This window comes from Eretmochelys imbricata, chromosome 24 (assembly GCF_965152235.1).
Source record: "Eretmochelys imbricata isolate rEreImb1 chromosome 24, rEreImb1.hap1, whole genome shotgun sequence".
In the NCBI taxonomy this organism is placed as follows: Eukaryota; Metazoa; Chordata; order Testudines; family Cheloniidae; genus Eretmochelys; species Eretmochelys imbricata.
This window is the reverse complement of record NC_135595.1, coordinates 15,583,266-15,649,053: the sequence shown is the minus strand read 5'-3', so window position 1 is coordinate 15,649,053 and position 65,788 is coordinate 15,583,266. Positions and strand designations below refer to the sequence as shown.

At 52.2% G+C, this 65,788-nt stretch overlaps 2 protein-coding genes across 2 annotated transcripts; both read left to right on the top strand.

Annotated features, from left to right (window-relative positions):
- Positions 1 to 17,313: 17,313 nt before the first annotated feature.
- Positions 17,314 to 23,457, top strand: LOC144279958 (CD276 antigen-like). The gene is made up of 4 exons (XM_077841662.1): positions 17,314 to 17,405; positions 19,190 to 19,543; positions 22,089 to 22,385; positions 23,453 to 23,457. The coding sequence occupies exons 2-4, from the start codon at positions 19,273 to 19,275 to the stop codon at positions 23,455 to 23,457; spliced, it is 573 nt and encodes a 190-aa protein (XP_077697788.1). The 5' UTR covers positions 17,314 to 17,405; positions 19,190 to 19,272.
- Positions 23,458 to 42,574: 19,117 nt separating this feature from the next.
- On the top strand, positions 42,575 to 50,271 carry LOC144279763 (cytochrome c oxidase subunit 6B1). The gene is made up of 4 exons (XM_077841393.1): positions 42,575 to 42,713; positions 43,699 to 43,814; positions 48,957 to 49,057; positions 50,016 to 50,271. The coding sequence occupies exons 2-4, from the start codon at positions 43,709 to 43,711 to the stop codon at positions 50,067 to 50,069; spliced, it is 261 nt and encodes an 86-aa protein (XP_077697519.1). The 5' UTR covers positions 42,575 to 42,713; positions 43,699 to 43,708; the 3' UTR covers positions 50,070 to 50,271.
- The last annotated feature ends 15,517 nt before the right edge of the window (positions 50,272 to 65,788 follow it).

The following is a 65,788-nucleotide window of genomic DNA, read 5'->3' as shown; positions in this document are numbered from 1 at the left end:
TGGAATACATAGTAGCAGGTAAAGGTTAAAGGCAATGTGGTCTTGGGGCTAAAACACTGGGCTGGGAGTCAGGAGACATAGGTTTTAGACTCAGCTCTCTTGCGTGACCTTGGTCCTTTCCTTCTTAGTTTCTCTTCCTGTCCTTTGTCTATTTTGATTGTAAGTTCTTCTGGATACTGTGTCTGTGCAGCACCAGGCACGACAGGTCCCCGATATGACCTTCTGGCAAACACAGGCTAGGGACACCATCCCTGCCCATCCTGGCTAATAGCCATTGATGGACCTATCCTCCAGGAACTTATTTAGTTCTTTTCTGAACCCTGTTATGGTCTTGGCCTTCACAACATCCTCTGGCAAGGAGTTCCATAGGTTGACGGTGCATTGTGTGAAGAAATACTTCCTTTTGTTTGTTGTAAACCTGCTCCCTATTAATTTCATTTGGTGGCCCCTAGTTCTTGTGTTATGAGCATGGGCAGCACGTGACTCCTCCATCTGGGGAGGCTGGGTGCACCCGGGCCGTGACTCCGCTCCGAGGCCTACCCCTGCTCAGTCACCATCTCTGAAAGGCCTTTCAATGCTCCGCCCCTGCCTACCCTCCCCCCACACCATTGCTCGTGCCTCTTCACTCAGACACACACCTCCCGCCCGCCCACTGGCCAGCCGGCTCACCACTCGCATGCGCGCATCTCTTCACCCCCTCCCCTGGCCTCCCTCCCTGCCTGCCCACCGGCTGACCAGCCGGCTGGTTGCTCATTGCCCGCGCACCCCTCTTCACCCCTCTCTCAAGACCCCCATGCCAGTGGAGTGGGGCAGAAAGAGACAGAGGGAAGGTGGGGCCTCGGACAAGCAGGAGCGGGGCCTCGGGGCGGGGCACCCACTCTTTCAGCAGCCGTGGTCTCCAAAGGTGGTGGGCCCGCTGTCTGGGGAGGCTTAGCCTCCCCTGGCCGCTTCTACTCGCCGCCTCTGGTTATGAGGGGTCAATGACACTTCTCTATTTACTTTCTCCACACCAGTCATGATTTTATTTTTATAGACCTGTATTAGATCCCCCCTTAATCGTCTCTTCTCCAAGTTGAACAGTCCCAGTCTTCTTAATCTCCCATACGGCAGCCGTTCCGTACCCCTCATCATTTTTATTGCCCTTTTCTAAAACGTTTCCAATTCCAATAAATCTTTTTTGAGATGGGGCAACCACATCTGCAGGCAGTGTTCAATATGTGGGCGTATCATGGATTTATTCAGGGGCATTAAGATATTTTCTGTCATCTTATCTCTCCCGTTCCTAATGGTTCCTAGCATTCTGTTCGCTTTTTTGACTGATGCTGCACGTTGAGCTAGGGTTGCCAACTTTCTGATCTCACAAAACCAAACACCATTGCCCCGCCGCTTCCCCACCCCTTTCCTGAGGCCCCACCCCTGCCCACCCCCTGCTCACTCCATCGCCCCTCCCTCCATCGCTCGCTCTCCCCCACCTTCACTGACTCGCTCATTTTCACTGGGCTGAGGCAGAGGGTTGAAGTGTGGGAGGGGTGAGGGCTCAAGTTGGGGGTGCGGGCAGGGATGAGGGGTTTGGGGTACAGGAGGGGGCTCCAGGCTGGGGCCATGAGGTTTGGAGTGGGGGAGGGGGCTCAGGACTGGGGCAGGGGGCTGTGGTGCCTGCCCCACGCCAACCAGACTTTTAACGGCCCGGTCAGCAGTACTGAGCAGAGCCGCCAGGGTCCCTTTTTGACCAGGTGTTGCAGTTGAAAACCGCACACATGGCAACCGTACATTGAGTGGATGTTTTCAGAGAACCGTCCACAATGACTCCAAGATCTCTTTCTTGAGTGGTGACAGCTAATTTAGACCCCATCGTTTTATATGTACAGTTGGGATTGTAACAAGGAGTCCAGTGGCACCTTAAAGACGAACAGATTTATTTGGGCATAAGATTTTGTGGGTAAAAACCCACTTCTTCAGATGCATGGAGTGAACATTACAAATGCAGGCATTTTTATACTGACACATGAAGAGAAGGGAGTTACCTTACAAGTGTAGAACCAGTGTTAACAGGGCCAATTCAATCCGGGTGGATGTAGTCCACTCCCAATAATCGATGAGGAGGTGTCAATTCCAGGAGAGGCAAAGCTGCTTTTGTAGTGAGCCAGTCACTCCCAGTCCCTGTTCAAGCCCAAATTAATGGTGTTAAATTTGCAAATGAATTTTAGTTCTGCCGGTATTAATTTTTAGAATCCTTGCTGTCCCCCACCTTCTGCACTTGACAACATCCCAGTACAGAGAGAGACTGGGATGACTTAACTCCATCGTCCCGTGGCTACCCACCGGCTGAGGGCTATTCCCCACACCCCTTGCCCTGCATTTGTCTGGTTCTGGAACCATTCTAACCCATTGTCCAAGGGTCTCCTGCCCAGGCCCCATCACCAGGCACACCATGAGGTTGGCATTGTGCCCCTGATCTTGCCTAAGGGCACCTGCTTAAAGATTTCCAGCTCCCAGCTGCCACCTTGCTTGGGTAGAGACTGGTGTCTCCCTCCCGACCAGAGGCCTTAGCTTTGCCATCCCGCTGCACCTCAGTGTGTCTTCCCTGTTCCCCAACCCACCTGCTGCGCCCGTGGTCACCCCTTCTCCAGAAGCTCCAGCACCAAACATCTCTGCCCAGCCTTCGCACAGCAAGAGCCACTTCTCCTTTGGGTAAAAGCTTACGGACAAACCATCAAAACCTGACAGACATTCCCGTCCATGTGCAACAAGCTGACCAGCACCTGCTTGGCGGTCTTAGGCAGCTTCAAGAGGCCAAAGTCTTTCCAACTCCATTTTGGGGTGGACCCCTCCCCATGAATCTTTTGTCACCTTAAATACAGGCCAGGCCATGCAGGCTCCTTCCCCACCACCGAGCTTTTAGTGCCTTCTTCCAGCTGAGCTACCACCTATAGCACCAGTTGCTTGAATTTACAGCCCCCCAGGAAGGGCACCACTGACCCACTCCCGGAATATGGGCTACTCTGGTACTTCCAGGAACAGCGTGAGCTTGCCCACTGCTGGCGTGGCCACGCCCTCACTGGCGTGAACCTATCCACTGCTGGTGTGACCCTGCTCCCTCATCTGACTAACCCTGCCCACACCAGTATGTCCCCTATCCCCACCTGAATGACCCCTGACCCTGCCAGTGTGGCCCTGCCCCTCATAGGCATGATCCAACTCTCACCTTAATGACTCCACTCCTGCTCCTATTGGCATGACCCCCTGTCATAAATATAAAGGGAAGGGTAACCACCTTTCTTTATACAGTTCTATAAAATCCCTCCTGGCCAGAGGCAAAACCCTTTCACCTGTAAAAGATTAAGAAGCTAAGGTAAACTTGCTGGCACCTGACCAAAATGACCAATAAGGGGACAAGATACTTTAAAATCTGGACGGGGGGGAAACAAAGGGTTCGGTCTTTCTGTGGGATGCTTTTGCCAGGAACAGATCAGGAATGCAGCCTTACAACTCTTGTAAAGTTAGTAAGTAATCTAGCTAGAACATACGTTAGATTTCCTTTTGTTTAATGGCTGGTAAAATAAGCTGTGCTGAATGGAATGTATATTCCTGTTTTTGTGTCTTTTTGTAACTTAAGGTTCTGCCTAGAGGGATTCTCTCTGTTTTTAATCTGATTACCCTGTAAGGTATTTACCATCCTAATTTTACAGAGGTGATTCTTTTACCTTTTCTTTAATTACAATTCTTCTTTTAAGAACCTAATTAAGTTTTCATTGTTCTTAAGATCCAAGGGTTTGGGTCTGTGTTCACCTGTACCAATTGGTGAGGATTATTATCAAGCCTTCCCCAGGAAAGAAAGTGTAGGGCTTGGGGGGAGGGGGGATATTTTGTGGGAAGACGTCTCCAAGTGGTCTCTTTCCCTGTTCTTTGTTTAAAACGCTTGGTAGTGGCAGCATACGGTTCAAGGCCAAGGCAAAGTTTGTACCTTGGGGAACAGAGTAACAGCCGTGTTAGTCTGTATTCGCAAAAAGAAAAGGAGTACTTGTGGCACCTTAGAGACTAACCAATTTATTTGAGCATGAGCTTTCGTGAGCTACAGCACGAAAGCTCATGCTCAAATAAATTGGTTAGTCTCTAAGGTGCCACAAGTACTCCTTTTCTTTTTACCTTGGGGAAGTTTTTAACCTAAGCTGGTAAGAATAAGCTTAGGGGGTCTTTCATGCAGGTCCCCACATCTGTACCCTAAAGTTCAGAGTGGGGAAGGAACCTTGACAGCCCCCCATGCCAACATGACCCTGCCCATGCCAACATGACCCCACCCCCCACTGGCATGACCCTACCCCTCACCTGAATAGCTATTGATGGACCTATCCTCCAGGAACTTATCTAGTTCTTTTTTGAACCCAGTTATAGTTTTGGCCTTCACAACATCCCCACCCCTGGCGACAAGTTCCACAGGTTGACTGCGTGTTGTGTGAACAAATACTTCCTTCTGTTTGTTTTAAACCTGCTGCTCATTAATTTCATTGGGTGACCCCTAGTTCTTGTGCTATGGGAAGGAGTAAATAACACATCCATATTCACTTTCTCCGCACCCGTCATGCTTTGTAGACCTCGATCAGATCCCCCCCTTAGGCGTCTCTTTTCCAGGCTGAACAGTCCCAGTCTCTTGAACCTCTCCTCCTACGGGAGCTGTGCCTTACTTTGAATCTGTGAGTTTCTCTTTATTAAATAGACTTTTGTTTATTTTTAACCCCGGGTGGATCTGGGGTGCAAACTGTATGGGCCAGAGTGAAGTGATAGCAGGGGGCTGATTCCACCCCTCCGGGGGTGACGAACCAAGGGGAAAAGTCCGACTGGCTGGGAACTCACAGTGGAAGGATTCGGGGACACACCGGACTGGAAGGCCAGTTGAGGTCATCCTACAACGGGCAGCCAAGCTGTCTGGAGCCAGGGTGAAACCTTTATGCTTGTGGGCGGGGTACTGGTGTCAGGGCTCTGAGCCATGGGAGCAGAGCATTAAGCCACCTAAAGTTCCAAAGCAGGTGGCAAGAAACCCCGTTCCTGGTGTGGGGGAATCCCCTAAACAGTGACCCTGAAGAAGAGCTCTGGGAAGCTCCAAAGCGTGTCCCTGTCACCAGGAAAAGTCGGTTCCATAAAAGCTATTCCCTCAGCCTGCTTGTCTCTCTACGATCCTGGGACCAACACGACGACAGCAGCAAGAGAAATTAGCAGCATCCCAGGTCAAAATATGCATCTGTAGATATCCTAAAATCAAATTCTGATGCGTTCTCCGGCAGAATTTTTCTTCCTCAGCCTGTCTGTCACTTTCTGTTCTTCCGAAGGCCCGACTTCATTTGCGACATCGCGGATGCCACAGTATCAATGCCTGGAACACGCGAACAGCTAAAGTGACTGGACTCAGTTCCTGCATCCGTGGTGTTAAGACGGTTAGTCCTCTGAATTTGCTATTGTTCCAGGCACTTTTGTTTTCGTGGGTGTAATTGTGAAGGAGCAGAGAGACTGCCGTCTGGCACATCAGGGGTTAAAGAAAACCTGTGGGTTCAGCTAGCCCCCCCCACATCATACCTGCAGCCAATGCCAGGCCTGGAGGAGGAAGAAAAGAAGGGAGCCCCCCTCAGTCAGGGGCTGACTGGCAAAGAGGCAGGAATCCTCTGTTTGCCTGCCGGAAGGCAGGGACTGGCACCCTGCCAGTCACAGGAAATGAGTATGTTTCCCCCCTGCTAAGGGGAACCTACAGCTAAGCTAACTGGACTAATGGGGCCATGCCCCGAACTTATGGACTTGCATAGGGAGTAGCCCAGGAAAGTGTCCTGAATGCCCCCCTCATGGCTGGGAGAAAGATCCAGTCCCGCTACTTAGAGGTGTGAGCAGCTCAGGACCCTGGGCCAGGAACTGAGGGAAAAGGAGGGGTCAGGCCCCCCTCCTTCTGCCAGGTGAGGGTCAGGTGCTGGAGGTTCATCCTGAGATGGAATGGGAAGAGGCAACTCAGGGTCACGTTTCCCCCTCCCCCGCCCCAACCAAGTGGTGACGGGTGACTTGGCTGTGATAAGCCCTGAAAGGGAAACAAAGTCGGGGCAGAGATCCCACTGCCCAGCGACCCCAGAGATCCTGGCCGCAGCCCCGGCTCCAGAACCCCAGGGGAAAGCTCACTGCTGACCGGGCCGTTGACTGTCCGGTTGGTGGTGCGGCCGCGCTAGGCAGCGGGGCTGGGTCAGGCATGCCCGGCTCCTAGCCTTAGGGGTGGCCAGGGGCGTCCGCACGCTGCCCTGTTCCCTGCCCGCAGGCGCGGCTCCCATTGGCTGGGTCAGGGCAGGGGCAGAGCTCGCATGACTCCTGAGCGCTCGGCAGACGGCTGATGAGGAGGCGTGGCCCGCCCCTCTCTCCTCATGCTCCTCGCGTGGCTGGGCTTGAGTTCGGGCACCTGCTCCTGCGGCGAACCACGGGCAACCTGTCGCCCCATCGCCGGCACCCAGGAGTTCGAGGTACGTGTATCCCCCTCTCTGAGTGCTGGAATGGGGCTTCACCCCCATCACTGCACCCCCCCGTCCCCTTGCACCCCCATCCCTCCCTGTCCACCCACCGCATTCCCATCCCTCCCCGTCCCATCCTGTCCTGCCTCCGCACCTACCCATCCCAGCCCTGTACCCCTTACAGCGGTCTCCCACCCATCCTCTCCACCTCCCAGAGCCACCACCCCCATGTCCCTCACCCCCCACAGCTCTGCACCCCATTCACCTCCATACACTGCTGCACTCCCAATACGTCCATATACAGCCTGTGCCCCCCACATCCTCATGCACCTGTAGCCTTCTGCCTCACCCTGCATCCCCATCCATCCCACATACCCTCCTCTTTCCTTCATTGCCCCCTCTCACCCCCACCCTGCTTTCATCCTTGGCCTCTTTCCCTCCCCATCCTCTCTCCTCTCCTCTCCCCCCTCCCCGCCATTTTTTCCCCTCCAACCCGCCCTCCTCCCTTCCCGGCTGGGTGATTTAGGCAGCCCATGGAAAAGTGTATGTGAAAAGTGTCTCTGTGCAGACAAGTGTGTGCGTGCATGCATTGTATGTGTGTAAGAGACTGTGTGTCTTTGTGTAGGGAGGTGTGCGTATTGCTGCATGTGTGTATACCTGTGTGAATAAAACTTGCAGCCTAACTCTTTGACTGTTATTCCTTTTGCTGGCTTGTGCACAAAAAAATTGACATAAAATGTGTGTATTAATTTCTTAACAAGTGTTTAAAAGAGGTTACTCTAAAAGAAATGTATTATTTTTTTAAAAGTGAATGTTGTTGACTAGTAATTGCAGAAGAGCCAATGCATCATACCTTTCTCCCCACCTTTGTCGAGCTACATTATAAACTCCTTGTTGCAGACTCTCTCTATTTACGTGTGTGTCCAGCACCTACCACCCTAGAGCCCTGATCTTAGCTGGGGTCTCTAGGCACGAAACAACAATTGTAATATTAAATACTGTAATGTGGAAGTATATGTGTTAGTGCATACTAGATGTGTACCCATGAATACACGTGTGTATCTGCATGTAGGTGTGGGAGTCAGTTTCTACAGATTTATTTATATAGGTATCTGGACAGGTGTGCATTTCTGTGTCTGTGCTCTATGGATTTGTATTTGGGCTTCAGGAGTGGGCCTTTAATCGACCCATTGCAGCTGCGATACTGTGTGGTCCTCATTCCACACACAAAATTATGATAACTTGAGTGAACAAAACACATGGAGCCGGTTATGAAAAATGGGAAGAGAGGCGGGAAAGAATCATGAAAAACTGTGAAATTTCCTTTTTTTTTTTTTTTTAAATTGCCCTTTTTGACTATTTCGTGGCCAGGTCTAGCATCCTGTAACAAATAAAACCTGAACTTGGCATAATACATCTGTCAAAACAACAAATGACTGTTTGGGTCTTGCAGTACAAATGAGCATGTGAGAGAGGGTGGGGGCGAGCAAGGGATGCAGGGTCGGGGGGGCCTCGGAGATGGGGCGGGGCAGTGAGTGTGGCAAGGGTGTTCTGTTTTCTGGAATTAGATCCAGAGATCCACGATCAGTGGCTCTCAAACTTTTTTACAAGTGACCCCTTTCACATAGCAAACCTCTGAGTATGACCCCTCCCCCCCTTATGAATTAAAAACCTTTTTTTATATATTTAACACCATTATAAATGCTGGAGGCAAAGCAGGGTTTGGGGTGGAGGTTGACAGCTCATGACCCCCACCCATGTAATAACCTCGGGACCCCCTGAGGGGTCCCAACCCCCAGTTTGAGAACCCCTGCCCTAGATCCAGAGAGCCTGATGCTGGGTCCCGGGCTTGTATGGAGGGTCCTGCCCGCAGCCTCCTTCCTTCAGGGGCTGCTGCGAACCGCAGCTGCGGGCAACCCTCCAGCTTCCTCCCCCGCCCTCTTCCCCCACCTCCCAGCGGGGCCCAGCGGCCCCTAGTGGCGGCCAGCAGCTCTGCAGCCCATTTCTGTGGAGGAAAAGGAAATTCTGTGCAAAAAACATTAATTGCTGCGTGCGCAGTGATACAAAATTCCCCCAGGTTAGCCGGTGCCTTGTACCATCCTCACTCCCAGAGACAGGATACCAGGCTAGATGGACCTTTTGGTCTGAGCCAGCGTGGCTGGGGCGGGGGATATTCCCCATGCTGCAGCCTCCCCCATCTCACCCTCTGCACCCTATGTGATGCTGGCAGATGAGGCGAGCCCCAGGGCCCGCTGAATGCTTACAGATGCATGGCTGGAAGCTAGGCCGATTCACTTGGGTATTAGTATGGATCTAAGTGATTGTGAGATGTATAAGAGTAGTTAGTGTTTTAAACATCATGAAAACGAATGGGGTGTGACATGCCTTGCTTTTACTTATCTGTACCCCGTTATAATGTAACCGCAAACATTTACATGGTGTACATCCCTGTAACTAAATAACCCACCCAACCAGAAAGATGCCTTGTGGAATGGGTTGGCAACTTTCTAATTGCTGACAACTGGATTCCTGAGGCCCCGCCCCCTACTCTGCCTCTTCTCTGAGGCCCCGCCCCTCACTCCGCCTCTTCCCCGGGCCCTGCCCCCTACTCCACCTCTTCCCCCAAGACCCTACCCCACTTGCTCCTTTCCCCACCCCTTTCCTCATCTCTGGGTAGTCTCCACCTCCCTCCCCACCAGCTGGCCTGCCTAGCTGCTGCAGCCTGAAAAGGAACCTGTCTGCAGGTAGAAGACAGCCCCTGTTGAGCAGGGGCTGGTACACGTTAATGACCTAGCACCTCCCCCTGCCCTGCAGTCACCGGATGTTCAGTTTTGGTCAGGTTTCAGAGTAACAGCCACGTTAGTTTGTATGCGCAAAAAGAAAAGGAGAACTTGTGGCACCTTAGAGACTAACCAATTTATTTGAGCATGAGCTTTCGTCAGTACATCTGACCGGACGCTGCCAGATCCCCTTTTTGACCGGACATTCCAGTCGAAAACCAGACACCTGGCAACCTTATGTAAATTAAGCACTGTAACAGAGAAGGGCTAATTTCAAAGCAAGTGGGTGCTGTGTGTGATGATCGGAGGTCAAAGCCTCTAGATGCATTCCTGTCGCTCCATCCTCAAGGGAAGAGCCCACATGGGTGGTGACACTGTCAGCTTGTTTTCCTTGTATGGATTCAGGGAAAGATTCTGCATCTCTGGACCGTTTGGATTCTAATGACGCAATAACCGAACGAGAAGACGGAAATCCCCATGGTTATTCTGGGCAGTCCTGAGAGACTTCTGTGTGACTAGCAGTTTACTACCTCTCTGGTACCATTGGGAATTACAGACTGTCTCACTTCTCCATATATTGAACCTGCTTTAACCTCTCAGCAACTCCCCTTTCTTTTTCTTAGCTAATAAGCCTTTCGTTAGTTTACGCTAGAATTGGCTACAGGTGTTGTCTTTGGGAGAAGATCTAAGCCAGGGGATTTCAACCTTTTTACATTTGTTGACCCCTAAAAAATTCTGAATGGTGGTGTGGCCCCCTTTGGAAATCTTAGACCTGTCTGCGGCTCCCCCCGGGATCCACGGACTGCTCTAGAAGAAAAGGAGTACTTGTGGCACCTTAGAGACTAACCAATTTATTTGAGCATGAGCTTTCGTGAGCTACAGCTCACTTCATCGGATGCATACTGTGGAAACTGCAGAAGACATTATATACACAGAGACCATGAAACAATACCTCCTCCCACCCCACTCTCCTGCTGGTAATAGCTTATCTAAAGTGATCATCAAGTTGGGCCATTTCCAGCACAAATCCAGGTTTTCTCACCCCCCCCCCCACACACACACACACAAACTCACTCTCCTGCTGGCAATAGCTCATCCAAACTGACCACTCTCTTTAAAATGTGTATGATAATCAAGGTGGGCCATTTGCAGCACAAATACAGGTTTTCTCACCCCCCACCCCCACCCCCATACACACACAAACTCACTCTCCTGCTGGTAATAGCTCATCCAAAGTGACCACTCTCCCTACAATGTGCATGATAATCAAGGTGGGCCATTCCCAGCACAAATCCAGGTTTTCTCACCCCCCCCCCCACACACACAAACTCACTCTCCTGCTGACAATAGCTCATCCAAACTGACCACTCTCCTTACAATGTGCATGATAATCAGGGTGGGCCATTTCCAGCATAAATCCAAGTTTAACCAGAACGCCGGGGGGGGGGGGGGGGGAGGTGGTAGAAAAAAAACAAGGGGACATAGGCTACCTTGCATAATGACTTAGCCACTCCCAGTCTCTATTTAAGCCTAAATTAATAGTATCCAATTTGCAAATGAATTCCAATTCAGCAGTTTCTCGCTGGAGTCTGGATTTGAAGTTTTTTTGTTGAAGAATTGCAACTTTCATGTCTGTGATTGCGTGACCAGAGAGATTGAAGTGTTCTCCGACTGGTTTATGAATGTTATAATTCTTGACATCTGATTTGTGTCCATTTATTCTTTTACGTAGAGATTGTCCAGTTTGACCAATGTACATGGCAGAGGGGCATTGCTGGCACATGATGGCATATATCACATTGGTGGATGTGCAGGTGAACGAGCCTCTGATAGTGTGGCTGATGTTATTAGGCCCTTTGATCGTGTCCCCTGAATAGATATGTGGGCACGGTTGGCAACGGACTTTGTTGCAAGGATAGGTTCCTGGGTTAGTGGTTCTGTTGTGTGGTATGTGGTTGTTGGTGAGTATTTGCTTCAGGTTGGGGGGCTGTCTGTAGGCAAGGACTGGCCTGTCTCCCAAGATTTGTGAGAGTGTTGGGTCATCCTTCAGGATAGGTTATAGATCCTTAATAATGCGTTGGAGGGGTTTTAAGTGGGGGCTGAAGGTGACGGCTAGTGGCATTCTGTTATTTTCTTTGTTAGGCCTGTCCTGTAGTAGGTGACTTCTGGGAACTCTTCTGGCTCTATCAATCTGTTTCTTCACTTCCACAGGTGGGTATTGTAGTTGTAAGAAAGCTTGATAGAGCTCTTGTAGGTGTTTGTCTCTGTCTGAGGGGTTGGAGCAAATGCGGTTGTATTGCAGAGCTTGGCTGTAGATGATGGATCGTGTGGTGTGGTCAGGGTGAAAGTTGGAGGCATGTAGGTAGGAATAGCGGTCAGTAGGTTTCCGGTATAGGGTGGTGTTTATGTGACCATTGTTTATTAGCACTGTAGTGTCCAGGAAGTGGATCTCTTGTGTGGACTGGACCAGGCTGAGGTTGATGGTGGGATGGAAATTGTTGAAATCATGGTGGAATTCCTCAAGGGCTTCTTTTCCATGGGTCCAGATGATGAAGATGTCATCAATATAGCGCAAGTAGAGTAGGGGCGTTAGGGGACGAGAGCTGAGGAAGCGTTGTTCTAAGTCAGCCATAAAAATGTTGGCATCCTGTGGGGCCATGCGGGTACCCATAGCAGTGCCGCTGACATGGCTGTTACTCTGAGGACTGCTCTCGGGTACCATTGGATTTAGGGTGAGTGACTGGTCTCTTGGGACTAGGAGCAACCTGGATGTGGTGGTATTTTTGGTGTCGGTCACCACTGATCACTAAATCCAACTTGCCTGGGGGAGAGACGGACTGGAGAGCCCTAGGGAATTGCCTGGGACTCTGCGGTGAGACTGCTGCCGTAATCCAGGTGTTCGCGTTTGTTCCAGGCTGGGTGAAATCTAATTATAAACCACCCCACCCGTTTGGGGTCTTTGCCCTGTGTTCTGACAGTCTGGAATCTGCCCTAAGGCGGGCGGCAATGACACCCTCATCCTGCCACCTGCTTCACCCGCGCCCCCTCTGTCATCCCCTAGGAGCCCCTTTTGTCTGGCCCTCCCTGGCCCAGCCGCATGGCTCCTGGCAGTGGCAGGATCAGCCCCAGGAGCGGCAGGGTGTGAGTGCTGAATCCAGATGGGAGGAGAGATGGGGGAGGGGAGAGGGAAGTACTGGGGGGGAAGGGGGATGGGGACAGGAGCTGAGGAGGGGTGTGGGAGAGACAGGATGAGAGAGGAGGGGGAGTGAGGGGTAGGAGGGGGAGAAGGGGGCTGGGAGGGGAGCACAATGAGTCACGGAGCAGGGAGGGGATGAACTATTTCATTGGGGGCGTCTCACTTGCAGGACAGTTGAAGTGACACTGAAGCCTAGTGATATTTGCTGAGCTCCCACCCGGCTGCAGAGGAAAGCGAGAAGACAAGGCTCAGAAACAAGCAAGCCAACAAAGTTCCCCTGAGCTCGCTGGCCCACACCAAACTGTTCCCCCCCCAACCTCCTGGGGACTGTTCCCCACCACCGGCCTCCGCGTGTTGCACCAGTGGGGACGGGGCCAGGTCTGGGCAGCAACCTGGGGTATTTTGGTGCATTTCAGTTTCATGACAGCCTGAAAAGAAACCTGAAACCCACCAGAGGCGGGGGAGGGTTGTTCAACCCGGCACGGTTGCGATGCTTCTCTCCAGGGTCACGTTCTCGGAGCTGGCACTTAAAAATGCCTCCACCCTCCCCCAAAACCCCAGCACTCGAGGTAATTCTCCCACATTTCGGCTAGGACGTTCACCCTTTGGCTCTGCCTGCCTGCTCGTGGCTCCCCGCCCCGGACGGGCCCTCCTCCAGTCCATCCCCAGGACCTTTGCCTACGAGCCACAGATCCCCCCCTTCCCATTGAGCCTAATGTAGATCAGAGCCACCCCCACCCACAAGTGGGCTGACCTCCTTTCCCCACAGCCCCACGCCTTACTTTGCTCCACGGTGCCCGGGCAACCATGAAGATGGTTTCCCGTGGTTCCAGTCTAGCCTTTTCTAGCGCACCTGGCCAGGGATGGGTGGGAGGGACAGAGGGGTGCCCGGCCCATATGGGGAGAGCGGTGTCACCCAGCCCTCTCCTCCGCCGCTGACTCCCCCATCCCATTCTGGGCTCCCTCTCATTCCCATTTTCCTAAACTAACCCCACTGGCAACAACAGTGGCTCCTGCGATGGCACCTACCAGGTTGGTCCAAATGGGGGCTGGAGCCGCTGACCGCAGAAGGCGGGTGGACCCTGTGGGGCTCAGGACTCTGCTGTCCTGGATTTGCTCCATGCTTGTCAAATGATTTGCAGGGCTCTAAGCAGGGTCTGAATGAGCTCCCCGACATCTAGCGATGAGCTGGGGCCAAAACCTTGAGGACCAGGCCTTTTTTGCACAGACACCCCCACTCCGCCACAAATCACAGTAGTATTGAGGGCAGCGGTGATGAAATGTTGTTATCCCGGTTGTGTGCCCAAAGGGGTGGCAGAACTGTGCTTCGCACGCCCTGATCGAGGGCTTTCACCCTCGACGAACGTGCACTGGCTAAGGCTGTGGGCTCTGCCTAAGTGGCATGGACATTTTTTGATCCTCCCTTTCTGCACTGTTTAAAGACAGAGCTGATTAGACTCAGCTGAGAGTCTTGGGGTTTGTGGCAAGTGATGGCTAGAGCTGAAATCACTGATAACCGGGGTGAAGCATTAAGCTTATACCCAGGGCTGGTTTTAGGGGTGGGTAGGTTGGGTGACTGCCCAGGGGTGCCCCTCCTTGTTCTGCTGCCATCTGCAGCCCCCCTCCCCCCCCCCGCCCCGGCCAAGCTGCTCCCAGGAGCTTCTTGTCTGCTGTGCAGAGGGTTGCGGGGGCTGATTTCAGGCTGTTCTCTCCACCCCTGCCTATGTACCCTGTCTCTGCTGAGCTGGGGTGCGGAACAGGAGTCTGTGCTTGGTACTTATTACTTGCTACTTCCTGTTGAAATGCACAATGTACATGTATTCTCTGGAATTTTATTCTTTCAAACTTCGTTAAGGATTGCAGTGCTGTTATTTTCGGGTTTTGACTGATCTGTGCATTTCATAATTATATTTCCCCCTAATGCTGAAATTTAATTCTTTGAGTAGCGAGTTCTAAAATGCCTAACCTGTCCTGGCTGGCGTAATTATCATTATTACTGTTATTCCCATATTGTGCTTTGTCATTCCTTATTTAAAACAGTACAATCAAATAATAGTATCCTTCTAGAATGTAACTTTGCTAAGGTGAGTACAAGCTAGTGCCAGTTTAAAAAACATTTGCTAAAAACATAACTTTAGTTACTGGGCAGATGAAGGTCACTTGTTTTCAAATTGTATTTTTAGTTATATTTGTAAAATAACACGTGGATGGAAAATCAGTGAAATTCCCGGTATGGTACTATGATTGTGATCGGGAAACATAAATGCCAGAATAATTAGAAAAATAAATTCCCGTTTTTAATAAACCCTTAATCATGTATGTTAAAATTAAGTATGTTTTAGTGGAGTGAAAAACAATTGACTAAGATAATGGTAGTAACACAGAGTGTGTCTGTTAGAGAAAGTAAACAGATTTTAATCAGATGTATTTATTTGTATTTATCTCTGCTAAAGATAGTGTATAAAGCAGCGATTCTCAAATGTGACCACCATGGCCGCATGTGGCCACCAGGGGCTTTTCTTGTGGTCACAGCGTCCTGGGGGGCAAAGCAGCCACCCCTCCCCTTCCCTGTTGCTCCTGGGGCTGCCAGCAGCGGTTGGTCCCTTCCGTTGCCCCCCTCTGGAGACACCTGGGGCACAACACTGGAGGAGAAGGCAGACTGTGAATTTCCTGCTTTCCCGGGGGTGGTGGGGCTTGGGCTTCAGCCCTGGGATTGTGGGGTGGCAGGCTCTGGCCACAGGGCTTTGGGCTATGGCCCCAGGGCTTCAAGCTCCTTCCGGGGGCCCCATCCCCCGTGATTCAGGCTCTGGCTCCCTGCTGCCTCCCCCACCTCTCATCGCCCCTGGTCCCTGCTGCCTAACCATCAACCTCCCCATCCAGGGCTTAATTTGTCCCCAGGCTTCCCAAGGCAGAGTTAGTCTGCTGTGAAAAGTGATACCTGTATGTTTGTTAATATCACTTTTCACAGCAGGAGACTTCCTAGCTAGCAATAATTAAATTACAATGATTTTGATGTGCATATGTATTTGTTTTTCCCAAAGTTAATTATTTTAGGGGAAATTATCAGAGCGACCACCAGCCGCACTCTGAGGCCACCAAAAAATTTGTCATGAGACCCTCTGGTACAAAGTATCAAACGTGTGTTTCTGATATCAGTGTTAAAGCACCAGAACTGATATCTGAAGGTTTGGGATTGGGAATATTTTGCTGTATTATCTCCTGATTGTTCTAAATTTAAATAGAAACTTTAAACGAGGCTTTAATTGGCGTTTGTATATATTTTTGTCTTTCTCTATATAACAATTAGATACAGAGCTCCTGTCAGCTAATTCCTAAGTTGTTATCTGCAAAAGCCCCTAGAGTCTTCAGGTGCCTAAGTAGTCCCTGGAATCATGCTTAAAGTTTCCTTCCACTCCCGAAAATCTGAAATGGCGCCCTGGTAAGCCAGGCCAGAGGGCTGCAGGAGGGCCGTGGGCTCTGGCAAAACGCAGCCCCCACGTGACAGCGTGAAGCCTTGAGCCACATGCCGAGCACCAGGCATCACAAGCCACAGCAGCAGTGCAGACGTAAGGGTGGCAATACACCACATGCCAGGCCCCCCTTACATCTGCGCTGCTGCTGGCCGCAGCGGCTTCAGAACTGGGCGCCCGGTCAGCACCCACGGGTATCAGGCCGCACTGCCTGTGCTTAACTTGTGCCAGGGCTGAGCTCTGGCATCTCTTTCAATAAAAAATTAAGCACTGGGGGTATTCAGTGGGGTCCAGAGGTGATGGGGGAATGGGGAGCCCATGGGAGCCAGGGAGGGGTAATGGGGGGGGGGCGCCAAAATACAAGTTCACCCAGGGCACCATTTTCCCTAAGGCCGACCTTGCTTACCCCTGCTGCGGTACAATATTCCTGTGGAAGAATCTGCCCTAGCCATGAGGTTCCCCCACTAGCCACTGAAATCCCAGAGAGCCGGGGGGAGCCTCAAGGCACCGAGCGGCAGAGAGGCAGGTGGCGGCAGAGACTGATGGAGCAGGGCCATCTCCGGCACGGCAGACGGCGGCGCAGTGGTGACAGCAAAGGAGGCGCTGCTCCACGTTCCCCTCCGGTGGGAGATGAACTCACGTGAACGCACCTCTGACCTTGTCTGATCTGGTCTTCGCGGACCCAGGGCAGCAGCGGTGAGTGGGGTGCAGTTGGGGGAAGTGGGAGCCGGGTGTTAAAGGGGCATTTGTCCACCAGACTTTCACGCTGCGCGGTGAGAAATTGAGGCCAAGGACGCTGTACTCGGAGGCAGGGGTTTTTGCTGAGCACTGATTCAGGATGTCGGGAATCTGGGGCTGGTGTGTATTTCCCCAGATTACTGGCTGGGGGCTCGAGCCGGCTCTGCGCTGGGTTGTTAAGAGGGACCCCTGGATATGGAACCCAACCCTTGTTGCTGCCGACTCCACCTGGCAGCGGGGTTCAGTTACCACAGGATACGCTGTGGTCACAGGCCGTTTAACCCCCCATCCATTGAGGGGTCTGACAGCTCCACGGTGAGAAGCAGCAGGTCCCTCAGAGGCTGCCTGTGCGGGTGGGTCGAGGACTAAAGCAAACTGCAGGTGATTCTGTATTTGTTTCGCCTTTCACCCTGGTTACCGGAAATTGGTTACACAGGCTTAGAAGCAGCAGAGGTTTCAGTAAATTTGTCCCGAGGCCAGATCCTCGTGACAGAGATGGGCTGATGGAAACTCCTCTGTCACATGCAGGCATGATGCAATGTTTGGGGACATCTGCAAACCCCTGTGCTTCCCCCATAGCAATGGGCTGCCGGGAATTCCCTTAGCTCAGCGATTTAAAAACCCAACAAGGAGCGACTGATATTCAGAGCAGGCTTCAGGAGGCCACACTGCCTGTGCCCATCCCCCATTTCCTGACTGCGACTCTCTCTGGGCTCTCTGTCTGCCAGGATCCAGCTGGGCTGCACCGGTGAGTACGTCAGTGACTTGGTTTGCTTGTCCCAGACAGCATCCGCCTGTCTTCACGGCTGGGACGTGATCTGCCCCGTGGCTGAGCGGCGACATCTGATCCAGGCATGGACTGTCTTGACCTCTGATCATGGCCGGGGAGCGGTTGTGGTCCAGCAAGAGGCAGAGGGAGGGGAATGGGGTGTGGAGGTGGGACAGTGCGCTCAGGAGGGTGCTGATATGCTCAGAATGGGGCTGGCTGAGCCAGTACATCCATTAGGAGGTGTCAAAGGGGACCAGCCTTTGCTCGTTGCTGACCTGGGGCCAGGATGAAGTCACTGGTTTGAGTTGGATCCTGCTTGGGAGCTGGGAGATTGGAGGATGGGGGGCGAAACTGTGAAATCAATTTCGTAGGGCGTTGGGGGGGGGTCACTTTGCCAATCAGTGTCTGCGCTTCTCTCGCAGGGCAAATCTGAATCTCTACAGCGTGTAATGTGCCCCGGCCTTTGTTCCCCAATTTTCCTGTTCCTTGTGTGGGGGGCTCATTGGGGTGAGTATCTCACTTGCTAGCCCCTGCTGTCCTGTCCTGCCCTGTTTACAAACCACGGGGAGTTTCCCAAGCTCTCTTGTAGCTCCTGAGCTCGGCTTCGGGGCAGACGCTCTAGTGCCCAACAGTGGGGGAAGTGGTGTTATTGAACACTAACAGGAAACTGAGTTGATATTCTTTCAGCTCTCTAAAACAATTTTGATTAAGAAACCTCCTCTTAATCACACCCTGCCCATTTGGTGCCAGAGGGTCATGACTTGATGGTGATATTGAGCGTTTCACGAAAAGCCCAGCTCTTGCTGACTCTCAATTACAGAGGAACTATTTGGTTAAAAACTAAGATTTCCGACCCCACGTTTGTGGAGAAAAGCTTGGAAACCCAAGCAGGCCGGGATGTGGATTTTTGTTGCCAAGAAAAACGTCAGTAGAAAAGTTTGGGGTTTTGCTGAAATTTTTCCTCAGAATTTTTGGGGTGTTTTCATTGAAAACCCTGAAAACTAGAAAACTGAAAATATTTTTGCTTGTGACTGAAATTTGGGGGATTTTGGCTGCCCAGAACCGTTCAGCCATTGGGGACGGCGGGGGGACATGTGTTCATTTAAACCTCAGAAGCCATTTTTTGTTTGAAAACAACATTTCAGACCAAACTTACAACCCGCTCTAGTGCAAACCTGACCTGGGTGCAACCCGCAGGCTCAGAAGGCCAATGAGCAGAACAGCAAGTGTATTATTAGTTACAATTGCCTGATTTCTAAGCTCATGAGCTCATGATTTTTGGGGGCCTGAATCTTGAGGGTTTGGGGCAGGTGATATGGAACTCACTGGGCCCCCCAGTGTTCAAACTTCTCCCCAGCCTTTCTGTTTCGGTGTCAGTCATGTCCATGCTAGAGGAGAGAGCATCATGGAGATCCTTTTCTCGTCCCTCTACCAATCTGCCCCATTGCCATATAGGGGGATGGCAGGAGATCAAGCTCTGGAGCCTGTTGAGCCTTCGGCCTCTGCTGCTAAGCAAAGGGCCAGTTGGGAGGGTGGTTTCCTTGGCGTGGACATGTGAGCCACTAACTGACCTAATGGCTGACATGTGAAAGGCTCCATGTCCTGGTCCCTTGAGCATGTCAGCCCATGTCCCCTTTCATCTCTTCCTGCCCCAAAGCTCCCACCCCGTTTGGCGCTAACCCCCTGGGGTTACAGAGGTCCCAGGGCAGGGGGAGGCTGGGCAGTGGCCAGGATCTCTGTCCCTGACTCTGTTTCCCTTTCAGGGCTCATCACAGCTGAGTCGCCCATCACTGCTCAGTTCGGGAGGGACGTCACCCTGAGCTGCCTCTTCCAGTCCCAGCCTGGGATGAACCTCCAGCACCTGACCCTCACCTGGCAGAAGGAGTGGGCGGGGACAGAGGACTTGGTGGTTCATAGTCACTATTACGGGAAGGACCAGCTGGTGAAACAGGACGAGGCTTATAGGAACCGGACCTGGCTGGATCCAGAGGGGCTGGCCCGGGGGAACGCGTCCCTGACGCTGAGGGGCGTCCGCACGCAGGATGAGGGAGTCTATCACTGCCACGTCACCTCGGAGCAGGGGACAACTTCGGAGACGAGGCAGGTTACAGTGATGGGTATGTCTCATTCAACCTGAAGTTTCTCCTAAGGCTCCGTTGCCCTTCGATATCTGACGGGCTGAGGGAGGCTGCACTGGAAGCTGGTTTATTCAGAGATAATCTCCCACCTAACACTTGCAGCATCTTAGCATCGAAATGTGGGGCTGGAAGGGACCTCGAGAGGTCTGCTGTCAGGAACAGAGATTCTAAGATCTCCGACCTACAGCTGATTCCCCAAAGCAGGAGGGTTTGCAGCCCTCGACCATGACTCTGGATGCTTTGCTCCATAGCAATGTCCAATCATTTCTTCAGTCTTTCGGTGCTCCTGGCCTGAGCAATATCCATGGCAAGGAGTTCCATGGGTTAGGCATGTACTGTGGTCGGAGAAATATTGCCTACAATCAGCCTTTACTGTTCTGTCAACTCCATTTAGGGGTCTGGGGCTCAAAGCAATGTGCCACAGGGCTGAAGGATGGCAGAGATTGGTACTTATCCACAGATTCGGAATTGTGTCCTTCTAGGCTGGCCACCGGCATTCCAGACTCTACAGTTCAGACTGGGACAGGGTGGGTAGAACTAGAGGCAGAAATTGGGGTTCTGTCTCTTAAGCAAGGTAAGCCGTCATGGGATAAGAGGGAAGGTTCTCTGATGGATTGGTAACTGGTTAAAAGACAAGTATCAGAGGGTAGCCGTGTTAGTCTGTATCTACAAAAACAACAAGGAGTCTGGTGGCACCTTAAAGACTAACAGATTTATTTGGGCATAAGCTTTCGTGGGTAAAAAAACCCCACTTCTTCAGATGCATGGAATCTGAAGAAGTGGGTTTTTTACCCACGAAAGCTTATGCCAAAATAAATCTGTTAGTCTTTAAGGTGTTATCAGACTCCTTGTTGGGTTTTTTTGGTTAAAAGACAGGAAACAAAGGTAGGAATAAATGGTCAGTTCTCAGAATGGAGAGAAGTAAATAGTGGTGTCCCCCAGGGGGCTGTACTGGGCCCAGTCCTATTTAACATTTTCATAAACGATCTGGGAAAAGGGGTAAACAATGAAGAGACAAAATTTGCAGATGATAGAAAACTACTCAAGTTAAGTCGAAAGCAGACTGCGAAGAGTTACAAAGGGATCTCACAAAACTGGGTGACTGGGCAACAAAATGGCAGATGAAATTCAGTGTTGATAAATTCAAAGTAATGCATACTGGAAAACATAATCCCAACCATACATGTAAAATGATGGGGTCTAAATTAGCTGTTACCACTCAAGAGAGAGATCTTGGAGTCATGGTGGATAGTTCTCTGAAAACATCCACTCACTGTGCAGCAGCAGTTAAAAAAGCGAAGAGAATGTTTGGAATCATTAGGAAAGGGATAGATAATAGGACAGAAAATATCATGTTGCCTCTACATAAATCCATGGTACGCCCACAGCTTGAATACTGCGTGCAGTTCTGGTGGCACCATCTCAAAAAAGATCTATTGGAACTGGAAAAGGTTCAGAAAAGGGCAACAAAAATGATTAGCAGTATGGAACGGCTGCCGTATGAAGAGAGATTAATAAGATTGGGATTGTTCAGTTTGGAAAAGAGACGACTAAGGGGGGATCTGATTGAGGTCTATAAACTCATGACGGATGTGGAGAAAGTCAATAAGGAGCTGTTATTTACTCCTTCCCATAACACAAGAACTAGGGGTCACCCAATTAAATTAATAGGCAGCAGGTTTATAATGTAGGGAAGTATTTCCTCACACAACGCACAGTCAACCGGTAGAACCCATTGCCAGGGGATATGATGAAGGCCAAAACTATAACAGGGTTCAGAAAAGAACAAGATAAGTTCCTGGAGGATGGGTCCATCAATGGCTATTAGCCAGGATGGGCAGGGATGGTGTCCATGGCCTCTGTCGCCCATTCCCAGCTTCTGGCAAACAGGGGATGGATCACTTGATGATTCCCTGTTCTGTTCATTCCCACTGGGGCACCTGGCATTGGCCACTGTCGGAAGACAGGATACTGGGCTAGATGGACCTTTGGTCTGACCCAACCTGGCCATTCTTATGTTCTTAAATATCAGCGGGAGGAAAATGAAGCTAATGTTGGAAACACGACTGAAAGCCCAAGGACAAGATTCTCACCTGAGATATCCAGCATGATTCCAATGGCGCAATTGCCGATTGACACCAGCTGGGGATCTGGCCCAAAACACCTTCTGCAGAAGGAAACCAGTATTCCTGTAAATGGTAACTGGCTCTGGCTGGTAAGACCAAGGTGGGGAGAGTGTTCATGTGTGGGGTGGACACTGTGGCCATCCCAAGTGGATCTGATCTCAGACAAACTGTAGACGATGTCCCTCCTCAAAGCTGGCTCAAACACCAGACTTCATGGTTTAACCTCAAACTGCACAGTTTAACCTCTTGTGCTGTGTTGCTGGGCAGCTGTTACCTGGCTGTTACACCCCAGAGGCGGCTGCATCTCTGCACTGGGGAAGCAATTCCTGTGTTTGGAGCCTGTCAAGCAACTGGAGGTGAAAAACTCCAAAGACATGGGAAGTGTTTTTTCCTTTCAGTACCCTACAGTGAGCCTCATCTGACCCTTGACTTCTCGTTTCGGCTGGGCCACACTCTTTTGACCTTCAGCTCAGGGGGCGGGTACCCCCGGGCAAGTGTGGTGTGGAGGAACGGGATGGGAACCAACCTGACAGAGCTCAGCAGTTCTACAGAGTCCGTGGACGCCCAGGGCCTTTACACCCTGTGCAGCGAGCTGGTCGTGCCCGTGGGGCAGAGCACCAACCTCACTGTGTTCCTGGTGACAGCACACGGACGGGAGACCCCCGTGCAGCACGTCACAGTGGCAGAAGGACCTGGTGAGTGGGGGAAAGGGAGTGGGAGTTGTCCAGCCGGTGCAGGGTTCTGCCCCACAGCGTGACGCGGGGAGGGGATTAGTGGCTGAGCACAGTTATTTAACCCATTGTCGCTCCCCAGTGGCAGAGCGGGGTATTGCCGCTCAGCAGCCCCGAGTTTGGGCTTCACTGTGTTGGCCCAGGTGGGAGGGCAACACACTGAGCCTGGGGAGCTCGCTCCGGCTCTCAGGCCCTGTTCACAGGAAGCTCTGGGCTCTCTCTTGCAGGGCAGAGATGCAGCCATGTCTGGCTGCTGGTGGCCTGTCTGGGTGCCATGACCCTGTCTGTGATAGTGGCTGCAGGGATCTTTCGCCCTCCCATCCGTGGGACTTGTGGATGCTGCTCAGAGAGTCGCTTCACTGGGACAAGGGATGTGGAGGATCCTTCACCCCAGGGCCAGCTGGGCCCTGGCACCTGCCCAGCCATGGGTACACCCACCACTGCCCTCGGGGCTGATCTGGCGGCTCCCTCTGGCCTCCCTTCATGTCAAGACTCTGTAGCTGGAAGCCAGGGGTCTCTAGACCCAACAGCTGCACTTTATAGCAAGGACAGCGCAGTTCTATGTTCAGCACAGAGCCGCTGCACCAGGGCTTGCTTTTGTCCCTGACCCCTGTGACGGGAGAGCTCCCTGCCAGGCGGGGACTGACCCATGTCACTACAACAGGGCTCATACACTGCGGCCCCCACAGGGAAACCTAACCCCACCCATGCAGGGCAGCTCTTTGTCCCCCTCTAATCACTGCCCCACATCAAAGCATTTAGTGAGACCCCTGCGGGGCTAGGGCCAAAGGCTCAAAGGTATTTAAAGAGCCCCAGAGGAAGGACCTCTGAGGGCAGCCAGTCCACCCCCCATGCAGAGGTGGGACCAAGTAACCCTAGAGCTGCCCTGACAGGGGTTTGTCCAGCCTGGGCTTAGAAACCTCCAGTGGCAGGGATCCCACGACCTCCCTTGGACACAGAGTCCAGAGCTGAACTCCCTTGGGAGCTAGCAAGTGGTTCCTGATCTCTACCCTCACTCTCCCTGGCTGCAGGTTAAGCCCAGTGCTGCTTCTCCTGCCTCCAGTGGAAATGGAGAACAATTTATCACTGGGGGCAGGAGGGAGACCAAGGGATTGGGGCGGGTAGGAGGTGGACTGGGGAGTATAAATTAGTAAGGATGGGATGGAGAGCAATAGGACGGCAGCTCCCCCACCCCAGGCTTAGCGGAAGGACATGACTCCCAAACTGCCCCCGAGCTGTCCTCAGAAACCCTGTGTGTGTTCGGTTCCTGGCTGGAGCACCCCCAACCCTCCTGCACGGGGCGCCGGCAGCCTCCCCTGGTGACCCTGAGGGCAGATTTGACAATTTATTTATGATGATTTAAAATCTCATAGAATCATAGAATATCTGGGCTGGAAGGGACCTCAGGAGGTCATCTAGTCCAACCCCCTGCTCAAAGCAGGACCGATCCCCAATTAAATGATCCCAGCCAGGGCTTTGTCAAGCCTGACATTAAAAACTTCTAAGGAAGGAGATTCCACCACCTCCCTAGGTAATGCATTCCAGTGTTTCATCACCCTCCGAGTGAAAAAGTTTTTCCTAATATCCAACCTAAATCTCCCCCACTGCAACTTGAGACCATTACTCCTTGTTCTGTCATCTGCTACCACTGAGAACAGTCTAGATCCATCCTCTTTGGAACCCCCTTTCAGATAGTTGAAAGCAGCTATCAAATCCCCCCTCATTCTTCTCTTCCGTAGACTACACATCCCCAGTTCCTTCAGCCTCTCCTCATAAGTCATGTGTTCCAGTCCCCTAATCATTTTTGTTGCCCTCCGCTGGACTCTTTCCAATTTTTCCACCTCCTTCTTGTACTGTGGGGCCCAAAACTGGACACAGTACTCCAGATGAGGCCTCACCAGTGTCAAATAGAGGGGAACGATCACATCCCTCGATCTGCTGGCAATGCCCCTACTTATACATCCCAAAATGCCATTGGCCTTCTTGGCAACAACGGCACACTGTTGACTCGTATCCAACTTCTCGTCCACTGTAACCCCTAGGTCCTTTTCTGCAGAACTGCTGCCAAACCATTCGGTCCCTAGTCTGTAGCGGTGCATGGGATTCTTCCATCCTAAGTGCAGGACTCTGCACTTGTCCTTGTTGAACCTCATCAGATTTCTTTTGGCCCAGTCCTCCAATTTGTCTAGGTCCCTCTGTATCCTATCCCTACCCTCCAGCGTATCTACCTCTCCTCCCAGTTTAGTGTCATCTGCAAACTTGCTGAGGGTGCAATCCACACCATCCTCCAGATCATTTATGAAGATATTGAACAAAACCAGCCCCAGGACCGACCCTTGGGGCACTCCACTTGATACCGGCTGCCAACTAGACATGGAGCCATTGATCACTACCCGTTGAGCCCGACAATCTAGCCAGCTTTCTATCCACCTTATAGTCCATTCATCCAGCCCATACTTCTTTAACTTGCTGGCAAGAATACTGTGGGAGACCGTGTGAAAAGCTTTGCTAAAGTCAAGGAACAACACATCCACTGCTTTCCCTTCACCACAGAGTCAGTTATCTCGTCATAGAAGGCAATTAGATTAGTCAGGCATGACTTGCCCTTGGTGAATCCATGCTGACTGTTCCTGATCACTTTCCTCTCCTCTAAGTGCTTCAGAATTGATTCCTTGAGGACCATGATTTTGAAGCCCATCTCTTGATTTCCAGTACCTGCCTCGTGGGTTTCAGAGGCAGGGGATTGGCTGGGGTGGGAGGCAGGAGCTCACAGGATTTGGGGACAGTCACGAAGTTATTGCACATAATGTGCAGCTATTGGTGTCACTTATTTATTTCTGCTGGTAGACAGAGCGATTTTCTTCAAAAGAAACAAGACTTTCAAAAATGTATATTTTTAAACTAAATCTATTGGGTATTCTTTAAAAGAAACAAAGAGAAATGTATTTGTAACCTGCGACCTTATTGACATAAACTGTAACCGTATAGATCATTGTTGCAACCACTGTTATATATTTGCAGCCAATATTGTACAAAGGTTGCTGTGTGGGGTGTCTATGAAGAGGTTGTAGTTTGCTGGTTATAATTATGCCAGCTGTATGTGTGTGTCATTTGGGTAGTTGAAGTTATGAATATTAGCTATGTATTTGTATATCAATGTGTTTTGATTCTAAGTAGCTTCAGTGAAGCATTTGGTCAGCTTCTTGAGAAGGGACTATTCTCAGTAAGTGCCCAATCAAGAAACACTTAACTGACAATGGACTTTGGGAGATGCCAATCCACATCTGAGCTTTCTTGGGAATGTTCAAACTAACATGTAAACAATGGTGTCGGCCTGCAAACTGATTCATGCATGGACATGTGACTTGCCCATGTGACTCCAAGCTCCATCTTGCTGCTGTAATTTTCCACAGCCAGGAACAAAGAGGTGTCCTTCCACCTGGAAGAGACTATAAAAGGCAGCTGCCTCATCTCCATTTTGTCTTCTGGAGGAACCTTGCTGCAAACTGAAGCTCTGAACAAAGGATTGAATGACCCATCCCAGCTGTGGATGTTCTCCAGAGACTTGATTTGAACCTGAAGTTTATTCCATCACTGCTACAAGGCTGAACCAAGAATTTTGCCATTACTGTATGTCAATTATTCCATTTAACCAATTTTAACTCTTGTCTATATTTCTTTCTTTTTATGAATGAACCTTTAGATTTTAGATTCTAAAGGTTTGGCAATAGCGTGATTTGTGGGTAAGATCTGACTGGTATATTAACCTGGGTCTGGGGCTTGGTCCTTTGGGATCGGGAGAACCTTTCTTCTTTCACTGGATTGGTTTTCATAACCATTCGTCCCCATAACGAGTGGCCCTGGTGGTGACACTGGAAAACTGGAGTGTCTGAGGGAATTTCGTGTGTGACTTATGATTAGCCAGTGGGGTGAGACCGAAGTCCTCTCTGTTTGGCTGGTTTGGTGGGCCTTAGTAGTGAAGGACCCCCAGCCTTGGGCTGTAACTGCCCCGCTCTAAGCGATTTGTCCTGAATTGGTACTGTCAGAAGTGTCCCACTAAGGGCAGCATCGTTACAGTGTTGCAGCCAGCAGCAACAAGGGTCGGGTTCAGTACAGTGACTCGTCACTTCAAGTCATCCCCGTTAAGGTTTCATTGTTACGTTGCTGATCAATTAGGGAACGTGCTCCCGTATAACGCAGTGCGCAGTGCTCCCGTCTAACGTTATTTGGCAGCCGCCTGCTTTGTCCACTGCTTGCAGGAAGAGCAGCCAGTGTGGGGGCTTGGAACCAGGAGTGGACCGGCAGCCCCCCTATCAGCTCCCCGCTCCCTTAAGTTCCCAGTGCAGCAGCTCAGCCGTCCCTCCCCCCACTGCCCTGCGCTGCTCCTGCCCTCTGCCTTGGAGCTGCTCCTGGGGGCCTCCTGCTCGCTGTGCAGGAGAGGGGGGAAGAGGGGGGCTAATGTCAGGATGTCCCCCTCCCCCACTCCTGCCACCCCCTTACCCCTTCTCCATATAGAGCAGGGTGGGGACAGGCCAGGGCTCAGGACAGAGAGACTGCACCTGCTGTCTCAACTTCCTGATCTTTTTAAAGGCAATGTACTTAGAGTCGAGTCAGCGTACTTAAAGGGGCAATGTACTTAGAGTCGAGTCAGCGTACTTAAAGGGGCAATGTACTTAGAGTCGAGTCAGCGTACTTAAAGGGGCAATGTACTTAGAGTCGAGTCAGCGTACTTAAAGGGGCAATGTGCACCCCCCTCTCTCTCCCACACACAGGGTGTGTGTCTGTGTCTCTCTCTGCCGTGCTGTCTCCCCTCCATTCGTGCTGCCTAGTAGAGTGAGAGGCTACATTAACAATGTGTTAACCCTTGGGGGCTCAGCCGAGTGCGAGTTCATCATTCGGCAGTAAGGCATTCCCTGGGAACCCTCCCACCCTCTGACTCCACCGCCTCAACCAAGCTTCACAATCATCATCGCTGTGCACAGTATTAATTTTTTTTAAAATTTATACTGTGTGTGTGTGTGTTCTCTGTGTATATATGAAGTCTGCTGCAGTTTCCACGGTATGCATCTGATGAAGTGAGCTGTAGCTCACGAAAGCTCATGCTCAAATAAATTGGTTAGTCTCTAAGGTGCCACAAGGACTCCTTTTCTTTTTGCGAATACAGACTAACACGGCTGTTACTCTGAAACCTGTCATATATAATATAGTTTTTTGTCTGATGAAAAAAATTTCCCTGGAACCTAACCCCCCCATTTACATTAATTCTTATGGGGAAATTGGATTTGCTTAACACAGTTTCACTTAAAGTCGCATTTTTCGGGAACAGAACGACCACGTTCAGCAAGGAGTTCCTGTACCTGGAGCTGCTGGGGTTTCTCTGGAAAAGGGTTGTTTCTGTGTCTCCCGCCCCTGGGAACATTTCAATCCATGCAGGCACCCCATTGGAGTGAGGACAGGGAAACCACAATGAACGGATGTGTTTTCACTGTAAAGCAAAGTCTCTTCCTTTGTGTGCACTGACACAAATCCACAACCCCGCACAAGCTAGATTCTGGGCTGCTGCAAAGCTGCACGGCCTAAACCATTGACCCCACCTGGGATCAGGTCCCATTGATCCCCACCAGGTGCCCCAGAGGGAATGAACAGAACAGGGAATCATCAAGTGATCCATCCCCTGTCGCTCATTCCCAGCTTCTGGCAAACAGAGGCCAGGGACACTTCAGAGCATGAGATTGCATCCCTGCTCATCCTGGCTAATAGCCATTGATGGACCTATCCTCCAGGAACTTATCTAGCTCTTTTTTGAACCCTGTTTTACTTTTGGCTTTCACAACATCTCCTAGCAAGGAGTTCCACAGGTTGACTGTGCATTGTGTGAAGTATTTCCTTTTGTTATTAATTTCCATGGGTGACCCCTAGTTCTTGTGTGAAGGAGTAAATAACACTTCTCTCTTCACTTGCTCCACACCAGTCAAGATTTTATAGACCTCGATCACATCCCCCCTTAGTCTTCTCTTTTCAAAGCTGAACAGTCCCGATCTTTTTAATCTCTCCTCACACGGTAGCTGTTCCATACCCCTAATAATTTTTGTTGCCCTTCTCTATACCTTTTCCGATGCTAATATATATATATATATTTTTTAAGATGGGGTGGCTAGATCTACACACAGTATTCAAGATGTGGCATTAAGATATTTTCTGTTGTCTTATTTATATATTTTCTCTCCCTTTCCCAATGGTTCCTAACATTCAGTTTGCTTTTTTGACTGCCGCTGCACACTGAGTGGATGTTTTCAGAGAACTATCCACCATGACCCCAAGATCTGTTTCTTGTGTGGTAACTGCTCATTTAGACCCCATCATTTTGTATGTATAGTTGGGATTATGCTTTCCAATGTGCATTACTTTGCATTTATCAACAAATGAATTTCATCTGTCACTTTGTTGCCCAGTCACCCAGTTTTGTGAGGTCCCTTTGTAACTTTTCGCAGTCTGCTTAGGACTTAACTATCTTGAGTAATTTTGTATCATCTGCAAATTTTGCCACCTCACTGTTTACCCCTTTTTCTAGATCACTTCTGAATATATTGAACAGCACAGGTCCCAGTACAGTTTCCCTGGGGGACCCTGCTCTTTACCTCTCTCCATTCTGAAAACTCACCATTTATTCCTTCCCTTTGTTTCCAGTCTTTTAACCAGTTACTGGTCTATGAGAGGACCTTGTCTGTTATCCCATGACAGCTTACTTTGCCTAAGAGCCTTTGTTGATGGACCTTGTCAAAGGCTTTCTGAAAGTCCAAGTACACTATATCCGCTGCATCCCCCTTGTCCACATGTCTGTTGACCCCCCCCCCACCCCGTCAAGGTTCCTTCCCCACTCTGAACTCTAGGGTACAGATGTGGGGACCTGCATGAAAGACCCCCTAAGCTTATTCTTACCAGCTTAGGCTAAAAACTTCCCCAAGGTACAAACTTTGCCTTGTCCTTGAACCCTATGCTACCACCACCAAGCATGTTAAACAAAGAACAGGGAAAAAGCCCACTTGGAGACGTCTTCCCCCAAAATATCCCCCCAAGCCCCACACCCCCTTTCCTGGGGAAGGCTTGATAAAAATCTTCACCAATTTGTACAGGTGAACACAGACCCAAACCCTTGGATCTTAAGAACAATGAAAAAGCAATCAGGATCTTAAAAGAAGAATTTTAATTAAAGAAAAAGTAAAAGAATCACCTCTGTAAAATCAGGATGGTAAATACCTTACAGGGTAATCAGATTCAAAACATAGAGAATCCCTCTAGGCAAAACGTTAAGTTACAAAAAGACACAAAAACAGGAATATACATTCCATTCAGCACAGCTTATTTACCAGCCATTTAAACAAAAGGAAATCTAACGCATTTCTAGCTAGATTACTTACTAACTTAACAGAAGTTCTGAAGAACATTCCTGACCTGGTCCCGGCAAAAGCATCACACAGACAGACAGACCCTTTGTTTCTCTCACCCCCCCACCCCCAGCTTTGAAAATATCTTGTCTCCTCATTGGTCATTTTGGTCCGGTGCCAGCGAGGTTACCTTAGCTTCTTAACCCTTTACAGATGAAAGGGTTTTGCCTCTGGCCAGGAGGGATTTTATAGTTCTGTATACAGAAAGGTGGTTACCCTTCCCTTTATATTTATGACACCCCCTCAAAGAATTGCAATAGATTGGTGAGGCATGATTTCCTGTTAGAAAAGACAAGTTGACTCTTCCCCAACAAATCATTTTCATCTGTGTGTCTGATAATTCTGTTCTTTACTATAGTTTCAACCAATTTGCCTGGTACTGAAGTGAGGCTCACCGGCCTGTAATTGCCAGGATCTCCTCCAAAATCCCTTTTAAAAATAGGCATCACATTAGCTATTCTCCAGTCATCTGGAACAGAAGCTGATTTAAACGATAGGTTACATACTAGTTAGTAGTTCTGCAATTTCATATTTGAGTTCCTTCAGAACTCTTGGGTGAATCGCATCTGGTCCTGGTGACTGATTACTGTTTAATTTATCAATTTGTTCCAAAACCTCCTCTAATGACACCTCAATCTGGGACAGTTCCTCAAATTTGTCACCGAAAAAGAATGACTCAAGTTTGGGAATCTCCCTCACATCTTCAGCCGTGAAGACTGACGCAAAGAATTCGTTTAGTTTCTTCTCGATGGCCTTATCATCCTTGAAGGCTCCTTTAGCACCTCGGGGCCCCACTGGTGGTTTGGCAGCTTCGTGTTTCTGATGGACTTTCAAAAACAAATTGCTGTTAGTTTCTGAATCTTTGGCTAGCTGCTCTTCACATTCCTTTTTGGGCTGCCTAACTAGACTTTTACACTTGACTTGCCAGAGTTTATGCTCCTTTCTGTTTTCCTCAGGAGGATTTAACTTCTAATTTTTACAGGGTGCCTTTTTGCCTCTAAATGCCTCTTTTACTTTGTTGTCTAGCCATGGTGGAACTTTTATAATCCTCTTACTGTGTGTTTTTAATTTGGGGAACACATTTAATTTAAGCCTCTATTATGGTGTTTTTTAAAAGTGTCTATGCAGCTTGCAGGGATTTCACTTTTGGCGCTGTACCTTTTAATTTCTGTTTAAACAGCTTGCTTTTAAACCATGTATAGTATTTTAAAAGGTACACTCACCAGAGGTCCCTTCTCTGCCTGGCGGGTCCGGGAGGCAGCCTTGGGGAGGTTCGGGGGTACTGGCTCCAGGTCCAGGGTGAGAAACAGTTCCTGGCTGTCAGGAAAACCGGTTTCTCTGCTTTCTCTGCTATCTACAACTTCATCATCATCATCTTCCTCGTCCCCAAAACCTGCTTCCGTGTTGCCTCCATCTCCATTGAAGGAGTCAAACAACACGGCTGGGGTAGTGGTGGCTGAACCCCCTAAAATGGCATGCAGCTCATCATAGAAGTGGCATGTTTTGGGCTCTGACCCGGAGCGGCTGTTTGCCTCTCTGGTTTTCTCGTTGGCTTGCCTCAGCTCCTTAAGTTTCATGCGGCACTGCTTCGGGTCCCTGTTATGGCCTCTGTCCTTCATGCCCTGGGAGATTTTGACAAATGTTTTGGCATTTCGAAAACTGGAACGTACTTCTGATACCACGGACTCCTCTCCCCATACAGTGATCAGATCCCGTACCTCCCGTTCAGTCCATGCTGGAGCTCTTTTGTGATTCTGGGACTCCATCATGGTCACCTCTGCTGATGGGCTCTGCATGGTCACCTGCAGCTTGCCATGCTGGCCAAACAGGAAATTGAAATTCAAAAGTTCGCAGGCCTTTTCCTGTCTACCTGGCCAATGCATCTGAGTTGAGAGTGCTGTCCAGAGCGGTCACAATGGAGCACTCTGGGATAGCTCACGGAGACCAATACCGTCTAATTGTGTCCACAGTACCCCAAATTCGATCCGGCAAGGCCGATTTCAGCACTAATCCCCTTATCGGGGATGGAGTAAGGAAATCAATTTTAAGAGCCCTTTAAGTCAAAAAAAAAAAAAAAAGGGCTTCGTCGTGTGGACGGGTGCAGGGTTAAATCGATTTAACGCTGCTAAATTCGACCTCAACTCCTAGTGTAGACCAGAGCTAACTTCCTCATTTTTGTGTAGGTCCCCTTTCTGAAGTTAAATGCTACCACAGTGGGTTGCTGTGGTGTTTTCCCCGCCACAGGGAAGTTAAATTTAATTATATTATGGTTGCTATTACCAAGCAGTTCAGCTCTAGTCACCTCTTGGACCAGATCCTGTGCTCCACTTACGACTAAATCAAGAATTGCCTCCCCCTTTGTGGGTTCCAGGACCAGCTGCTCCAAGAAGCAGTCATTTAAGGTGTTAAGAAATTTCAGCTCTGCATCCTGTCCTGAGGTGACATGTACCCAGTCAGTATGGGGATAATTGAAATCCCCCATTCTTATTAAGTTTTGTATTTGTATAGCCTCTCTGATCTCCTTGAGCATTTCACAGTCACTATCACCATCTTTCCCATAGAGCATCACTCCTCCACCAGCACGACCTGCTCTGTCATTTCTATATATCTCGTACCCTGGTATTACCGTGTCCTATTGATGATCATCATTCCACCAAGTTTCTGTGATGCCTGTTCTATCTATATCCTCATTTAATAGGAGGCACCCTAGTTCACCCATCTTAGTAGTTAGACTTCTGGCATTTGTATTTAAGCACTTATAAAATTTGTCCCTTTTTAGCTGTCTGCTATTACGTGATGTAATTGAATGAGACTCTTTCATTTGACTGTTTCTCATCAGATCCTAGCTGTACATTATCATCTTCCATCCCATCCTCCTTACTAGGATATAGAGAATCCCTGTTAATAGTTCCTCTCCTAACGGAGGTCTCAGTCCAAACCCTGTGCTCCTCAGCACTTGTTGGCCTTCCCCCAGCTCTGAGGCTACGTCTACACTGCGCACCTTACAACAGCACGGCTGTGCCACTTTAACCCTGCTGTTGTAAGGTGCGCTGTGTGGCCGCTCTTTATCGCTGGGACACAGCTCTCCCAGCAACAAAATAAAACCACCTCCAACGAGGGGCAGTAGCTTTGTCACGCCAACACGGCTCCAGCCAACAAAGTGCTGTCCACACCGCTGCTTTTCATGGATAAAACTTTTGTCATTCGGGGCGGGGGGCGGGTTTCTCACCCCTGAGCGACAAAATTGTTAGCGACAAAAGTGCCAGCAAAGGCAAAGCCTAAGTTTAAAAACTCCTCTGCAACCTATTTAATTTTACATGCCAGCAATCTGGTTCTGGTTTGGTTTGAGTGGAGTCCTTCCTTCCTGTATAGAACCCCAAATCAATCAAGAGTAGCTCTTTTTCAAACAGATCTGCTCTGGGAAATAGTTCAGGGCAGGTGTCTGGCCTGTGTGATGCAGGAGGTCAGACTGGAGGAGCACAGTGGTCCCTGCTGGCCCTGGAATCTATTAAAATAACATCCGGAGCAGAGCAGAGAGACATTCAGGTGTGAAATGCAGGGGTGGGGTGGGGTGGGGTGGGGGGAGAGCTGGGTCCTAGCAGATCTCAGTTTGGCCAAAGCAGCTCCGCCCCACCCTCGCTGCACCTCTTCCCACCCTCTCCCCAGGCCCCCTGCCCGCCCTTCATTAGCTCCTCTCAGGCCCCTCCCCCCAGTTCCCCCCCCTGCTGCTGGCTCCTCTCCGTCCCACCCAGCACCTCGTGCCAGCCAGCAAACAGCTGATCAGGGGCAGGCCTGGGCCCCGCCAAACAGCTGTGGCTGGTGGGTGCTGAGCACCCCCTATTTTTTTCCATGGGTGCTTGAACCCTGGAGCACCCACGGAGTTGGTGCCTCTGATCTGGCCACATTGACCCCAACGGAGCTATGGCTGATTGTTCCCGGCCAATGGAAGCTGGGGAGGGGGGACAGTGCCTATGGGCAAGAGCAGTGCACAGAGCCGCTTGGCCACGCCTCCACCTAAGACCCGGACTTGCTGGCCGGTTCTGGGGGTACCAGGACAGGCAGGCAACCTGCCTTAGCCCTGCCACTGAGCCACTGACCGGGAGCCACCGAAGGCAAGTCTGCACCCCAATCCCAAGCCTCAATCTGCAGTCCCCTCCTGTACTCCAAATCCCTCCCCCCAGCCTGGAGCCCCCTCCTGCACCCCAAACCTCTCATCCCCAGCCTCACCCCAGAGCCAGCACCCCCAGCCCAGAGCCCTCACCCCCTCCCACACCCCAACCCCCTGCCTCAACCCACAGCCCCCTCCCACATTCCGAATCCCTCAGCTCCACCCCCCAGCCCAGAGCCCCCTCCTGCACCCCAAACCTCTCATCCCCAGCGCCACCCCAGAGCTCGCACCCCCAGCCCAGAGCCTTTATCCCTGCTCCAGCCCGGAGCCCACTCCCGCACCCTGAACCCCTAATTTCTGGCCCTACCCTGGAACCTGCACCCTCAGTTAGAACCATCACCCCCTCCAGTACCCCAACCCCCTGCCCCAGCCCAGGGAAAGTGAGTGAGGGCAGGGGACAGCGAGCAACTGAGGGAGCGGGAATGTAGTGGGGGGGAAGGGGCGGGGCCTCGGGGAAGGGGCGGAGCTAGGATGTTCAGCTTTTGCAACCGGAAAGTTGTCAGCTCTAGCTTTGAGCAGGGGGTTGGACTAGATGACCTGACGTCTCTTCCAACCCTCATCTTCTGTGATTCTATGACTCCGCTCCCCTCCCAGAGCCGGGGTTAGAACCCAGGAGTCCTGGCTCCCAGCCTCTACTGCTCTCACCTAGGGGTTCCCACCCTTTTCTCTGGTTTGGCACCCCGAGAGCTCCAGGGGCTCGCCCCACTGCCCCAGGGGCTGCAGGAGCGAAGGGGAGGGGCAGAGGCCCTGACTCCCTGCTCATACAGGAGGGGAGGTGGGGGAGAGGGAGAGGGAGATTGAGCTCCGATTGGTTGTTCCATCCCTGGAGTGGGCGGGGCAGTGAGGCAGACAGCCAATCAGAAGGTGGCTTCCCCCCTTGTTCTCACTAAGTTCAGCAGCATGCATGGGGAGGGAACCGCTGCTCCCACCCCGGCACTGCGGGTCTCCCTGGCTAGCACCGGCCCAGGCAGCGGCTCCAGCCTGTGCCCCGGAGGGGGGGCCAGGATTATGGCCGAGGGGGCCGCGGTGGGATTTAACCCCCGCGCTGGGGAGAGACCAGCGACACCAGCTGCATGGCCCGGCCCGAGCTCGGTGTGGCTCCAGAGCGGGTCTCTCCCGGCAGGTCTCTGCCCTGCCCCGCCAAGTCAGTGCGGACGGAAAACACACAGGGGATGGGTGAGAGGCAGGGACTCCAGACCCCCAGCAGGGGGTGGTACTCACCCCACAGGACCCCCACACACAGACAGCAGGGGTAGGGGGTGGCCAGGGCCCAGGACCACTGTACTGCAGGGGGACAAATCTGGAAGAGACAAGGGGGGGAGTCCCTGTTAGCAGAGACCGGGTCAAGCGTCTGCCAGCAGCTGGGATGGGGGGACTGAGCTGAGCTGGGTTCTGCAACTGCCCCCATTGCCAGTCACCTGCCCCAGCCGCATAGGCACCTGCCACCCTCTTTGAGAGTGTGTCAGTCCTGGGACACAGCTCAGCCCCGCCAGCGGGCCTTAAATAGCGTGCCTGGCCAATCAGGGACGGCAGTAGGCTCCACTAATCGGTCAAGACCTCAGTGGGAGGGATAGTGAATGGTGCTTGAACCCACAGGGCTCATAAGCTGCTGTTCCCTGCTGCACCAGAGGTGGCAGTGTGGATACAGCAGATGCCCAGGAATCAGCAGACCTGGGGCTCCATGCACCGGGTTCCTGGGTGGGACGGGCGCATGGGAGGGGGGCAAATGCAGGCCTCACCTGGCATATTCCCAGTGGCGTTACCAGTCCAGCTGGCAGGATAGAGTGCTCTAGAGTCAGTCTGAGTCAGCTTAAAGCAAGGTGGGGGGAGTTGTATCTCGTTCCCTTCGAGAGCAGCCTGCTTTGTCTCTCACTGGCCTGGGTTCTTGTGTGTCAGATGAAGTTCCCGGGGTCTAGGCAAAAAAGTTGTGGGACATTGCAGCCTCCCAGCAGGAGGATTTTCTATTTTGATCTAACGTCTCTGTGTGCGCACGTCGGGAATGTAACAGGCCACGGCAGGGGCCCGATTCTCATGGTGGGAGGAAGGTCTCCCAGCTCTTGGCCAAGGTCAAGGGCACCAGGCAGAGGGGCACGGCCGGATGGTAGAGCTGGGACAGCAGGGGTTGTCCTAGCTTCTCCCAGGGCTCAGTCACTGGGTGATGATGGAGCCCGTGTGGTGCAAGATCTTGCTCACGGTGACTCCAGCTCTGCCCCAGACAATCCCCTAGGACTCAGCCCCAACCTCTCCTGGTCAGTGGACCCGGCTTATTCTGTACTGGGCAGACCAGCTGGTTTAGGTGGTGTCGGGGTGGCCAGGGAGGGTCGCAGGCCCAGTGACGAACTTCAGAGGGCTGGGAATGAGGAGCACCCTCCTGCAGGGCCTGTTACCAGCTTTGCCCGTTATTTTGGGGTATATTCATTTATTAGGGTTAATAATAGGGTTAGGAGGGCGGTGTTCTGTAATTCTATCCTTGTACCACTTGTGTCACGTGTGTTTTCAGATGGAGCGCTACTTCTCCGTTCTGCAAGTCCCTCCCAATGGAGCTACCCTGCAGGTCCTAGGGTCCCCAGGGCTGGGTTTCTCCAGCCCCAGAACCGGATGGACACACACACATATTAACAGCAAGTTTGAGTGGACCGGGTCAATCAGCACTTTCAGGCTGACCCCTTTTATGTCCCTGGACTCAGTAGTCTGGGTCTAGCAGCACTTCCAAGCTGCCACCCTCGTAAGTCACAGGTTCAGCATGTGCCTATCCCCCCTTTCACATCACAGTTATTCTGGCAGGAACCCCCTTGATGGGCAAACCCCACAGTATTTTTGGGCACTACAGGGATCTTTAGCTTAGGTAAGAGAAGTGTTGCTGCAGAGTAAATGGGGAAACTAAAAACACAAAAGAGTACAGTTCAGAGGGAGAGGGAGGGAAGCCGCCAGCGTAACCATAGAAGTTATTTCTTGAAAAATAGTGATAACTACACAAGAAGAGGCTAAACAAACACAATAGTTACATTATTAAAGATCACCAAAGTCATATATAGACAACTATACCATTTCAAACAAGTCAGGGTTAGAAACTTATACCTAAGGTAGAAAAGAAAACAGAGAGCGGGAGAGAGAGAGAGCTGGGATCTCACCATTCTACGAAGTTTGAACTGGTCGGGGTTCCCAGGTGATGGTGGTAGCTCAGGGTCCTGAGTGCTGGAGACAGGCAGAGCCCCCCGCACAATCATAGAATCATAGAATATCAGGGTTGGAAGGGAACCCTGAAGGTCATCTAGTCCAACCCCCTGCTCGAAGCAGGACCAATTCCCAGTTAAATGATCCCAGCCAGGGCTTTGTCAAGCCTGACCTTAAAAACCTCTAAGGAAGGAGATTCTACCACCTCCCTAGGTAACGCATTCCAGTGTTTCACCACCCTCTTAGTGAAAAAGTTTTTCCTAATATCCAATCTAAACCTCCCCCACTGCAACTTGAGACCATTACTCCTCGTTCTGTCATCTGCTACCATTGAGAACAGTCTAGAGCCATCCTCTTTGGAACCCCCTTTCAGGTAGTTGAAAGCAGCTATCAAATCCCCCCTCATTCTTCTCTTCTGCAGGCTAAACAATCCCAGCTCCCTCAGCCTCTCCTCATAAGTCATGTGTTCTAGACCCCTAATCATTTTTGTTGCCCTTCGCTGGACTCTCTCCAATTTATCCACATCCTTCTTGTAGTGTGGGGCCCAAAACTGGACACAGGACTCCAGATGAGGCCTCACCAATGTCGAATAGAGGGGAACGATCACGTCCCTCGATCTGCTCGCTATGCCCCTACTTATACATCCCAAAATGCCATTGGCCTTCTTGGCAACAAGGGCACACTGCTGACTCATATCCAGCTTCTCGTCCACTGTCACCCCTAGGTCCTTTTCCGCAGAACTGCTGCCTAGCCATTCGGTCCCTAGTCTGTAGCGGTGCATTGGATTCTTCCGTCCTAAGTGCAGGACGCTGCACTTATCCTTATTGAACCTCGTCAGATTTCTTTTGGCCCAATCCTCCAATTTGTCTAGGTCCTTCTGTCAGGAGAAGATGAAATCCCAGTGGAACGGATACGGAGTTTGGATCCAGGCATCAGAACACACTTGAGCGTGGGTCGGGGTTTCTTGTAGGGAAACAACAATGGTTCAAGGGAGAACACTAGATTTGTTTATGGGTAAACTGATGACTCAAGGGTTTTCTGTAGGCTTGACAATAGGGGCTGATCACTCTTGGCTATGCCTTGTGCTCCTTTCAGGGAGCTCACAATGCAATTATGCTGCTTCCATATTTTGGATATCAATCAAAGATTCATTACTAGAATTGGTCTGATAACGGCTGAGCTGGGTGTGTGCAGGCTTAGGTTCATTAACATCTGGAGCAGAGATCCCCCAGGATGAAGTGCTTCCCTGATTTTCTGGTCCCAGAGTTCCGTGCGGTTCTTGCCTTGGAATCTCTGGTCTCCATTCTGTAGGCTAATGGAGATGCTTCCCTGTCCCATCTTTGATGTAGATGAGGCTAGGGGAGTTGCCTAAATCCTATCACTCTTGTCAGGAGGGGTCTAGCTGTCTCCCACCACCCTTCACTGCTCTCTGCAGGTCTTTTCTCTGATCAGTTTTGGTTCAAGCAGGGGTGGGGGGTGTCCTTCATGGGTCAGACAGGCTGGATACAGTGCCCTGGTTCCCAAGAACACAGAGCTGACTGGTATCAGGCCTGCTTCAGAGAGCAAGAGAAACAATATGTGTGGGTAGGCAAGGCATAGGAAAGAAACCAGCCGGAACCTCTGTACTGTGCTTATAGCCCTGTTATTTGATTAAGCTCCAAAGGACCATCCAACCTGCCCTGCTGCCTAGCCCAGGCTGGAGAACCTTCCCTGGGGATCCTGGCCTCCAGCCCTGATCTGATGGTCGAGCTAGAGCAGAGCTTTTACAGAGAGCTGCCCGACCGCCATGAAAGACTCCAAAGGGTGCAAAAATCCATTCCAGCCCTGGGGCAGTCATTCCAAGGGTCAATTCCCCTCCCTGAGGAAAATCTGCCCTTTATTTCCAGTCTGGATTTGTCTGGCTTCACCTTCCAGCCGTGGGCTCTCACTCCGCCTGTCTGCTGGATTAATGAGCCCTCTGTTCCCCAAAATCTCCTCCCTGGGAGCGGGGCCGGGGGGCCGGCTGATAGACCAGGATCGAGTCGCTCCCTAGGAGAAAGGAAATAGAACAATCTCCTTCGGTCTCCTGCTCTCAGGTGGCTTTGGCCCCATGGGGCTCTTCCATCTCTGGTGGGGAGTAGCACCACCCCCGCTGTGGCCACTGATGCTCATGTGGGGGGCAGAGCTGGGATCCCGGGCAAAGTTGCCCATTTCCAGGGATGCACAGATTTACAAGAAAACAAGGGAACCCCCCGCCCACTGGTAGGGTTGCCAACCCTCCAGGAATTAAAGAGTAATCTTTAATTAAAGATTACATCATGTAATGAAACCTGGCTCCAGGAAAACGTCCAGCCAAAACTGGCAACCCCAGCTGGCCAGGGAGGGCAACTGGGGCTGTAGCTGACTGCCAGGGCTGTGTGGGCCACTGGGCGCTGAACCAGGCTGGCAGGGAGGGGGAGCCCAAACCGGAAACAAAGTATCAACTTTAGCCCTGCACCAATCAAAGACTGGGGCGGGGAGGGGAGGAAGGCAGCGGGCGGGGCTGCTGGGAGGAGATTGTCCAATAGGATCTTCACATGGCAGATTCAAAGCCCCCCCCGCCCCGCCCCCCAACAGGCTGCTGGGGTGTCCATGCCCCTAGGTGATCAGCTGGCTGCTGCTGGAAACATACCTTGCTATGCAAACCCCCCCACCCCGCAGAGTCCCTGATCCCAGGTGTGAGCGACAGCAGCTCCACCCCTCTGCGAGCAAAGTCAGTCACTTGGTAGCCACAATTTCACAGGCTCTTGCCAGCTTGGCTCAGGAGGCTGGGGGAGCCCAGCTGCTAGCAGAGAAAGAACCAACGGTCAGGAGCTACGGGAGTGGGATTTTTGATTTTTCTGCTGCCTCTGGACCCCTCTAATTTTCCTAGTCATGAGCTCCAAGTCTGTCTGAATCTATAGCAAGAGAAACATTTAATTAAGGGGAGAGCGAACTCAGCACCGATGTAGGAATGCACCGCAGCAATGCAAACCATTCGTAAAACACCCGCCCCATGGTATCCTTGGTAATAGTGCTTTGCCTCAGTTTCCCATCTTGTGCTGTACAAATGTCCATTGAACGAATGCCCCTCTAACGCACCACTCCCCTTTCCCTCCTCTGCACCCCACGCAGTTGGGGGTTCGAGGTCAGCGAGTCCCCGGCTGCATTCATTGGTTTGCCTTCCCCTGCCCCCTTCGGCCTTTGCTGCGATCCAAAGCCATTCTTCAGGGATTTCTGTGCTAGCAATTTCACTAGGCAATCTCACTGCTCCTGCCGCCTCCACATTGTCTTCCACCACAACACTGTCCCCATCCCAACTCATCAGCCCCCTGGACCAGCTGGATCAGTGATTTCAGAGCTAACGGTTACTGAGAAGACACCAGACTGGTTAGTTCTGTCTTCAAACACTTGACAGGGAGGGTCAAACAGCATCTAGCACCCTTTAAACAGAGTCCAAACCACCAGTCAGGAACATGCCAGGGCTGAAGCCGCTGAAATGTGGAAGAAGCTTGACGTTTGTTAAAAACTGAACGGCAGTTAAGTTTGGAAGGATTCGATTTGTGTCAGTAAACGTTGCTGAGCATCGATTTCATTGTGCACGCACACACCGACAGAAAACTATTTCCACTGAGAATAAGCGGACTATACAGAGACAAAGGAAGAAAAACACAGCTTGAGAACGTATCAGATTTAAGGCTATTTACTTGGTATATTTTGACATGGGATATTGACACCTTGTGTTTCAATGGTTATAAAGCTTTAACTTGTTGGTCTCAATGTCTACAGTCATTGAATAATTATTGCCTGATCTCCGCCCACCATAATGTCCCACAACCATGAAAATTTAAATGGTTACACAGCTTTTACAAATGCTTATAAATAAACATCAATGTTTTCTGTTGAAATTATAAAAAGAAATAAAAATTGAATTCTGCCAAGCCCACAGAAGACAGCAAAACATGTGTGTCCTGAAAGCAGCATGTCTACACTACAGTCAGTGTAGTGGGTGAGTTACATCAGAGGGAGCTACGTTGTAGTGTAGACGCTTACAGAGTTAGATCGACATAATCTGCTTTATGTCGGCCTAACTCTCTCGTGTAGACCAGACCTCTGTTGACAGAGTGTCCATCTCTCCGGGAGGTGGATTAACTCCAGCGATGGGAGAACCCCTCCCATCACTGTAGTGAGTGTCTACCCTGAAGCGCTACAACGGCACCATGTTTTAAGTGTAGACATACCCTGTAAGAACACCACCTCCCCCAGTGACAGCAGCTGGGTCAACAGAAGCATTCGTCCACTGGCCTAGCTGTGTCTATAGCAGGGGTTAGGTCATGATAACTACGACATTCAGGGGGGTGGATATATCACAGCCCCGTGGGCCGTAGCATCTGCCCAAATTTTAAGTGTAGACCAGGCCTCTGAGTTAGCAGGGTAACCACCTTTGTTGGATAGAAATAAGGGGAAAGGACATGAAAATAAGGGAGGATCCTTTATTTTAAGGGACATTGAAGGAAACACCATTTCCATTTGCAGATGGGATATTTTTTCTCCAGTTTGCATTTCCACTGCTCTCACGCATACAATGCAATGCCAGAAGCTGGGAATGGATCATTTGATGGTTACCCTGTTCTGTTCATTCCCTCTGAAGCACCCAGCTTTGGCCACTGTCGGAAGACAGGAAGGATACTGGGCTACACGAACCTTTGGTCTGACCCAGGATGGCCGTTCTTATGTTCCTGTGAGCTTCAATGTAATGTTAAAATGAACAAGGGATGTCGCTTAAAATAAGGGATGGGTGTCACCCTAAGAGCGGCACCATCCCACTGACAAGCCCCCTTTGCACAGCCCCCTTAGTGCCCCCTTGAACCAGCTGCCCTGGGCCATCACCGAGCCGGCCCACAGCTCACGCCTAAAGCGGGCCTGGTGCAGCTGCAAGGAGCTCGGGGCTGGTTGGGTCTGACCCCCGGCAGAGGCTCTGGGTGTTTGATGCGTGTTAAGGGGCCTGGCAACTGGCATGGTTATTCTACCCAGCCACGTGGGGCAACGTTTCCGGTTGGGCTGGTGACTGCAGCACCCCCCGGGAGCCTCTCACTGCACGCGGGGTGGGATCAGCTGGTGGCTGAGCAGCGGGAGCGGAATCTACAGTGTCGTCTCCGCGCGCCCGACTCTTATGAGTATTATGGTAACAGTGTCTCTTTTTTTTTCGTGCCCGTTTATTATGTGTATTGTGGTAAGTCTCTGCACTGTGTGCCCGCGTAGTATGGTAACTGCGGGAGGTCGCAGCGATGCTCCCCGCCGTCTTCCGGTGCCGCTCTAGCCCTTCCCTCTCGATGATTCTCGCGGAGACGCTCTGCCCCGCTCTCTGAGCCTGGGAGTCGCGCCCCCTGCATGATAAACCGTCACTTCCGGCGCCTCTCTAGCCCTGTCCGCCTCTGTGGTTCCGGTCTCAGGCCGTCGGTCTCAGGGTGAAAGTCACTTTCAGGAAGAGCCGCCGCCGCCGCCCGGGTGAGGCTGGGACCGGGACCGGGACCGGGACCGGGGATCCCCCCCTGCCCCTCCTTCCGCGCCGGCACCGCCAGTCCCTGGGATGACCCCCGCCCCGAGGACTCGAACCCGGGCCCCTCGCGCGGCCGCAGCCCCCGCCCTGAAGCCCGCGAACCTGGGACCAAAACACACACCCCCCCCCGGGACTCGGCTCAGCCCTGGCCGGGATCCGCGGCCTTTCTCCGGCCTCCTCGCTGGGGCCGGCGCCGCTGGGGGGCACCCGCCGGAGGGCTCGGGGGGGAGGGGTTCGCGCCGGGGTTTAACCCCCCCACCCCGCAGAAACCGGCGTGGGCGGAGCGGCCCGCGAGGGGGGTCTGGGTGCTCGGCGGCGGGTCCCTCCGCCACGATCCGAAGGGTTTGAGCCCCAGGGGGCGGATGGGGTGAGATCAGGGGCTGGCTCTTGCGGAAGATGGCGAGGGCGATGGGAAGCCCCCGAGCTCACCCCGGTTTCCGCTCAGGACTCTCCCTGCGGAGCCGTCAGTGGAGGAAGACCGCAAAGGTTTCCCTGCCTTGGAGCTGGCTCTCTGAGTCTGTTCTGGCTGCGCTCCCTGGATTGATTGATGCAGGGGTGTTGCAAACCGGCCGCAGTGGTACCTCGAAGGGGGCTTCACTTGCTGCCTCCCATGGACAGGAATGTAGCTGCGAGTCTAAATACCATGGTGGGGGACCCAGATCCCGGAGCAAAGGGGTGTGAAGCCCGTGCTCAGAGCGCTGTCGTGCTTGCTGGGGCGCCCCCACTGCGCAAAGCTCAGAGGCTTTGGGGGGATTAAATTGTTAGCTCCTTGAGGTAGAGGTTGACTCTGGGCAGTGCCTGGCACGACGGGACCCCAATCTCAGCTGGGGCAGGGACTCTCTCTCGCTCTGTGTCTGTCACAGTGGGGCCCTGTTTGGGATCTTTAGGCACTGCCGCAATACAAATGACATGATCTTTCCCCCCTCTCCCTAGAACAAAAAAAATGGCTGACAGCATCCAGGCCAAGCTGGATAACTACAAAACTGCCCCCTTCGACAGCAGGTTCCCGAATCAGAACCAGACTCGCAACTGCTGGCAGAACTACCTCGGTGAGATGGGCTGTTAGCAACCAAATGATCTGAACTCTGATGCAGCTTGTTGACTTTGGCTGGTGACACAGACCTAGTCAGTTTCGCTTCTTGTCTATTGTTTGAATAGTTAAAAATATCCAGGTAATGATGAAACCCATTTGGGTTCTGCTCCTGTAACTGACTCTAAATTTATGCACTGCTAAGGTAGCATCTAATGGCCTCCATCCACGGGGGGCCCCATTGTGCTGCATGCTCGGCACACGCGCCATGAAAAGGCAGTCCTTGTCTTGAAGAGTTTATAACCTGAAGCCCTGATCCTGCAAAGACTTAAGGACCTGCGTAACTTTGCACATGGTTAGAGCCCTGTGCGGATACAAAATATGTATCCGCATCCAATCTGCAAACATGGTCTGCAGATATAAAGTGGATATCCACAGATTTGCAGGGCTCTACACATGGTGCGTAGACCCTTTGAAGTCCTCTGAATGAGATGAATAGATTTAAAGGCCAGAAGGCCCATTAAATCATCTAGTCTGACCTCTGTATAACCCAGGCCTGTTCTGAGCCCAATACCAATTTGCTTCACATTCCATTAAGTGCATGTCAACAACCTCCAGATTTAGTTAATACAGAATTTAAGGCAGCTGGTGCTGCCTCATGCCCTCCACAATGTGGGGAGGGGCTAAACTTAACCCTTTGAAAACCAGGAAATAGAAAACTCTGGTACATGCCATCCCAAACTTGAGGTACCAGTAAGACGATTGGTTTGTTAGATGTTGTACAGTGCACAGTACAGAGGTCCTACCCCGAAGATCAATCTAAAGGCAATGGGGGAAGTTTGTTTATTAATCTAATTTAACAGGCCCTCATTAGATCCTATGATGGACTTGTCTGAACTTCCAGTCCTAGGCAGTCCCCATCCTGAATTGCTGCTTCATAATGGCCAATTCAGTTGGCCCAAACAGGCTTCCATGAATCCAGAATTACTTTGAACACCTCATTTTTCCCAGGCTCTTGAGTTACTCCGTGTCTCAGCCTGTTACTCCTGTGAGTAGCTCAACTGGACGCATGTGAGTAAAGCTGCAGCAGCTTTCATTCAAACATCATCTGTGAAAGATGGAAAATTGGAATTATGCTGCTGTATGAAGGACAGAGAGAACCTTCAATGATCTCCCCCCCCCCCAAAAAAAAAATCTGCTGATGATGTCTGTGTTTGTTTATCCATATCACCGATGTGTCTGGCTTCCAGCACTGCAAGGAGAGATCTAGCTCTGGGCTTTTTAGCTTTCATTTAATAGGGCCTAAACAATATTCGGCTTAAAAAATTTCTCCTCTTAAAGGCTTTGGTAGCATATTGTCTCTGGGTAACGAGAGAGAGGATGGCCAAGTGGTTAGGGCACTGCTAGCCTGGAACTGCAGAAACTCGGGATTAAATTCCCTGCTCTGCTCCACGTGTGATATTTAGCCTCGCTGTACCTCACTTTCCTCATCTGTCCAATGGGGTAATAGCACTGCCCTGCTTCATGGGAGTGTGGTGAGGATAAACCTATTAAAGCAGAGCCCGTTGGAAGCTGGTTTTCCATTCAGTGGGAAATTCTGAACATTTTGGTACCAAATCAGAACAAAAAGCTGAACTTTCAAAATTCTCCATGGAATGAAAATTCCCTCAGAACTTGGTTCAGAACCATCACGATGTTTTGTTTTGATTCTTCATATAATATAAATATCGTATAAAAAGTAACATAATGTACAAATTTAAATGATAGTCTCAAAAAACCATTTTGACCTTGATGAAAAGACTCGTTTTGACTCTTTCCCCTTGAAAATTCTTGAAATGTTGTTCTTGCAAAGTCTGCGATTCTGGTGAAACTGCATTTTCCAGTGGAAAACTGGTCTATGGAAAAAAATTTTGAGGTGCTCAGATACAATGGTAATGGGGGCCAGATTAGCACCGAGCCCTCAATCTAAAGTGCATTAGAGAGCAGTGGAGAAGCAAGCTGTGTCCTTGAGCATGTACAGAATAAGGGCTAGCAGCTGGCTGTCAATTTCCATTGACTTCCAGTGCTCAGCACCTGTCGCTATTAGGCCTTGAGGAGGCTACACCGATGCCATCAGCCATGGGTGTCTTTAATCCCTCAGCCTTTCATTTGGGGAACTCTCTCCTGGGAAGCAGTGACTCTGAAACAGATCTGGGGTCATGGTGTGTAATTGGCCCAATGTGAGCTAATGCGATCCTGGGATGCGTAAACAGGGGAGTCTTGAGCAGGAGCAGGGAGGTTGATTTCCCTTTGAATTGGGACTGGTGCGACCGCGGCTGGAGTCCTGTGTCCACAGTTTAGGAAGGATGCTGATAAATTAGCAGGATTCAGAGAAGAGCCAGGAGAAAGATTAAAGGGTTAGAAAAGCTGCCTTATAGTGAGAAACTCCAGGAGCTCAATCTCTTTAGCTGCAGGGGAAGGTTAAGGGGTGGCTTGATCCCAGTCTGTAAGCGCTTGTGTGAGAGTTGGAGGAGGTATAAAGGGTATTCCCATGACACTAATTTAACCATAAATTCCTCTATTAAATCCAAAGGCCAAATGGTATTAATTCAATTACTCTAAACACACCTAAATAGTAAGCAGTTTACTACAGTAACAAAACCTTGATAAGCATTTGACCAAGATACTTACAAACATGCTAAATCCTGCAGGTCTACACTTAAAACGCTGCATCGGCGCAGCGTTTAAGTGAAGATGCTCCGCCAGCGATGACAGAGAGCTCTCCCGTGGTGTAGTTAATCCACCTCCTCGAGAGACAGTAGCTGTGTCGATGGTCAATGGGAGAAGCTTTCCCTTTGGCATAGCACTGTCTACACGTGGGGGCGTTAAGGTTGGTATAACTCAGTCGCTCAAGGGTGTGGATTTTTCACACCCCTGAGCTATGGAGTTATGCCAAGATAAGCCTGCAGTGTAGACCTGGCCCCATATTGCTTGCCTCCAACTTGGTCAGGCGGGTATTTGCAGAGAATCCTTTAATACCCTGTAATAAACCTATGATGTCGTTGCCAGTTATCAGACCTTAACTATGGCTGGATGAAGCAGTTCATTAAATAGTCAATTATTTACTGCCCCTAGTACCCAATTAACCTTGTTTTATTTGTTACTTCAGCTCAAACCTTAAGTAAGATAACGCTGACTCCTCTCATTCCTGATCTCATGTGCTTTGGGCTGGTTGCTCGTGCTAATCTCCAAACTCAGTTTAAAACCACAGTTCACCCACATGTAACATGGGCCTATATTCCTGCAGTGGGGAACAAATATTTAATAATGGGCTCTTCGCTCTAGTAGATGAAGGTCTAACACCATCCAAACTTTCATTCCAAAAACTGCTCCCTCTCAGTCCACGTTCTCCTGAAGACCTGAGGAGAATATGAATGCTCCAGCTGTAAGTGCGGCTCAATCTTCAGGAGAACAAGTTAGGGGACTGCCTGATCAGTCTGCAGAGATTCACTTATCCCTTGCCCGCTCCTCCCGCACTGAAAAACCACCGGAGGAAAAGAGGCCTACTGCTTCATAGAATCATGCAATAACAGAGTTGGAAGGGACCTCTGGAGGCCATCTAGTCCAACCCCCTGCCCAGAGCAGGACCAATCCCAACTAAATCATACCAGCCAGGGCTTTGTCAAGCCTGACCTTAAAAACTTCTAAGGAAGGGGATTCCACCACCTCCCTAGGTAACGCATTCCAGTGTTTCACCACCCTCCCAGTGAAAAAGTTTTTCCTAATATCCAACCTAAACCTCCCCCACTGCAACTTGAGACCATTACTCCTTGTCCTGTCATCTGCTATCACTGAGAATAGTCTAGATCCATCCTCTTTGGATCCACCTTTCAGGTAGTTAAAAGCAGCTATCAAATCCCCCCTCATTCTTCTCTTCCGTAGACTAAACAATCCCAGTTCCCTCAGCCTCTCCTCATAAGTCATGTGTTCCAGTCCCCTAATCATTTTTGTTGCCCTTCGCTGGACTCTCTCCAGTTTCTCCACATCCTTCTTGTAGTGTGGGGCCCAAAACTGGACATAGTACTCCAGTTGAGGCCTTACCAATGTCGAATAGAGGGGAATGATCACGTCCCTCGATCTGCTGGCATCATAAGCAATTTGCATCATAAGCAATTTGCAGCAATCCCCAGAGACCCATCAGCTGCCAGAGAAACATGGAGAATATGTAGGCCATAAAACCAAACTAAAAAGCAGGTACCTAATTAGTATGCAAAAATAGAAAATAAAAATGGAACGAGAAACCCACGGAGTGGAAAGCAAGACTATGCAGGGAAGGGGTGATCCCAGACTTCGCCCATCCCGAGAGTGAGCCAGACACCGGGGGGGGTGAGAAGAGAGGCGGGGGGCTTCAGCAAGGACTCAATCCACAGGGATGGTGCTGGAGTTACACCACTTTGCAGTGCAGGATTCCTGCTCCCGCTGTGCCAAGGGCTAGAAATCCTCCCCCTCCCTGTCACTAGCCTCTCAAGGGGGACACGCAGGGGTAGTAGTGTGTTGGACCCCCCCCCCCCCCCCCCGACTAAACCCGGTTCTCCAACTGGCAGGCAGCTTTCCCCAAGTTCATTCCTGTGGTAAGTCCTGTTAAGTCAGTGGAGTGATGGGGGGGAGGGATAGCTCAGTGGTTTGAGCATTGGCCTGCTAAACCCAGGGTTGTGAGTTCAATCCTTGAGGGGGCCATTTAGGGATCTGGGGCAAAAATTGGGGATTGGCCCTGCTTTGAGCAGGGGGTTGGACTAGATGACCTCCTGAGGTCCCTTCTAACCCTGATATTCTATGATCTATGGTTCATCCAGGGGTTGCAAGTTGCAGCTAGAGAAATTCAGACTGGAAATGAGGTGTTAATTTTTGACTGAGTAATAACCATTGGAACAGTTTCCCAAGGGTTGTGGTGGATTCTCCATCACCAGCAATTTTTAAATCAAGATTGGATGTTTTCCTAAAATATCTGCTCTGGGAAGGAATTCAGGGAAGTTTTATGGCCTGTTTTGTACAGGAGGTCAGATAGATGATCATAGGGATCCCGTCTGGCCTTGGAATCTATGAAACTGCTGCCCCAGAAGCATCAGGATTGTCCTTTGTGGAGTTTTTCTAGCCTTGCAACTTCTCTCTCTCTCTCTTATAGACTTCCATCGCTGCGAGAAAGCCATGGCAGCCAAGGGAGCCGACACCACATGCTGCCAGTGGTACCGCCGTGTGTACACGTCCCTCTGTCCCATCTCTTGGGTAGGTCACTGGGGCTGAAAAGTTCTTGGCTAGAAAGCAGGGTTATCAGGCATGTGGGGGAGGGCAGAGGGCGCTTAGCGCCTTTTGGAATTGGGCCTGCATCTGCGTTAATTCTGTTTAGAGATGGCCGCAGGAGCTGATTGGTATAGCTAGGAAACTGCAACATGAGGGTCTCTGTGATCTAGAGCCCCAGGAACTGTGTGGGCCCCTGTCCTCTTCAGTCACACCAGCCCCTCCACCTGAAAAATTGCCCAGGGACCCAGTTCCCATAATCCTTTTCAGGCCCAAAGGATTGTGGGATACAGGGAGTTCCCTTTGGAGAATCCTCAGCCTGTAGCCCCTTGGCTGGAGCACTAAGAAAAAGTGCTGCCTTGTTATCATGCAGGCGATTAATCTACATGTCCTAGCTCTGGCACATCCCTGTCGGGTGATTCTGATGGAAAATCAGATCCACAACGGAACAATTTTTCATGACAAGTGTCTGCTTCTTGCAGGAAAAATCGCAAATTGTCATCAAAGCCAAATGCTCGAAAACCAAAATATTTCCATTTGGTTCCTCTGCTGCAATGTCTCATGGGCATTGTAGTTTTTCTTCCTGGCCCCCTGCCCTCTATGAACTAGGTTTCCTGGCTGCATTACATTTCCCATGATGCACTGTGGTCAGGGGTTGACATAAATGAACTGCTTCCCCAAGAGGAGATCCGTGTGCATTATGGGAGTTGTAGTCCAGCCAGGATGCTCCACCAATAGAGAATGGGGGGGGTGACCCCTGAAGTACAATTTCCATGAGGCACTAATCAAAATTCTGGCTTTTCCGCCAACAAATGGTGCAGAAAAGTCCAGAAGCCATTGTCCAGCTAGCCTTAGTCCTGGCCATCCCCTCCCGCCCCAAGCCGGAGCTCCTTTCTTCTGATCATACCGGAATGGGTGATCAATGGAACCTGTTGGTCTCTTTCAGGTCAACGCCTGGGATGAGCGCCGGGCAGAAGGGACCTTTCCCGGCAAGATCTGATTGGCTGGTGTTGGTGCGTCGGCCACTTGTGCCCCCTCGCCCCGGGGCACAGTGGCTCTGCTCGGACCCTCGGTTCGATGTCTCCGGCCGATTCTTTGATTGTCTGTCTTCGGTCCCATCTGCTCGAGAGTTTGGTGTCCTGCAATGGGGCACAGTCTGGGCCTTGCAAACTCTGATGATAAAAGTAAAGGCATGAAACCTACATTATCTGTCTCTCTCTTTCGTTGGGACCATAACAGGATATGCTAAGGAGCTATTCTCTCCCAGCCCCCTGGCTCTAACCACTAGACCCCACTCCCCTCCCCCAGCTGGGGAGAGAACCCAGGAGTCTTGCCTGTGCAATTAGAGGGTGACACTGGCCCATCCTCTGTCACCTTTCTAAACCTGCGTTCTGCGCCGAGGAAGCAGCTCCGTTCTCTCTCCCGTCCCCCCGGGGGTTGCAGGCGGGGATGAAAGGAAGAGACGTCATGTGGCAGGAGGCTGTCTGGCACTTGGGCTGCTTGTGCCTCAGCTTGGCAAGCTTGTTGCAGCGCTTCCTGGTGGCAGCTCTCTGCGGTAGTGAGGCAATGAATAGCAACAGGGGGCACAGCACCGCTAGCCCCCACCCTGAACCAGAGACAGCTGAGCTACCCTCAACTCGTTCAAACATCCTGACGATCCCGGCCTAGGTCGCTCCACGCGCGAATGCTGATGGCTGGGCGCTAGCCTGTCTGTTCTTCCCCAACCCTTCAAGCGGGAATTCCTGTCTCCTGCAGCGTTTAACCCCTGTTCTCCTGGCTGCTCTCTGCCTGTTTGGCCATTGGCACTTTCTCCATTACTGCAGCATTATGGGTTTGTACAGCACCTAGTACGTGCCAGGTCTTGCTCTGTGTCCTCAAGGCATTTGACTGACACATCTCATAAATGTTTCTTCACCCTGATGACACGCAACGCTGTAATGAAGGGGTGAGAATTAGCTCTGATCTGTGGCTGGCTTTTGGGCCCAGTTTGCTGAGCCGTGTCTTGGGACTGCTGTCATCACACCAGTCTGTTCCCTGCTGGTAGATGAGAATAAAGGGTGCTTTGACTGGTGCTGTCAAAGTGACACAACAGCTGTGCCCTATTCGATTAGCAAGAGACTGCTGGCCTAAGGCCCCCCCACCCCCAGGTAAAGGACCCCTCAATCCAAGGGGAGGAGCCATTGGACTGAAGTTCTGGGGTCAACCAATGAAAAACCAGAGATGGGAGGGAAGGTTAAAAGTCAAGGATTGGGGTGTGGGGGGGACAATGAGCAGAGAGACCCCGATAGCACCCGCCACTCATCTAAGGAGTCAGTGGACACCAGGGGAAGGTGTGATTCGGGGGGGAGTGTCCAGTTTCCATCGTTCCAGAGGATCGATGTCCAGTGTCCAGTTGTGGCGAGCACTGGGAGCAGGCTGCCGAGGAAGTCCCGTGACTTTGTGTGGCCAGGGTGCGCATGGATTGGGAGGTGGGGGGACAAGTGCAGCCAGAATCTAGACAGAAGGTTTGGAGGGGCTGCAGGCTGACACGCCCTTTGCAGATATGTGCCAGGGTCTCCCTTGCTGTGGAAGGGGCCGGTGTCAGAGGAGTTTGTGCACCATACCAACTACATGCCTGGGCTCATGGCTAGGTGGATGAGCAGGCAGCTGATACGCCTGATGGGCTATGGATCCAGAGTGGGGTGCAGGCTGCCCTCCTGGGGTTCTCTGCCCAATGCAGGTCACAGTAGTTCCCACCGTTTGGTGTGGGGCAGGATGTGAGAGCAAGGGAAACATGGTGTGAAGCACAAGGGTGTACAGCTGTTTCCTAGGCTTGATTTGGAGGCAGAGGGGCTGGGTGTTGCTCAGCCTGCTTGGGGGAGGGAGTGGCTGGGGAGGCTTGTGGGGCTGGGGCCCGATGCTGAGCTCCAGAGGGCTGGGGGTGAGGGGTAGGTGAGGAGCATATATACACACACACACCCCTCTGCCTTCAGCCCACATCTGATGGGAGAGCTAGCACAGCACGTTTACAGGCAGACACCCAATCTCCATGGAGCCACTCCCAGGGCTGGAGGGGCCATCCTGTCCTTGGGGCAGTTGTTCCAAGGGTCAATTCCCTTCCTTGAGGAAAATCTGCCCCTTGTTTGCAGTCGGGATTGGTCTGGCTCTGGCCGTCGGGTCTCCCTTGTCCCGGGGGGCGCTGACAGACCGGGATCAAGTCCCTCCCCGGGAGAAAGGAACCAGATCGAGCTTCTTCGGTCTCGGCTCTTCCAGCCCTGCTGCAGGGGGTAGCGCCCCGCCCCGGCTGGACTCCGAGCTCCACGTGGGTGGGGGCAGAGCTGGGCGCCCGCCCGGGGCAAAGTTCCCAGCGTCCAGGGAGGCAGATTTACAAGGGAGCGGGGGGCGGGCTGTGTGGGCGGGGGCCCATCCCAATCAACGGGGGTAAGGGAGGCAGGGGGCGGCGCTGCTGGGAGCAGGTTGTCCAATAGGATCGCACGCGGCAGATTCAAACCCCCCCAGACGCCGGCCCCGACACTCTCTCGGAGACGGGCGGGTGCGTGTGGGGCTGGGGCCGGTGACCGGCAGTGGGGGGGGGATGCGATGGGGCAGTGGCAGAGCCCAGTCACAGATGCTGGTGGCAGATGTTGGGCCCGGCCCCTGCTAACACCCACTCTCCCCCCGTCTCTTCCAGCTGCTCTCGCCCCTCTGCAGCGCGATGGTCCCGGGCTCCGGCCGCCCCCTGCTCCTGCTGGCCGCGTGGGGGGTCGCTGTGGAGTGAGGACCGCCCCCTGCCGGCCGTGGGGGGGAGGGGGGGCGCTGTGGGGGGGAGGACCGCCCCCTGTCGGCCGCGGGGGGGAGGGGGGGGCGCTGTGGGGGGGGGGAGGACCTCCCCTGCCGGCCGCGGGGGGGAGGGGGGGCGCTGTGGGGGGGGGGGAGGACCGCCCCCTGCCGGCCGCGGGGGGGAGGGGGGCGCTGTGGGGGGGGAGGACCGCCCCCTGCCGGCCGCGGCGGGGAAGGGGGGGCGCTGTGGGGGGGGGGGACCGCCCCCTGCCGGCCGCGGGGGGGAGGGGGTGCGCTGTGGGGAGTGAGGACCGCCCGCTGCCGGCCGCGGGGGGGAGGGGGGGCGCTGTGGGGAGGGAGGACTGCCCTCTGCCGGCCGCGGGGGGGAGGGGGGGCCCTGTGGGGGGGGAGGACCGCCCTCTGCCGGCCGCGGGGGGAAGGGGGGGCGCTGTGGGGGGGGGAGGACCGCCCTCTGCCGGCCGCGGGGGGGAGGGGGTGCGCTGTGGGGAGTGAGGACCGCCCTCTGCCGGCCGCGGGGGGGAGGGGGGGCGCTGTGGGGAGGGAGGACCGCCCTCTGCCGGCCGCGGGGGGGAGGGGGGGGCCCTGTGGGGGGGGGAGGACCGCCCTCTGCCGGCCGCGGGGGGAAGGGGGGGCGCTGTGGGGGGGGAGGACCGCCCTCTGCCGGCCGCGGGGGGGAAGGGGGGGCGCTGTGGGGGGGGGAGGACCGCCCTCTGCCGGCCGCGGGGGGGAGGGGGGGGCGCTGTGGGGGGGGAGTACCGCCCTCTGCCGGCCGCGGGGGGGAGGGGGGGCGCTGTGGGGGGGAGGACCGCCCCCTGTCGGCCGCGGGGGGGGGGGGGCGCTGTGGGGGGAGGACTGGCCTCGCCAAAGAAACTGCTGTGTGGGAAACCAGATCCGGGTACCGAGGGCTGCACTGAGAGACCCCTGTGCGCGCAGACTGTAAGTGCTACAGGTGCGTGCTGGACACAATGGGCTCAGCCTCCTGGCGACATCTCCCGGGGGACGGGCCCAGGGCTGCTTGTCAGGATTCCCGGGCAATGAAGCCTTACTTTGTACAGAGCAGCTACAAATTCCATTTAGCACCAGGTTTATTGTCCTTGGGCAAAGTTAGCCTCCATATTAACCGCTGTGATATTGTTATGATTCAGGGACGTGACTTTTTGTTTATTGCCCATGACCGGTCCATGACTTTCACTAAAAATACCCGTGACTCAATCTTACCTGCTGGAGCAGGGGAGGGTGATTGGTCCCAAGCTGGAAAAAGAATCCAGCCTGTGTATTGAGAAGCGTGAGCTGCCTGTAACATCTATGAGAGGGACAGACTGCTTGATTCAAATTGTGCTTTGTAGAATTTAGCCTGTGAATTTTTTATTTCTGTGTTACTACCTCTGATCTCTGTGCCTGCTACTTATAATCTCTTAACATTTATCTTACCGTAATTAATAAATCTGGCTTGGTTGAAGTGGTTGGGGTGTGATGTTGCACTCCATATGTTCTATGGAAATATGCTAATCAGTGAATATAATGTAATGGGAATATGCTTTTATCACGGAGTGTGGGGGAGTCCAGGCCCTGCACCCCTCTTCCTGGGATTCACTGAGACTCTCAGCCAGCCTGTAAAACAGAAGGTTTATTGGACAACTGGGACACAGTCTCAAACAGAGCTTGTGGGTACAACCAGGACCCCTTAGTCAAGTCCTTCTGGGGGAGCAGGGAGCTTAGACCCCAGCCCTGGGGTTCATTGCCTTCCACCACCCAGCACCAAACTGAAACTAAACCCCCCCTTAGCCGGCTCTCTCCTGCAGCCTCTGTTCACATTCCTGGGCAGAGGTGTTACCTCCCTCTCACCCTCCTGGCTCAGGTGACAGGCTCTCAGGTCTCCCATTGAAACTCCCCTGCCACATTCCCAGGTCAACACTCCCCCCTCCCTGCTGCATCACAGCTTTATGCAAAAGGTCTCTTGTAAAATATCACTACAAAGTTTTATAATCTTGAGTGTGGTCATCCTATTTGTATGCATGTATCATTCCTGTATCTAAAGCTAGAAATATCAAGTATAACTCTGAGGTCCTATTATAAGTATGCAAAGTGTGGGCCATTAATGGTGCCTTGGAATCTTGATGGCTCCCCTTGACTAGGACAATTGACTGTAGATGGCTCTGTTTACCTGCAAGCCTCCACTGCATACTTGCATGCGGGCCAGTCCTGAAAGAATGGAGGGGGGCTCACAGGACATGTGAACTGTCACATGATACTGGAACCCATCTTTAACCTGGCGCTTTTCCATTTAGAGGGAGGGGGGGAAGATGGAGAGAGACAAAGTATTCCCGCCTTGTGCCAAAGCTATAAAAGGGAGTGGAACAGAACAAAGGTGGCTGCCAGTCATGAGAAATCCCCTAGTTACTACCGGAGCTGGAACTAACAAGAACTGTACCAGGGGAACGGATTGGGCCCAGACTAGGAAGGAGTCCAGTCTGTGAAAGAAGCTTATCAGAACATTTCTGAGGATGAGATTTTTATCTGTAATCAGTTTTTTGATGTATTAGGTTTCGATTGCGTGTTTTGTTTTATTTTGCTTGGTAACTTACTTTGTTCTGTGTGTTATTACTTGGAACCACTTAAATCCTACTTTTTATACTCTGGGTTAATAAAATCACTTTTGTTTATTAATTAAGTGATTGCTCCCCCAGCTATTAAACAGCCGTGCATATAGAATCATAGTCTATCAGGGTTGGAAGGGACCTCAGGAGGTCATCTAGTCCAACCCCCTGCTCAAAGCAGGACCGATCCCCCACTAAATCATCCCAGCCAGGGCTTTGTCAAGCCTGACATTAAAAACTTCTAAGGTTTTTAATGAGATTCCACCACCTCCTTAGGTAACACATTCCAGTGTTTCACCATCTTCCCAGTGAAAAAGTTTTTCTTAATATCCAACCTCAATCTCCCCCACTGCAACTTGAGACCATTACTCCTTGTTCTGTCATCAGCTACCACTGAGAACAGTCTAGAGCCATCCTCTTTGGAACCCCCTTTAAGGTAGTTGAAAGCGGCTATCAAATCCCCCCTCATTCTTCTCTTCTGAAGACTAAACATCCCCAGTTCCCTCAGCCTCTCCTCATAACTCATGTGTTCCAGTCCCCTAATCATTTTTGTTGCCCACCGCTGGACTCTTTCCAATTTTTCCACATCCTTCTTGTAGTGTGGGGCCCAAAACTGGACACAGTACTCCAGATGAGGTCTCACCAGTGTCGAATAGAGGGGAACGATCACATCCCTCGATCTGCTGGCAATGCCCCTACTTATGCAGCCCAAAATGCCATTGGCCTTCTTGGCAACAAGGGCACACTGCTGACTCATATCCAGCTTCTCGTCCACTGTCACCCCTAGGTCCTTTTCCGCAGAACTGCTGCCGAGCCATTCGGTCCCTAGTCTATAGCGGTGCAAATCTCTCTATCAGTGTTATAGAGGGTGGAGAATTTATGAGTTTACCCTGTATAAGCTTTATACAGAGTAAAACAGATTTATTTGGGGTTTGGATCCCGTTGGGAGCTGGGTGTCTCGGTGCTGGAGATAGATAACTTGCTAAGCAGGTTTTGGTTAAAGACGGGCTCAGAAGTAAATTCAGCACATCAGGTGACAGTCCCAAGGGGGGTCTCTGTGACCGAACCTGTCACACGCGGAATCTCAGGGCGGCTTACAAAGGCTGTTGCATGTCCACATTCCTTTGATAACGTGGCGAACTACTTAATGAGTTTGTGCTGTCCAAGGGATTCTTGGGCAGTAAGATGGTATATCGGTGGGGTGCAAGGCTGAGAGCTGGGGTGATTATCTGGTGCCTCTCTCCGTAAGCTCATGAGTGGCTCAGGGATCATTCACGCAGATGGCTGAGTGACCACAGCGCCTGGAGGGGGTTTGCTGCCTGTCACTGGCATAGCAGTGTGACAGAGAGCCCAGGCTGGAGAGTTAAGTGGGCACAGCGATCTCTCAGTTGCAGGTTGTACCCTGGGGACCAGGGAGCTCCAGCTATTCCCTGCCTCTGGGGTCTGCATGGCCCTTCTGCACGAGCCTCAGACAGCGCTCTTAAAAGCCCCCCCAACGAAGCACTTAGCTCACACCTCCCTTCACACATTCCTGTGCCTCTGTTGGGAGGCCCGCTCCATAGATTGAGAACCCATGGAGTAGCCACTTGCAATGGTCCCTTCTGCCTTAGACTCTATGAATTGCAGAGTGACACAGTCTAATGCTACTTTGCATAGCGTGTGTAATATGCACATTATCCCCTGCAGGCAAAATCGTATAGTCTGGTGGTTTCCAACAGGTTTTCATTGGCAGACCCCTAAAAATTTCAAATGGAGTTGGGGAGCCCTTTGGAAATCTTAGACATAGTCTGTGGCTTCCCAAGGGTCCATGGACCTCAGGTTGAAAACCACTGGCGTAGTCAATAGCTTGACCACACTTTGGTTCGATATTTCGTTATGAAATACGCTCAAGAGACAAAATAACCAGTATCAGTCAGGTTTATTAATATGCTACAGGGAAGAGGTTCCAAATGATGCCAGTCGCCGAAGAGCCGTCCTGTGCAATCTCGTTACAGTCGCCCGATGGAGATGATTTGCTCCCCTGGTCTCAGTGATAACGATTTTACAAGTTGTAAATTTCTTCCCACGTCACTGGAACCGACCCCTTGGTTTGTCCCAGTTCCCTAACCTGTTCTGTTCCTCCCTTATCTCCGGGTTGGGACCAGCCTTCCAGGGCCTGCTCCGTGACGCTCCTGCCCAGCCTGTACTAAAGTGTGGAACAACGGTATCTTGCTTCTGACGCATTTCCTATTGGCTTCTGCCAAATCCCTATTTCAGTAAACGCAAGGAGTTCTGGGGTACTTGGCATAAGGGAACAGGGTTCTGGTCCAGGCCAGCTTAGCCTACAGCATGGTTACGGTATTTGGGCTTCATGCTAGTGGTACTTAATGTTTACTAATGTACAGAAAGGGTGCAGCTAAGGCACGCTATTAACATGATACAGGCTGGCTAGCATATAAATATATATTCATCGACACTGGCCCATCATGTATGTGTTCTGTAGCCCATTGTGGCACTGGCAAATGTCTTAACCTGCACTCAGGATTACAGCATCCACCCCACTCCCAGGCCCTTTTTGTACAGCTGGGGCAGACTGTTGGTCTGGCGGGTCAAATATTTCTGCACAAGCTGTTTTATTGTGGGAGGAAATGGAGACAACTGGGGCTCATGAGAACAGCCAGCCATAAGCTGCTCATAAACTCCGGGCGGTTTTCACAGCCCCAGAGAAGGTGAGAAATCAGTTGGGATTTCGACTGTTTGTTTTTCTTCTGGGGGTTCCACTTCACTGTTTGTGTGTTGTGGGGGTGGTTGTTTTTTCCTGTATGGGCCAGGAGATTATATCGCACTGTGCATCCCATGGGGAGTGGGGAGAGGCCGGAGGAAGTTGGGGTGTCAGGGGCAGGAGGGGAATGGGGGTGAGTCCAGGGCAGAGGGGATGGGACAGGAAAGTTCTTCCCGCTTGATCACTCTGGTGCCTAATGGCACCTCGGCCCGATCCAGGGCACCAAAGCAGCCGCTCCGGCCCTACTCTCTTCTGCGCCCCCCTCAGCTGTGGAGGCGGTTGTGGAGCTGAGCCCTCTCTGTAGTACGGGGAATTCTGGGGTATTTTTATTCCACCCCCAAACCCCTCCCTGCCGTCCTGCATCAGACGCATGGGCCCAGCCAGCCTGGTATCCTGGCACAGCTGCCCCAACCATGCTCTAGATCAGACCAGCGGGTTTCCGCTCTCAGAAATCTCCTTCCCAGGGTCATGTTGATAGAACAGAATCAAGCCGCCTCTTCGCTGAGCTAAAAAGCTCAATCTCCTTAAGTCCCTGCATGACACATGTACATGGATTTTAAGGCCAAAGATGGACAGATTTAACAATACAAATAATAAATAACAAACACTTTAACAATACAAATAAATAACAAATCACTTGAAACAGCAGCAGCTCTCATGGCATGTTATAAAGAATAGCAGTAGTGTTATCCCCATTTTATAGATGGGAAACTGAGGCACAGGCAGGGATGACTTGCTCGAGGTCACCCAGAAGCAAAAAAGACCAATGAGCCTGATTCAACCACGGAGACTCACGCACTCCAACAGATTCCAAAGCTGGCTACAGGCCAACAGTGCTGAGCTTTCGGGACGGTCACTGGGCCAGACACGAAGGACTCCCCAAAACAGTCCTGGTCCAGGACATGGGAACCCGGCCCAGGCTCTTCCTGGCTTGTGAGAGAGTCGTGAACCCCTGGTGCCACTCCTGGCTGAAACAGCCACAGAGAGAAGGGACCGTCCCTTCCACTTCCCCACACAGGAGAGCACTGCAGAAACCCGCCCTGCAGCCCTAGGTTGTAGCCAACTGTTGCCCCGTCTCAGACCCGTTACTCCTGAGCTTTGTTCCAAAGCCACCCACAGGCTCATCTGACTCAAGCCAACGTGCGGGACTCGGCCCAAGCAGCATTCAGGCCAGGACACGGAGCTGAAATTGTTTCATGGCACCGATGGATGGCCCCCTCCTGGTGAGGAGAGGGGGCAGATATCCATCCCTACTCCCTGGCATTCTCTGCAGCATTTGACCCTGTCGAGTGTAGGACGCCACTGAGAGAGGTGCCAGGAGCCCATGGTTGGATTCCTTCCTCAATGGCAGCGGGGCAAGTAGGGTGCTCTGGTCCGGTCTGCTGTGCCACTATGATATTTATAGCTGCAAAGACACAGGAGGAGCCCATCCCCAGCCCTTCCACTCAGCTGTGTCTCCTGAGTCCTGCCTGGGGTCTGTACAGAAGCCCCACTGGAGGACAGGGCTGAGCTGGGCTGGGGGTGGTACAGCCCAGCGGCCCCACCTTCTGCTCCTTTCGCTGCTGCGGTTCCCCGGAGAGCCCTGCAGTTCAAGGCTCTCCCGGGAACCGCAGCGGTGAAAGGAGCAGGGCAGCCTCACTCCAGCAGCCCTTCCCCACAGCTGGGTCTCCTTAGTCTCTGGTGCAGCGGGAGGAGAAGAGAGCCCCCTCTGCCCGCAGGTAACATGGGATGGATGTGGATCCTGGGGAAGGGACAGGGAGGGCACCAGGGCCCCAGGCTGGGGGCGGGGCAGGGAGGAGTCACGTGGGGGGGGTCACGTGCCCCCGCCCCTTTGAGTCACTCCCACGAGTGCAGCGTACCGGCAAGAAATTATTTCGACTTGCACCATTGCTCAACGGACATGCCCAGCAAGTAGTGATGGGGAACGGCTCCTCCGCCCCCGACCCCTGGCTCGAGCAGCTCCCCCAGGGTCAGTTTTCTCTCTGGCCCGTTCCAACACCATGCAGCTACTGGGGGAACTGGTCAGACACCACAGACTCAAGCGCCAGCAATCAGCGGGTGACCCCCCCAGCTCGACTTGTCCTTGCCCACAGACGCCCCACGCCCCGCCATTGCCCCTCGACAGGCGAGATCAGCTCTGGGAAGGGAGCAGCTGGCTGGCGCTGAACCCCAAGCAAGGCGGGCAGAGGAGAGCACTCGGGGATGTTCGCAGCCCCGGAGCAGCTGCCTTTGATTCAAGTTCACGTCCCGCACCGGCCAGTGCGGCCCATAGTCCAGGAGTGCCCCGGGATTCCTCGCTGATGCTGGACTCTCACATCCCAAGGGCTGCGCACGGCGCTTTCTCTCATCTCTGGCTGGCTAGGAGACTCCATCCGTCCTGGCGGGGGATGACCTGTGCTTCGCGCCTTTGGCTAGACGACAGCAACGCGATGGGGCCGGGCGGGAAGCCTCCGGCACGCAGGGACTCTGACAAGGGCCAAATGCTGCAGCACATCTCCTCAGCTGTGCAAGCCGTCGCGAGCACATCCCACCTCTGCTCCGCTCTCTACGCTGGCTTCCTGCCGGATAGTGACCGGTCGTTATCTTCACAGCGCTTCATGGCCTAGGCCCAGCCTATCCCATGGCCCATGTAAAGCTCGGGGGAACAGACTGTGGTCGACAGCTCTGGCCTGTGAAATTCTCAACCATAGGAGTAAAGCTGGTCTGTTCAGGAGCAAGAACCTTCTTCAAGTGTGGTCCGAGACTGCGGAACTACCTGCCACAGGAACCAAGGCTCATTAGAAACCTGACTGCTGACTGCTCCAAAGACTCTTGGGCCTGCCTTCTCCAACATAAACATACAGCAACAGGGTCTATTTCTAGTAACCGAAAAGGGAACCCTACCAAAACAAGAGCCTCCTGTGCACTGACTTCTCCATCCGGGGAGAGGCTGAGAGAACAAACAGCACGTGGCGGATGCATAATCGCGGTGGGTAGTGCCCGACCTGGCAGGCACTCAGCTGTGCAGTGATGAGGGTGGTATAGGAACCTGTACACGATGCAAGACAAGAGGACAGCGGGCTGATCCGGTCCCAGGAGGAGAATGCAGCAGGGAATAGGATGGCTGATGAAGAAGGGGCAGTATGTGCGGGGGAGGGGGCTAAAGAGGGACAGCTAGACAAGAGATTGCACCAGTGCCAGGCTGTGGTTAGTCTGGGCCATCCGATCTAGTGGTTAGAGCCAGGTCTAAGCCAGAGCCACAGGCCAAAGCTGCAACTAGGAATCCGCCAAGATTAAAAGCCAGAGCCAGGCCAATAACCGGAGCCAGGGGTCAGCAGCCGGGCTGGAGCAGGGCAGGACCAAGGCAGGCAGAGGAGTGATCACAGCTGCGGGCACAAGCGTTGGGCAGCCAAGGACCTGCCACTGGGCTGACACGCAGAACCCTGGCCCCAGTCTGCCACTCCGCGGGCCAGCTGGTCCAGTGGCTCTGCTGCAGCCCAGCTGGGCTCATTCACCCATCTCATGCCTGGGGCGGGGCTGCAGCTGCCTCTCCATTCCCAGGAGGGGTGTTGCCGGGGGCAGGGGAGGGCACGTCATGTCGGGGGTTCTGGACGGAAAACCGAGGCCGCGGATGGAGCCTGATTCTCAGTGTGGGGGGTGAAGGCCGGAGACCCCTCGGTGATGCTTCTAGAGGATGAGGCGGGTCTCTCAGCTCTTGGCCAAGGTCAAGGGCACCAGGCGGAGGGGCATGGCCAGATGGTGGAGCCGGGGCAGCAGGGGTTGTCCTAGGTCCTCTGGGGCTTGGTTGCCGGGAGATGACAGAGCCCGGGAGGTGCTAGATCTTGCTCCTGGGGGCTCCAGCTCTGCCCTAGCCGATCCCTAGGGCTCGGCCCCGGCTGGCTGCTCATGGCCAGTGGGGCAGGCTTGTTCTGAGCTGGGGCTGGCTGAGATAGGACAAGAGATCCGCTCCTCCTCCTCCTCAGCCTTCCTCCAGGAGTGGGATCCAGCCGGGCCCTGGTGGAGATGGTAGAGAAATGCAACGGCCAGCAGGACGATGAAGAGGCAGGTGGCACAGATGACAGCCAGGCGGACCCCAAGGCAGGAGGCTGGGGGACCCAGGAGTCCTACAACAGAGAGAGCGGATGGGGCTGCGATGCAGTGCAGGGGCCCTGCCTGACAACAGCTGGGGCGAATGCTCAGAGAAAGGGGCGGGGGCCCAATCCCATTGGCTGGGCGGATTTACCATTGGGGGAAATAGACGGGTGGGGGGGGAATAGATGGGGGTCCCCCAACCCCATTTGGCTTCCTGCCCCCACTCTCTTTCAGGGTCCCCAGGGCTGAGCTGCCCCTGGGGGCTGAAATCCAGATCTCCCCTCCCTGACTCACCTGGGCTCAGCTGCAGGCTCAGTGCCCGGGTGATTGGTGCCCCCAGCACACGAGGGGTTAACACGAAGGTCAGCCTGGCGCTGTGGGTCACAGGGGGCACCGTGACCCAGCTGGTGATGTGGCAGAGCCCCTGATCATCCACCTGCTGCTCCGTGGCGCCCTCTGCTGTGACGTCCCTGCCCGCCTCGTCCAGCCACCGCACTGAGGCCTCGGGGTACCCGCCCCACGTGTGGACGGTCAGCGTGACCCCAGCGCTGGAGAGGCTGAAGGTCAGCTGGGGCTCGCTGAACAGGGCTGGAGGGAAGAAACAAGGGGGGTGGATTTAGGGAGGGGGCTCAGAATTGGGCCCCATGGGCTGGGTCCTGCCCTGAGTTGTGAATCCAGTGTGAATCCGGATTGAATCTGCTCTGGAGCAGGGCTCACGCTGGGGTCACTGAAGGCGCACTCAGCAATTAGCAGCTGGGACATACAGGGCAGCCTCAGCGCAGAGACATTCAAGCCAGGCTCTGAGGGCTCCAGCTCCAGCACATGGGATTAACCTGATACCGTAGCGGTTCTCAAACTGTGGGTCAGGATCCCAAAGTGGGTTCGGACCCTGTTTTAATAGGGTTGCCAGGGCTGACTTAGGCTTGCTGGGACCTGGGGCCAAAGCTGAAGCCCTGGGCGGCGGGGATCAGGTTACAGGCCCCTTGCCTGGGCCTGAAGTCCTTTGGCTTCGGTTTTGGCCCCCACACACAGGGTAGTGGGGCTCAAGCGGGCTTAGGATTCGGTCCCCCCTCCTGGGGTTGTTGAGCAATTTTTGTTGTCAGAAGGGGGTCGCGGTGCAATGAAGTTTGAGAAGCCCTGCGATAGTCAGCTGCAGGAAATAACAGGTTAGCAACAAGCAGCAGGGAAGACAGCAGCCTACCTCATCAGCAGGGAAGACGTTTTAAAGACGGCAACGTCAGGTTGTCTCTGGGGCTTGAACCAATGAAGTGTGGGTCTAACCCCCTGAGCAGCAGCTGGCTGAGCTAAAGAACCAGCTGCAGTAACACAACGATGGGAGTGTAGCTGAGACCTGGCCTGACATGAGGCCTCATTCCTTGGAAGAAAGGATTAGGGAGGCAAATGATTCATCAGGCTGGAAACACGACATTTGTGCTAAATAAGATAAGTCAAGTGGTCAGTAGGCTAAAAAGTCAGAATGTCTGAGCCAGCTAAGATAAGAGGGAGAACACCCAGGGACCAATTTACTCTGAACAAGCTAACAAGGGTCAGGATACATTAGGAATGGAGAGAGAGGTAAAGAGGAAGTCGAAACGTGGACAGGGCATGCGGCTCAGGGACTGGTTCCTGCTAAGTAACCAAGCTAATTGTAAAGTCGGACGCAGTGTAGAGTCAATGTGATGCGATCGGTAAATGTGTATAACAAGAACAAGTTTCTTGGGGATGTGGGAGCCGAGACAAATCCCCTGCATTTGAAGCAGATCAGCTCAGCGTCGTGTTGCTGTGAGCCAGATAAAAATACCTGAGCAACAAAGTATGGCGTGGAACTGAGTTCTCGGGAAGCCAGGTGGAAAGAGGTCTTGGCGGGAATTCCGACAGCGAGGAGGCTAATAAAGTGCCATGTAGCCTGCAACCACTAAAGAGGGACACAGAACCTTGCAGCCTGCGGCCACTAAATAGGGACACGGTGCCACACAGGCTATAGCGACTGGGGAGGGGACACGGTGCCACACAGGCTGCAGCCACTAGAGGGGGACACGGTGCCACACAGGCTGTCATAAATATAAAGGGAAGGGTAAAACCCCTTTAAAATCCCTCCTGGCCAGAGGAAAAATCCTCTCACCTGTAAAGGGTTAAGAAGCTAAAGGTAACCTTGCTGGCACCTGACCAAAATGACCAATGAGGAGACAAGATACTTTCAAAAGCTGGGAGGAGGGAGAAAAACAAAGGGTCTGTGTCTGTCTGTGTGATGCTTTGGCCGGGGACAGAACAGGAATGGAGTCTTAGAATTTAGTAAGTAATCTAGCTAGAGATGCGTTAGATTATGATTTCTTTAAATGGCTGAATAGAATGACTATTCCTGTCTGTGTGTCTTTTTTGTAACTTAAGGTTTTGCCTAGAGGGATTCTCTATGTTTTTGAATCTAATTCCCCTGTAAGGTATCTACCATCCTGAGTTTACAGAGGTGATTCTTTTTTACTTCTATTAAAAGTCTTCTTGTAAGGAAACTAGAAAAGGAGGACTTGTGGCACCTTAGAGACTAACCAATTTATTTGAGCATAAGCTTTCGTGAGCTACAGCTCACTTCATTGGATGCTAACCAATTTATTTGAGTATAAGCTTTCGTGAGCTACAGCTCACTTCATCGGATGCATGCATCCGATGAAGTGAGCTGTAGCTCACGAAAGCTTATGCTCAAATAAATTGATTAGTCTCTAAGGTGCCACAAGTCCTCCTTTTCTTTTTGCGAATACAGACTAACACGGCTGTTACTCTGAAACTTGTCAGGAAACTGAATGCTTTTTCATTGTTCTAAGATCCAAGGGTTTGGGTCTGTGGTCACCTACGCAAATTAGTGAGGATTTTTACCAAACCTTCCCCAGGAAGTGGGGTGCAAGGGTTGGGAGGATTTTGGGGGAAAAGACGTTTCCAAACTACGTTTTTTCAGGAACCCAGATAAAGTTTGGTGGTGGCAGTGGAAAGTTCCAAGGGCAAAGGGTAAAATAGTTTGTACCTTGGGGAAGTTTTAACCTAAGCTGGTAAAAGTAAGCTTAGGAGGTTTTCATGCAGGTCCCCACATCTGTACCCTAGAGTTCAGAGTGGGGAAGGAACCCTGACACCGGCTGTAGCGACTGGGGAGGGGACACGGTGCCACACAGGCTGCAGCCACTAGAGGGGGACATGGAGCCACACAAGCTGCAGCGACTGGGGCAGGGACACGGTGCCACACAGGCTGCGGCCACTAGAGGGAGCCACGCAGGCTGCAGTCACTACCAGGTACATGGAACCACTCTGCATTAGCCAGACCCATCCCGGGATGCAGCATCCCCAGCACTCACCTCCCACTCTCAGCCCCCAGAGTTCAGACGTCATGCCCAGCTCAGTGGTGACGTGGCACTGATAGACACCCTCGTCCTGCATGTGGATGTCCCTCAGTGTCAGGGACGCGTTCCCCCGGGCCAGCTCCTCTGGTTCCAGCCGGGTCCGGTTCCTATAAGCCTTGTCCTGTTT

Excerpts from the sequence above, each read along its gene's own strand:
- LOC144279958 (XM_077841662.1), top strand. The coding sequence starts at position 19,273 with ATGAACCTCCAGCACCTGACCCTCACCTGGCAGAAGGAGTGGGCGGGG. Across the intron at positions 19,544-22,088 it reads GAGGCAGGTTACAGTGATGG|TACCCTACAGTGAGCCTCAT; the intron begins GTATGTCTCATT and ends TTTTCCTTTCAG.
- LOC144279763 (XM_077841393.1), top strand. The coding sequence starts at position 43,709 with ATGGCTGACAGCATCCAGGCCAAGCTGGATAACTACAAAACTGCCCCC. Across the intron at positions 43,815-48,956 it reads CTGCTGGCAGAACTACCTCG|ACTTCCATCGCTGCGAGAAA; the intron begins GTGAGATGGGCT and ends TCTCTCTTATAG. Across the intron at positions 49,058-50,015 it reads CCCTCTGTCCCATCTCTTGG|GTCAACGCCTGGGATGAGCG; the intron begins GTAGGTCACTGG and ends GGTCTCTTTCAG.